Source organism: Adiantum capillus-veneris, chromosome 15 (assembly GCF_014529385.1).
Source record: "Adiantum capillus-veneris isolate H3 chromosome 15, ASM1452938v2, whole genome shotgun sequence".
In the NCBI taxonomy this organism is placed as follows: Eukaryota; Viridiplantae; Streptophyta; class Polypodiopsida; order Polypodiales; family Pteridaceae; genus Adiantum; species Adiantum capillus-veneris.
The window spans coordinates 134246252-134318340 of NC_140945.1; the positions used below are offsets into that span (position 1 = coordinate 134246252).

Below are 72089 nucleotides of genomic sequence, written 5' to 3' on the forward strand. Positions count from 1 at the left end.
GCAGAGCAATGGAGAGAGCTAAAGGTGAAGGATCCTATGTCAACATCCATGTTAGTCGAGAAGTTGAGTGCTCCTAAATTAGCAACCACTAAGGGTCAAACCATAGAGAGCCACATTGCATCTAGTTCAATGGACACCCCTAGCACCTCAATCCTAGATGGAGCGAGTCTAAATGAAAATTGGGAGTATGAACTACAAACAGAGACTTTAACTGACCTACACAGGTCACGCCTTATCAAGTGGGTTGGTTAGGTGTCCCACAATCCACATCGGGAACAAAGAGTTTGTGATGTCATCCATAGGGTTATTGAGTTGGAGAGGCAGAACAGAGGGATCCACATGCCTTCAACGGGTCTCATGAGATTCTTCAATACAAGGAAGGCTAAGCAACCAACTTTATCACAAATGGAGACTCCCTCGATAAGCCTGATGGATCCTTCATATGTTGTTTCACCAAGGGTCTCAGTACAATCTGAGCCCACAAACCATAGCTTTACCTTTCCAAGTTTAGCTCATCTTTCTCTTGATGACACCACGGCTACCATGCCTACACCAATGATGGGCATGATTAAAAAAAAATCCATGGACTTCATTTATTACTAAAGCACCACTACATGGTGGCCGAATCATACAGCAATGCCTACAAGTGTGTATCAATCATATGCACCTATGGTCCCTCGTGCTCATGTAGATCCTACCCCTCCCATTGTTTCAACAACTTATGCTCCACGACCACAACATCCAAGCCCTTATTTCAATGAGACCATACCAGCTAGCATTAGCATGTCACATCCCACATTTGCTATTCCTAGGGCCACACATATGAACTTTGGGCCACCACATGGCCCAACATCAGACCTGAGGATCACCCATATGCCTACTAACCCGATGCCAACCCCCATTCCACATGCAGTCCCGAGAGCGTCTGTCCCCACTATACCTGCTGACCTGGGTGACTTGGTAATATTTTCTCAAGCTATCGGTCGATCTATTGCTGAAAATATACGTAACACACCTGATAGAGAGCCTAGAAGTAAGGTAGTACAAATAGCCAAGCTCACACAAAACATTAGTGGAGATGGGGATGTGAGAAAGCATATCAAAGTATTTGAATAAATATGCAATTCCCTAGGAGAACACAATGAGCTGCATAAGAGTAATGCTTTAAGCCTGATCTTAAGTGGGAAGGTTGGGGATTGGTATAGGACCCTAAGGATGGAAGAGAAAACAATTTACCCTACTCTTAGGAGACTTTCCTTGAAAGAGTACATACGAGAGGGAGTGCTTTGGGGTGTAGCCTCTCAGCTCCAAAAATCCCAACGGGAGGAAGGGGAGTCCGTGAGAGATTTTATTAGTCGCTTGAAGCATTTGAATTCTTGTTGTAATCTAAATGAGTGCTTCAATAATAACCAAGCTCGATAGATTCATTAGGAGACTACAACATGAGACTATCTAAAATGGCTTAGTCATTAGAGGTATCACCACTTGGGAAGCAGTCACCACCAATGCAATCCAATTGAAAGACAATTTAATGATTCATGGAGAAAGAGTGTTGTTGAGCCTAAATCTACTGGCTTGCAAGTATCGAGGCATGCACCAATGACTATAAAGCCTATTGCTAAAGAGCCAAATATAACTGAGATGACTTTAACAGATCTCAATTCACATAGTCTACCCGGTGCTTGAGTGTGAATGGGATTTGGTAGATACACTAGCGTGTGAGAAAAATTTTGAGGAATAAGAATGGTTGATATGTCTGTTGACCATGATTGATCCCTACTTAGTAGAGAACGTCTCTCTGATTGCACAAGGTTACCCTTTTGAGAAAAATGACTATACACATCTAGTGACATTCTTAGTGAACATATGTGCATCTAATGGTGAGGAAGATTTACATGATTACAAGGATGGCACGTATGGTCTCACTAATGATGACTTTATTTTTCTTGATGATGATGAGGATAAGGGTTTAGACTTAGGGCTACTATCTATACAATATAATGTTTCCTCGATCCTCTAAGGGGGTGCAAATACTTAGGTTAGGGTTCTTTATGTTTTTTTGATTGTGTCCAATATACGTTGGTCCCTCTTCCCACTGATGTGCCTCCTAGAGGTACTCCTTGTGTTTTCTACTGTGTATAAGAATGCATTGCAGTAGTTGGGATTTTGAACTTCATGCAATCTTTGTCTAGTTCACTCTTCGAATCAAGTGCGATCATCAACACAAATAGGTGTTTCTTGTCCATTATCATTGCCTCTTGTCTTTTTTATCATCCATGTTTTTCTGCTTCAGCGATTGGTAGCACAATATTCATCACATTTGCTTAGTATTAAACATTAGATTCAATATAATTTTATGTCATAGTCCCTTGTCTACATTTATGCATCAAGAAGTCTGACTAAGCTAGTTTGACCAAGATAGACATTAGAGATCTTCTCTTAATACCATGGGAAATGCCTTCCTAATTGTCAATGGTTACTTTAGGTTCTTAATTCAATATTATGAAGCATTATGTGCAATGTACTAGTGCTTTCTAGTGGGCTTAATCCATCTTGACCTTTAGCTTAAGTACCATAAAGGGACTTTACTATTGTGATGAGCCTCGGGAGGGTAACAGTGTCAATATGACCTCCCAAAGTTGAAATGCAGTGAAAAACAAACAAAACAAACAAATCAAAAAAAAGTGCCAAAAATGTAAAATCTTAAGCTGGAAGAGAAATCCCAGCTTGATTTGGTACTTCACTCACATGTATTGCCTATGGTACTAGAGCCCTAGAAGTTCCCAGTGTGGGCTCTTTTCCTTGAAAAGCAAAAAGCCCAAGGCATACAAAATAAGTACACACATCAAAAATTGAATCAATGTGGAAAGCACTAGGGAGTCAAACAAAGGGAATAATTCAAGCGATGATTTCATATGCAATTCCTTTTATTGTAGCTTAACTAGAAGGTCTTATAGGTATAACCTTAGTCAGCCCTCGGACATGAAATACTTTGTTCTCACGATTAAACAACTTAATTGACTAGAGAGAATTGAGAAGCTTGCCCATGGTATTAATAGTTGACCTCTAGTGTCTCTCAATTGTTAAATTAGCCACCCTGGACTTGTTTATTTTTTGACCTTTACAAGTGCTTATACGTTTGATTATATTGTAGTTTAATGTTTATTGTTGAAAATTTGTTGAATCTTACGTTACCAATCAATTTGTATGCCTATTCACTGCATATGATTTTTAATTATATATGTTCTATAAGAATGCAATTACTATGCCATTTCTGGTTGATTTTGCAGTGTTTGAAGAAAGCTAAAGACATTCAATCTCAAATGCTCTTCCACCTTGACGAACGGGCTTTGCCTCACTAGCTTCCAAGGACGGAATCTACATCAAGAAGCGGGAAATGTTAACCACTTATGGACACCCTATCACCTTTGACGGACTCCTTATCACTTTATTTGAGTCATGGACTGGGCTTGTTAGTCCTAAAAGAGCATAGGTGATCGTCGATGAGAAGCGCACCATTTATCTCATTTTTACATTATTGTTGATATGACTGGCCACTGTGGGCGCCCATGTGTGAATGGGTCAGATTCATATAAAAGGTCCATTTGTGCTCGCTCAATCAATCTACATGCAGTAGTATCAGCTCTTATGGTAGGAGAGCGTGCATACCCATGCTAGATCCTCCATATAAATCTCGTAGACTACTCTGTATGGTGTGCAAAACTCCACTATGCATCATGCTAGTGTTAGTCATCACACGACTCACAATCCCTGCTGCAAACGCTCCCACTGGAGCTGCTATTAGGTTTAATGGCCATGTGGCCGACCGCCCATCACTAATTGCTACTAACCCTTAGTGTACAACTATACACTTATGTGAGCCACTAACACTAAGTACAATGTATAATGTGCCTTAGTGCATAAGATAAAGAAGAAAGAAAGGGGGCACATAGTGTGTGTCGGCTCTCCCCCTACAACCTGTGTGTGGCTATAGTGGTGTGTGTGTGTGAGTATGCGTGCGTATTCATCTTCCTCTTCTGTTGTACTCCCGGCTCCTCTCCTTCATGTGGTATCAAAGCAATTTCACCTTTCGGATCCATTCGTGCCATCAGAAACCCCATTCGAGCTACGGTTCAGGAGTTGCATTTTTCAACCCTCTTTTGGTAGTTTGTGCTGTAGAGCTTCCATAGCCATTACAAGTACCATTTTTGTAGTCTCTTCCATCTACGAGAGCCCATGGCTCATTCGGGAGTGTGTAGCCTCTTTCAGAGTGGCCTCATACACACACATAGAGTGGGAGTTTGACGGCATTGTCTTCTTCGACGCTACAGGTATAGATACAGGTACAGGTACAGATACGTAGAGCGACTTGGTTGACTTTCTCTGTGCTTCTCGGCTTCGGCTATGACATCAACATCGACTCGCAGGCTACAGGTTTCAGTACTTGCAATATTATGGTTCCAGTGGGAGCACTTTTTTATGCATACATGCATATGTTGACACTTTTGACAGTGTTTGAGCTCCTTTTGAGAGCGGTTTGACTCCCCAAAGGGATTTTTATTTGCATGCACATGCTTTTGACACATGTTTGAGCATCGTGTTAGACTTGTACATCTTTGTGGATACTGCCATTGTACGCTTTTGTGGAGCCATCTTTTGGCTAATACGGCAGTCCCAGCCATTTTTTAGACTTGGTCCAGAAGATAGCCATTTCTGAGACTTGGCTATACGTTTTGCTACATAACCTACGTTATTGAGGTTCGATAGCGTGAGGTTTTCATTGAGATGGGGTATTCTCAACTATGGAGATACCTTCGGTGATACAGGTAGCTGGAGCATCCCTTACGAGGCCTCGCCATAAGACATGTATAGAGTGGTATAGATGCTTTTGATGCCGAGTTGGTGGCCTATGGTCAGGTTGATAGTTTATGCGCCTCATTTGGTCTCTATACAGTGTACTTTTGAGAGGCATTTCCCTCTTTTGCTTTGTGAGTAACATACTTGGTCATTTTGTCTCGTATTTTGGTTGACATAATCCCAAATACAAAGGAGACTCTACTGAAATTTTCCCATAATCTTTTTGTAGTTTTGTCACCATATCTACTAGCAAAGACGTTGACATTTATGACATAAAGAAGTTTGATGGCACTAATTTTCAGCTTTGGAAGAACCAAATGCATGATGTGCTTGTCCAAAAGAAGCAAAAGTTGCCTATTGCCTATGCGGTGATAGCTGTTTTTTCGGCTCCTTGTAATTGCCACAGTGAGTTACCTCACCCTACCAAAATCACCCAAACACTGTGGACTTGCATTGTGGAACTTGGACCTTCGATATCAAAACTTTCAATTTAGGGACTTGAAATTCAAGATCCTTGTCTTCAAAACTTGAGTAGCTCATATCCACTCTTAAAAATTGATTTCAGTCTTCAAGACTCCAAAAAACACTTCTTTGTTAACACAAACACCTTTCAGACTGTCACTTGTGGGATACTCCTCATTAAGATACATCAAAAATTGATTCATCCTCATCATCAACACACATTATCTTGTCATCTATCTTCATCTCTTTGACTTCAATACACTGTATTATAACTATAGACATGCAGTAGTGTTAGTGTGTATACGCGCTTCACCAGGGGCACTTTTCTCCCACTGGGTTTTTCCCCCTAGACATCTGGTGTGAAAGGACACCTTATCTCTTAGGGTCTCATATAAGCTTTGCAGCTCTGAGTTTGTATATACTCTATTATTCTAATACAGAGAGATAGACTATAGAGATCTCGTACACAAGCTCTGTGTCTTCTCCTTCTCCATCTTCTTCCTACTCTGAGTTGCTATCTTCCTTCTGTTTCTTGTTTCATCATCTTCAACAATTGGTATCAGAGCAAGGTAATTTCTAGAGCCTCTACTTGCGTTTTCGCGTCCGCGCGCGCAATCGCAGTTTTCAGGCAGTTTTCAAAAAATTTGCTCATGGGAGCATCCTCGACGTTTCGAAAGTATTCTCAGTAGGTGACCTGGGGTTTTACCCCCCTTTTGAAGCCGTTCAAGCCCTCAGAATTTTGTTCTGAGTAGCGTAGCAGAAGTTACTTTTCAGAAGCGTTTAGATCAAGAGGGTGTGCTTTTTGACAGATTTTCTTCAGGTAAACAGTTCTTTTGGGAAGCAGCTTGTCTTAGCTTTGTGTTGAGATTTTGTGTAGAGTTTTGCTTGCATTGGAGAGGAGATTTGTGAATATCTTGGAGGTTCTTTTGCTCTCTTGTGTGCATCCACAGTATGGCTCAATCTACGGAGAAAGAGATTTTTGGTGCGTTTACATCCGAAGACAAATTGGATGGTACCAACTATTCTCTTTGGTCTTTTATGGCCAAAAATGTTTTGGTTGGTAAAGGATTGTGGGATTATGTATCTGGAGATGAAGTTCGTCCAGGTAGCATTGCACCTGCAACGCCTGGTCGTGGTGCAGCTGTTGGTGCAGGACCCTCACAAGTCACTCCAGAGCAAAAGAAATGGGATACTAAAGATGCACAAGCTATGGCTGTGATTGCCTTAACCATAAAGAGGACAATCACACCACATATCAGATCTTGCAGAACTTCTGAGGATTCTTGGAACACTCTGCAAGCTATGTTTGGAGGAAGAAACGCTGCCAGAATAGAGTTTTTGAAGAAACAACTTGACAAAATACAGATGGACGAAGGTGACGATATCGTCGAGCATCTTACAAAAATCAGGGATCTTAAAGAGCAATTGCTTAGCATTGATGAAGTGATTCAGAGAAGGACTTGGTTTCCAAAACACTCAATTCACTACCACCATCTTATTTGACTTTTCAGACTTCTTTGACTCTGTCTTTGCGAGTTAATCCTGAGCCTCTTCGTTTTGAAGAGTTAGTGGCTTTGCTATTGCAGGAGGATCAATCACGTAAGAACAAGTCTTTACAGGTGGATGGTATGGATCATGCTCTTGTTGTACATAACAAAAACAAGGGTAAAGAGAGTGCTCAACACTCCAAGTCTGGTGCAGGAAAGTCTTCAGAGAAGTCTAAAGGTGATTCCGACAAGTCCAAGAAGAAAGGTAAATGTCACTACTGCAAGAAACCTGGTGACTACATTAGTGAGTGTAAAAGCGAATTGCTAAAGAAAAGAAGAAAGAGTCAAGTTTGGTTGTTTCAGCTTCTGGTGATTCTTCTATAGCTAAAGAAGAGTCTCCAAACTTTGTGCAGGATTCTTATGCTTTCTTAGTATGTTCAGATTTTTATGCTTATATTGTTGACATGACACAAATGATTTGGTACTTTGATAGTGGTGCATCCAGGCATATTACTTCAAGGAAGGATTTGTTTTGTACATTGGATGCAGCTCCAGCAGGAAAGAAGGTGACATGTGCAAAGAAGGTGACATGTGCAAATAATGGTTCTTATCCAATCAAAGGCGTTGGTAAGATTTTGATTACCATTTCAGATGGTTCAGATTTATGCTTGCCAGATGTCTTATATGTTCCAGGGATCAAGAAGAATTTGTTGTATGTATCCTCTCTTGCAAAAAATGGTCTTCGGGTCATTTTTTAGGATGACAGATGTGTTGTCGAGATCGAGAGAATGGTTATTCTCTTATCACTACAGGTACGCTGGAAAATGGACTATTTGTGCTAGATCGTTATGAAAAGCAGATTCAGGTGTATTGCAGAAACAAAGACTCGGGCCATGCAGGATGCTGAGTTGTGGCATGCTAGATTTGGGCATGTTGGTTATGGCAGTTTGATGACTTTACAACGTCATAATATGGTGCATGATTTGTCTTTATTGGAGATGCCACCAAGACATGTATGTGAAGGTTGCGTTCTTGGAAAGATGCACAGATTTGCATTTTCGCAGGATGGTTCAGTTAGAGGGACACGAAAGTTGCAGCTTGTACACAGTGATGTATGTGGTCCTATGAGGACGCCATCTATGGGAAACAGCCTTTATTTTGTGACCTTCATTGATGACTTTTCCAGGTTTTGTTGGGTGTATCCACTCAAAGCAAAGTCAGATGTGTTTGCAATTTTTCAACATTATGTCACCATGGTTGAAAATGAAACAGGTTGCAAAGTACAGACTCTTCGTACCGATCGAGGAGGTGAATACATATTAGGTGCATTTAAGGATTTTTTGGGAAAGAAAGGCATTAAACACCAATGCACTATGCCATACACACCACAACAGAATGGTGTTGCAGAAAGGAAGAACAGGTCTTTAATGGAGACGGCTAGATGTATGCTCAAGGCTAAGAGTTTGCCTCATAAGCTATGGATGGAGGCAGTTGCTTGTGCAGCACATGTTTTGAACAGGTGTCCTACTCGTGCCTTGAAGACCATTACTCCATATGAAGCTTGGTATGACAGAAAACCTTCAGTCAGTTATCTTCGTGTTTTTGGTTGTCTTGCTTATGCTCACATCCCTCAGCAGTTACGTGGGAAGCTTGATGATAAGGCAATCAAATGTATATTTGTGGGGTACAGTAGTGGAAGTAAAGGTTATAGACTTTACAATCCTGCTACAAACAAGATTTTTGAAAGTCATGATGTAATTTTTGCAGAAACTACTGCTCAGCCTATGGTTGCTTTTGATGTACCTCATATGCAGACACATGATGTATTTGAAGGTTTGCTTCCTTCTTTTGTGGAGAATCAAGAATCACAATAGGTTGATAATCTTGATCAATCTTTTGATCAGCATGTGACACCTCATGATGTAGAGAAAATTGTGCGTGAAGAGCAAGAAGTTCTCAGGGAAGAAAGAACCTTGCCTAAATGGGTTCAAAAAACTTTGCAGGATAGCAAGTTGGATGCACCGTTGCCACGAAAAACACGTGCTTGTACCACTTTTGGCAGAGAGCAAGTAGATTTGGCTTGCTTTAGCACTCTTTGTGATGGAGATGAGCCTGATTCATTTGAACAAGCTTTAGAGTGTGTTCAGTGGAAAGATGCTATGCAGCAAGAAATTGATTCTATTCATAAGAATCATACATGGGACCTAGTGGACTTACCTACAGGTAAAAAGCCTATTGGTACAAAGTGGGTTTTTAAGGTAAAAAGGAAACAAGATGGTACTGTTGACAGGTACAAAGCAAGGCTTGTGGCAAAAGGCTATGCGCAACAGAAAGGCATTGATTATGATGAAACCTTTTCTCCTACTTCTCGTGCGTCCACACTTAGATCACTAGTTGCAATTGCTGCTCATCATGGTTGGAAAGTGCATCAGTTGGATATCAAAACTGCTTTTTTGAATGGTGATTTGCAGGAAGAAGTTTATGTAAGTCAATCAAGTGGTTTTGTTGTAAAAGGTCAAGAGCAAAAGGTATGTAGATTGCGTAAAGCTTTGTATGGTCTCAAAAAGGCTCCAAGAGCATGGTATGAGAAGATACATACTTTTTTGATTGGACAGGGATTTCAAAATAGTTCACAGAAAGTACTTTGTATGTCAAAAACAGAGATAGAGTTCTCATTATGCTAACACTTTATGTGGATGATATGCTTCTTACAGGCAATACTGCAGATGAAATTGAAGCGTTTAAAGATGCTTTGAGAAAAACCTTTGAGATGTCTGATCTTGGTTTGCTACATTATTACTTGGGTATTCAGTTTGTGCAATCAGAGGATGGCATATACATGTTGCAGGCAAAATATTTGCATAAAATTTTGGACAAGTTTGGTATGCAAAATTGTAAACCAATCTCTACACCCATAGAAACTGGATCAAAGTTGAGCATGCACGATGCTGGAGAACCTTTTGACGTACATACTTATGCAGTAGCGGTTGGTTGCTTGATATATTTGGCAGGCAACACTCGTCCAGACATTCAATTTGGGGTTTCACAAGCAAGCAGATTTATGCACAGCCCAAGTATGCATCATTGGCAGGCTGTGAAGCGCATACTTCGTTACCTTTCAGGTACCCCTAATCTTTCCATGTTCTTTCCAAGGGGGGATGTGTATGGAAAGCACAGTTCTATGCAGCTTCTTGCTTACAGCGATTCAGATTGTGCTGGTGATTTTGACACACGACATTCCACAAGTGGGAATTGTTTTTTCTTGGGAAATGCATGTATATATTGGCTAAGCAAGAAGCAACCCACAGTGGCTACATCAACTTGTGAAGCTGAGTACAGGGCAGCTTTCACGGCAACAGTTGATTGTGTATGGATGTGCAGGTTATTGGCAGATCTTTGTGAGTGTCAACAAGCACCCACTACCATTTTCACTCACAGTCAAAGTGCTATGGCAGTTGCAAGGAATCCAGTATTTCATGCAAGAACAAAGCACATAGAGGTTCACTACCACTATGTCAGGGAAAGGCTACATGCAGGGGAGATCACACTAACTTACTGTCCTACACAGGATAACATTGCAGATCTATTTACGAAGATGTTATCATGAGAAAAGTTTGAAGCTTTTCGAAAAGATTTGGGCTTACTCTCATACACATGATGATCTGCTACCTTGTACGGATTCACACTATCACTATAGGGGGGATTTGTAGACATGTAGTAGTGTTAGTGTGTATACGCGCTTCACCAGGGGCACTTTTCTCCCACTGGGTTTTTCCCCTTGGACATCTGGTGTGAAAGGACACCTTATCTCTTAGGGTCTCATATAAGCTTTGTAGCTCTAAGTTTGTATATACTCTATTATTCTAATACAGAGATATAGACTACAGAGATCTCGTATGCAAGCTCTGTGTCTTCTCCTTCTCCATCTTCTTCCTACTCTGAGTTGCTATCTTCCTTCTGTTTCCTGTTTCATCATCTTCAACAATAACGTCTCCCAAAATTTAAACCTCTTCAAGATTGATGTCCAATGTTGTTATACAAATTTGTATGGGATATTGGTGACTTCTCTAGCTCGCCCCCACTTGGATTCCTGACATAATAACTAATATCTAATTCTCCTAGATTATTTTCTCATGTTAACCTGATCATTTAATATGGGGAAGTACCAGGGGAGAAAAGGCTAGAATGCTGGTTAGGCTGGTAGACCGGTCACAGTAGGGATCCTTTGGCTCATGAGATGCTCCTGCTTCCTTCTTCTTCCTCCATCATTAGGAAAAATATGGACTCTCCATGGGCCTTGTAAAAATCCCTAATTTTAAGAAAGTATGTTGTGATTAAGGGAGACAAAGGAAATGATGGGGGCTATTTTGGTAGGTCATTTTCTAACCTTCAAGCCTAGAAACGGTGGGGTAAGTAGTGACTAGGAGGCTACCTTCTCTCTCTAGCTTTTTAGCGGGTGTCATAAAGAGGGAGAGAGACCCTTGTAAAAAAAGAGAACCCCACCTTTCATTTTTTTCTAAAGGCTCGGCCAAAAATAAACCCTAAAAATTTGAAATTTATTGAAATTTTCAAAAGTAGTCATTTCCCCCCAAAAAGTGACCCCAAACCTATTCTAATATCAAAACATCATTTTTTGCCTCCAAAATCCCTTTCTCTCTCACTCCCCTTCCTGAAAGTAGCCTTGCCCACCATAGCCAGGACCTGCTGCATCTCCCTCTTCATCTAAATGCTAAATCCTCCTTCTCACTCTTACAGAATTTTGCATCTCCCTTTCCATCTACCTGCTAAACTCTCCCTCTCATTATCACACACTCCTGGATCTGCCTCTTCATCTACCTGCTAAACCCTTCCTCTCACTGTCACATTCCTCTCCTCTCTTCTTTCTATCCATGTACCCTCTTCCATTGTTCACTTTCCTCCCTCAAAAATACCAAGATCTACAGCAACTACCTCTTCATCTACCTCCTCAATCTTCCATTTCAATGTCAACGTCCCCTCCCCTGACCCTACCCCTTCCCTCCCACTCAACTTACCCTATCAACCAAGCCCACCCTGATTACAAGCTAATGTAGTTGTCTTCACATCCACCTTTGCCTCTATTGCATCCCACAACACTAATACCCAACTTTTACAAGCTATGGAAAAGACTCTAGCATACCCAACTTCTTGCAAGCTATGGAACAGAATAGTTCTTTTTCATGTAAGGTGGAGTCACATCACAAACTTTCTAGTTGGAAGGACACGGAAGGGTGCCCCTGCACCACAAGTGGAAACTCCATAGCCATGAGACAGAGATGGATCCCAAGCATAGGAAGGTCAAGTATGTCAAGCAGTGGTGATGTTACTTTACATGCACAAGGGCACTGGTTTCAAACCTGAGTGTATTTGAAGCAACATTTGAAGAATTTAGATCTGTACTCTATACATGCCGATCATGTATCCATAATGCCCAAAGCTATCAACATAGCTTTTCCTTTGTAATCTCATAAAATCATGTTTGAGGTGGTCTACAATAAACATGGTTTTGTAACAACAAGAGCTATGGATTTAATATATGAAATCTTTGATCTTGCAAATTATTTTCCATGTAGCAATTTCTTTGAAGATTTGATTCTTACTGAGGGGTTTGATGCTTATACAAGTGTGTCGCATGAATACGGTAAATTCTTGGTGAATACTAGGGGTTCATAACTGAAATAGAAAGTGTTGAACCAATGTTGAGAATTATTCTAGTGGGGAGGATTACCCATCACTCATAAGCTTACATCAAGATGGGCCATGTAATTGCATCATGGTAGCATTTCTGAGGCTGCAAAACTATATCAACCAATGCTTCAAAGGTAGGGGCTAGTTGGTTAGTTTAGGAGAGGAGGCAAGGGTGCCTATTCATGCATTGGATGGAAAAGAGGCATGGGATGGGTTTAGAAAACCTTTATTATCTCTCTCTCTCTCTCTCTCTCTCTCTCTCTCTCTCTCTCTCTCTCTCTCTTCCCCCCCCCAATATCTCTTTGCTTTCAGCTAGCTAGCCATGTATGATCAATTATTTTTTGCATAAACTTATAGAGTAACGTTTTGTACTAATAGAATATTGGCTGCTTTATGGGTAGCTTCTTTAAGAATCAATTATCTCTCTCTGTATCTGGGCAGCTCTGTTTCACTAGTAGGCCTTTGTGACACTAAAAAGTGTCTTGTACAACCAAGCAAAGCACCCCCTTTTTCTTTCGAGACCAAAACTAGAGCATACACACTATGGGACACTATCCTGAAAATCAAAGGGGGGCTTGCAACGTGCCATGGTATGAGATAGCTATTATTGCATGGTTGAGTGAAGTTTGAACATCCTGTACGACCATGTCAACCATGCCAAAGCAAGCTGGCGCACAGATAGAAGGCAAGGCAAGGGATGCATAGGCCTTGGGAGGCCCAAAGAAATCCTGCCCACAAGGGAGCGCATTTGGGCCTTCCATAGGTCTATGGAAGGCCAAAATGCGCTCCCTTGTGGGGCAGGGGTGCATGGGCCTTGGGAGGCCCAAAGAAAGCACAAGGGAGCACATTTGGGCCTTCCATAGGTCTATGGAAGGCCCAAATGCGCTCCCTTGTGGCAGGCTTTCTTTGGGCCTCCCAAGGCCTATGCACCCTCTGCCTTGCCTCCCGCTCTTTGTGCTTGCTTAGTTTTGGGCATGGTGGCCTTGGGCCTACAAGATAACCATGAACATCCATCCAAAGAAGCATTTTACAAAACAATAGCTCATATGATATATCTAGAAAAAGCAAACTCATCCTCTACTACAAATGGCTATAGATCGCTCACCATGTGCATGATGCATTCTCTACTCATTCTCTGCTACAGATGGCTCAAAGTATGCATGATGCATACTCAATTAGCAAGCAATCCAAGGAATAACTTGTCTAGGGTTTGATCCATGTATCATGTCATTTATCCATCATAAGAGTGTATCCTCAATAAAGGGGCAATGCCCTTGAGTTCCAAAAGGGTCTCTCTCTCTCTCTCTCTCTCTCTCTCTCTCTCTCTCTCTCTCTCTATCCCTAGTTATCTATCTTTGTGTTTTTTTATCTGCATGTGTATCTATCTATCTACTTATGTATCTATCTATCAAATTATCTATCCATCTATTTATCTATCTATTAACGTATTTATCTATATCTATTTGTCTGTCTGTCTATTTATCCTCCATCTATCTATGTACAATATATATATATATATATATATATATATATATATATATATATATATATATATATATATATATATATATATATATATATATATATATATATATATATATATATATATATATATATATATATATATATATATATATCCCCTATCTCTATCTTGTTTGTTCGCTCTCTTTTCTTTATTTTGATTTGATAGTCTGTGTTCCTTGGGGATTTCAAAGAACACAAGCTTATGGTTGAACTTACACAAATTCATATCAAATACAACATAATAGCATGCCATTGCATGATTGATGGCAAAGGTAGAACGAAGTGTTTGCACAATGCCAAGAGGGGATTCATGTGTGTGCTTGCAAACATGAGGGAATATGATTACTCTATCTTTCTTGGATTAGGTTTGAGTGTATTCTTTCAAAAATTTGAAGCCTGACAAATATATTGAGATAAAATCTGAGTGCTCATGAACTAAATGTTTGTTCAATGCCAAAGGAGGCTCATGTCTATGCCTGCAACACAAGGAAATATGATTGCTCTATCTTGCTTAGATTAGTCTTGAGTATCGGATTCTTCTAAGAATTTAAAGCTTGCCACCATTTTGAGATAAACTTTAAGTGCTCATACAATAGAAAATGAATCAAACCTGACTTTTGAGATTAGATGGCTTACTAGATCTACATGCAGGCACATTGCAAAGCTGTACTTGCTACCAAAAAATCAATTTACTTGATCAATTCACTTATGAGCACCAAAAATTTGGTAGGAAGAACAATACCCATACAAGATTAGATGAAACAAAAATTTATCACAAGCACAACATCATATAGTTGAAGATTAACTAGAGTGGACAAAAATGTAATGAAACAAGAGTGCTTTCTATTCAAGTAGTTTCATTACAAAGTTTGTAGCTTGGCTACAATAATAGCTTGGGATGTTATGTTCTGGATCAAATACATTGAATGGAATATAGACTGAGGCAATTGCTATGCTCTTAGCAAGGCTTGTCTCATCATTGATAACTCCATGGACCTCCATATCCACAAGTATACACACCAAACAAAGACTGTTAGAATGATCTTCTGATTGGAGAAGTCACACTTTCCACTTGACACCAAACCAAGTTGAGCCCAAGCATCCACTGCAATAACATCCTGTAATACGACAAATATGGTGTTAGCTACTATAGTTTAAATTAATATACATTGTTGAGTTATATAGATTAGTTCTTATCTATAGCATGCACAACCATAAAGGTACCCAAGAGGCATTCAAGCGGTTGCTTTGCAAGTAAGCTGGATTTAAAAATACGTTCACAAATACCGTTGTCAAAAAATATGAACACATGCAAATTAAAGAGGACATATCCATAAGATGACTTAGCATTAGACTTACAATGAGGTGCAAATTGGTTTGAATCTCTTTGCAAGTGGATCTCAGCTACACTATACACATGTTGAGTGATGGCCACCATTCCAGATTTTTTTTTGAAAGCCATCAGTCTTCACTTCCAATGGCGTTCCAGTATGCCTCGACATTGTACTCCATGAGGAACAACACTGAATGGTTGCATGTAGACCCATGAGCCTTGCTAAATACCTGTGGGATCCATTCCACCTTCGAGCTCTTTGTGTTGTGCAGTATGACCTTTTGTATCTCAAACTTGGGCCGTCTACGCGTGGTATGGGTGGACATTCTTGGGAAGAGGTCGGGTGGCCACACAGCAGAGAGAGATTGGGAAGGGGGAGGGGGGTGAGGGTTGGAGAGAAGGATAGTGAGGTATACACAGTACAGAGAGAATGAAGGGGAGAAAGGGAGAGATAGAGAGGATGGAGAGTGAGCTTTTGGCTATGGTGGGATAGTGATGAGCTTTGGGCTATGGTGGGCTGCATTGTGGAGAATGGAGGGGTGAGGGGAGGGAGAGCTAGAGAGGATGGAGAATGAGCATTTGACTATGGTGGGGTTGACTGTAGAGAGAGTGAGGAGAGGGAAGGGGGACAGCTGAAGAGGAGGATAGTGATGAGCTTTGGGCTATGGCGGGCTGCACAGCACAGAGAGAATGGAGGGGGGAGGGGAGGGAGAGCTAGAGAAGATGGAGAGTGAGCTTTTGGCTATGGTGGGGTTGACTGCACACAGAGAGTGAGGGGAGGGGAGGGGAGGGGAGGGGGCAGGGGAGAGAAGATTGTGTGTGTGTGTGTGTGTGTGTGTGTGTGTGTGTGTGTGTGTGTGTGTGAGAGAGAGAGAGAGAGAGAGAGAGAGAGAGAGAGAGGGAATTTGGAGAGAAAAAGGTACTTTTTGATGTTTGGTTATGTTTTGAGCAATTTTGGAGGGGAAATGGTCATTTTTGAGACTTTTCAAATTTTTAGGGTTTTTTGACCTGCGCAATTTTTCTTTTGGGGTCCCTTTTTGTCAAGGGTCCCTCTCTAGGCTTTATAACACCTCTTTCCCACTTTTTACCCCCCCCCCATTCCATCTCCCCTTTCTCTCTAGGAATCAAGCATTGAAGAGGGGGACAAATAGGCTGCCCCCCTATCTCTCCTTAGGCTATAGGTGATATCCCAAGAGCCCTCTCATTGGTCCTCCACTAACCCTTCCCTAATCAAAAGGGCCCTAGGAGAGTCCATATTTTTCCTAATGTCATCTTTTTCACTCCATCTCTCTTGCTTTGAAGAATATCTCCTTCTTGAACTAACTCCTTCTCTTCAATAATTTGTATATCTAGAACTTTGATCTCATATTCAAGAATATCAAAATCAGGTTTGAAACATTTAGGTGCTTAAAAATTACATTCAAGATTTGAAATTTAAGGTTTTGAAATAGCACCGCCTGAAAATATATTGGCAAGCCAACTGTCCTAAACTCCTATTCCCTTGAACTTTCCTAATTTGGTATACTCTTGCCCAACACCTGCTAGTACCCTTGCACAGATGCTTCCCCTTACCCCTACACGTATGCTTCTTGTTACCCCTGCTCGAACACCATAAATAGAAGAGAAATCTTCTATTGTCCCTTGTTAACTTACAAGATTAATCTTATTGTTCGTTCTAGCATTGTGAAATTCTTGTCTTAATGAAAAGGACCTTCTTTTAATGATCAATAGCTTTGAGTCGTTGTAGCTAAAAAAACTCTCCTGTTTTGGTTCAGCCCGCTGCCTTTATAATTTAGCCTCCAAATTTTGCATGTCTCAATGTTTGCATGTCATTTGCTTTTTTATTTTGGTGTGGTGATCTGATCTCTCATTTTGAAGGTCTGCATAGAGCCAAAAGTCAAAATCGGTAGTGAGGAGCCACAATTTCATCACCTACGTGGGCATCTTCATGTGTTGTATATTGCAGTACTTTGAAGTTTGAGGACTTCATCTCCCACGTCTGTGGAACTTCAACATCTTCATCACCTACATACTTATTGCAACACTTGTGGTTGGAAGAGTTTTAGTCCTTAAACTAAAGTGCAGCCTTGGTGCATCATGCCTATGCAAGGAACTCCATAAATTGAGATAGCCAAGGGTACGTACGAGCTCAAAGTGGTGCCTTCAAGAAGCACATACGGATCCAAAAGCTATCTACATTTCAACCTATCATTCAATTGCCTCTACATGAGGATGCAAGAGTACTTGCCCCTCGTTTCAAAGGTCTACACAACGTCAAAAGCCAACATCAAGTGTCCTAACAAAGTCTCAATAGAGTTCATTATGCACAGAGCCAGAAGTCAACATCGGATGTCTTGATCGACAGAGGGAACACCAATTGAGATAGATTAAAGGCATGCTAGAGGTAGTAATCGAGGACTTCTAGCTATCGACGTTGAATCCTTGATAATGAATATGTCTCTAGTCTTGATACCAGATATGTCTAGTTTGAACTTTCAAAGCTTATTTCTTGATGTGAGAAAATGTTGATTGTAGTGACCTCTCTCACCATTTGGCTCCTATGGGTGAGTTTGCTATGAGGGATGCACTCCAAGCTTCGTGAGTACTCCATCTAAAGTTTGCACACCAAAGAGAGGAGCAATAGCAAAGGAACATGCTTGATTCCATCCCAAAGAGTCCTTGGGAAGATCGCATGCTAGAAATAGGAGAGCAGAATCTTGATGAGGTTTCTATATAAAATGCCATCTCTTGGAATGCATTGATTATAGGATATGCCCAACATGGCTATAGCAAGGAAGCTTTGGATTCATTGCTCCTCTTCCACTACTATGACAGCTTACTTAACCCAACCTTGCCAATGTTTTGCATCAGTCTTTGCCCTTACATATGTACCCCAACATATTACTCAACCCAATCCTACCAGCAACTTGCTTGATTGCCCCCTATTAATTGAGCCATTCTACTGTAGTTATTGCGTTGGAGCTTATGAACTGACACCCATCACCTCCTCGACAACAAGTAAGAAGACAGTTGTTAATGATTGAGACATGGAAACTTTGCAATTTATAAGATGCTTCATGGCAACAACGTGCCATAAAACCATCTACCCATATTAGGTTGGAGTTAGGTGAACCCAGTCTACAGAGGCGCCGGAGGGGCCTCCGTCCCTTTTTGTAATCAACTTTTTGAATCAATACAAAGCGCCCATCACGGGCTTGTTTCTCCAAATCTTGTCTCGCGCATCCCTTTGAAATTCTTGCTCAACTTGTTGTGAAGTCGGCTAACTTGTATTCAGGTGAAGGATCGGCGAACGCGCACGGCCCCTAAGTCCAATTTACAGGCCGCTTTCCAGGGTCCCGTAACACTTGCTATTTTATGTGTGACCAGAAAGGACATATATTCACAACATTGGAGGTTTTGACTACACAATCACGATTCGAGCTCGACAACACTGTAAGGTCTGTTATCTGTATACAATTCTCCATGCCTTTGCACAACACATAAATCCTACAGGGCAAGGCATAGCTTTTGTTTCTTATAATTTTTGGAGAGACGTGCACTAGGTATTTAGCATTTTCACTTTGTGCCTACCTGTAAGAAAAAATGTTTAAGTATTCACACTGCTTTTATGTAGCTTGATTCAAACATTGTCCTCTAGCTTGCACAATTGGACGACACCCATACACGATTATTAGGTTGATAGTGCAGTTCAGTTTTTAGTATGTTGATTCTTTTTGTACTTTTTGAGTTTGTCAATGCTTCCTTAAGTTTAGTTTAGCCACATGTTTTCCTCCGTGGTGCATGCTCAATTTGAATCTATATATCAAATAGACAGTACTTCTTTTCTCATAGTTTGGCAATTCAAGTTATGTATTAAAGTACTCAATGCACTCTGTACATGTTTGCTTTATTCCTAAGTTGTTGATGTGAATCTACATATGTCCTTGTTTGGCAATGCATCTTATATATTGCAACCCAACGTTCTCCTTTGCATAATCGTTATGTGATATGAGGACAACCTTTTATCCCAGCGTTTTTCTTTTCAAATATGTTTTGCACTAGGTTCTGTGATCGCCAACCAAGACTCTTTGCTCCCTCTGATTGTGACAACACATAGTACTCTCTCTCTCTCTCTCTCTCTCTCTCTCTCTCTCTCTCTCTCTCTCTCTCAGGTTGTTCTATGAGAAATAAGAGAAATTTGACTAAGCTTGATTTAGAGTAATAAATATACATGCAATTCTTTTTAAAAAGTTCGTCAATGCCATAAAGTTGGACCATTTTACAGACAACTAATCATCATACACACATTTTTTTTTTAAAGATTTGTCAATGCGCTTTGTACTTTGTTTACTTCGATGCTAGATGCTTGATGTCAATTTGCCTAGTAGGTTTTGTAGCAATGCCCACCAAGAACAAGAAAGACTAATTATCCCCAATAGTCCTTGCGCTCAGCTCTTGAATATGCCCTCCCAAACTGAAAACAGCGCAGCACAGTTAGCTATGTTAAGGTTGAGGTTGAGGTAGGCCTATGGGTTCTTTGCTTGGAAAGTGACATTATGAGAGGACTTAAAATTAAAAGAAACATTTGCATAAAAAGAGAAAAGACTTGCAGTCAAGCGCCACCCTGTTATGTGCCGTGGAGTGCTCTCCAAGTCCACGGCCCTAGGCCTCCCCCTCCCTTCTCTATATTAAGCGACCTTTCATACTCGCTGCCCCTCCCTCGACGACATCGACATGGCTGCTACCACAATCCAAGCCTACTCTCAGAGCCGTCTTCTCAGAGATCTTCAAGAGGTACCCTTTCTCACGCGTGCCCGTGTGTGTGTGATTTCACAGCTAAAGCCATGCAAGCGTAAGATGATGAGAGGTGTGTGTGTGTGTGTGTGTGTGTGTGTGTGTGTGTGTGTGTGTGAGAGAGAGAGAGAGAGAGAGAGAGAGAGAGAGAGAGCGCCCAAAAGGTCTTTGATGTCTGCATAAATGTATGTGTTTGTGAATGTATTGTCTGGATAAATCAGCATACGGCATGTCTGTACATGCATACATACATGTCTACGTATTACAGACCTATGGTTTATGTACACACGAGCGCGCGCGCGAGAGAGAGAGTGTCATCTTTTTTGTCTACTTTATAAATGTATAAGGATAAGGATGCTACGTTTCTATGCATCGTCTGATTACGTACTATCCTAGTACAGGTTCTAAACAACCCTCTTCCAAATGTGGTGGGAAGGCCCTTGGAAGAGAACATCTTTGAGTGGCATGTCAATGTTAGAGCAGAGGATGACAGCAATCAACTCTCAGGAGGCACCTTCCATGTCAAGCTTCTGTTCCCACCACACTATCCGAATGAGGGGCCGGAGCTCTACATTGGCACTCCCCTCCCACATCCCAACATCTATCCAGCTGGATCTCCAGGACAATGGAAATTATCCTTGTGGGATTGCATTCCTGGTTTTAAAGGATGGAGCGCTGCTTATTCTGCACAAAGCATTCTTTTGCAACTTCAAACGTTTGTATTACGGGAGGATCTGCAATATCACCACGGCAATGTAAGTGCAGGCAGCATAGATGTCCTTTTGAGCTCTTATTTTCTGCTTCAAAATGGTGGCCGGCGGATGTGAAGTGATTGTCAAATTCTGTTCATTTGATTACACGATAAACCTTTTAGTAAGCATTGCTAGAACTGGAATGGCAAACATGTGTGGTGGTGGAGTGGTTTTTGATATGTTGTTTTACTCTTAGCTTTCAGTTAATCTTCTCACATGCAGTAAGAACAAAAGATATCATCTGTAAAAGGGTTTTATTAGCAGCTACTCTAAGATCCATGCCTTATCATGTATCTGGGTATTATGAAGGAATCAGCCTAAAGCATATAATCATTATATGGTGGTTTTTTTTAACTTATCGGGCACGGTGCAATGTTCTCATGTGTATGCTCTCAGGTTATCAGCCAAGAGCACGCCGTAGACCTTGCAAATGTGTTCACATGCTCAGAATGTGCACACAAGGGGACTGACCCATATCCAGCATTTCATACCCAAGAAGAGCTGGAGGGAGCACTGAGGAACAGAACGAAGTTGTTGGTATCCCGCCCAGTCATTTCTCAAGTGCTTAAGTCCTTGAAACAGTTGGATCAAAGGCAGCAACAAGCTCCGCGTCTTCAGCAGTCTGTTGAACAGAGCTCCACCATTCTACCATCTTCTAAACCATTAAAAGTCGAACAAAATACAAATGTAAATAGTCATGAAGACAGGAGCACTTCTCTAAAGGGGCCTTCTCACCCTGTAGTTGCTAATATGCAGCATACAATTGTGGATATTCCTGAGCTGGATAAAAGGATTCGTAGCAAGAAAAGCCAGGTTGTGCTGCCAGAAAGCAATCTAACTGTTCAGCAAGATGATGAAGAGGATGGGTGGCAGACAGTTAAACGAGGAAAACATTGTTTGTATGCATCTATCAACCTTAAAATCTCCAACGAAAAAATCAGCTACCCCCTTGATTCAACTCCTAAGGAGGAAATGCCGAAGATTGCGAAGACTACTTTGGGGGAAGCCTCTTCTTGTCAAGAAACATCTGCTTCTGATAGTGCCTCATCTGTTTCCAAACCTGCATTATCTGCCAAGGCAAAAGCTTCTAGAGCTGCGAGAAAGATTCGGGCTAGGACTATGCGACGAAAATGTGGCAAGGCCACGGATGAAGCTGCAGATCAATCAGGGACTAGGAATGTGGATGAAACTGCAGATCAATTGGAGACTACAAATGTTGACGTTCATGCTACCGAGATCAACAAGGATGAGCTATCAGAAGTTCAAGCTATGGGCTTGTTTGGCTTGCTTCCTGTGGAAGCTTTGTCGTTGGTCATCTCAAAATTGACCACAAGTGACCTCGCCGCACTTTCCATGACAGTGAGTTCATTTTCTACTGTGATGAAATCCTTGCAACTAGTCGCATGCACATACAAACAAAACCATAAAATAATGGTGTTTGGTCTTCATGAGTCCTATTAAGGTGCACCAACATTGTGGATGCTTTTGAACATAGTTCTTGACAGTCCTATGAGGTTTATGCATAATCGCACACCCATATGCATGCTTCTACATGCACACGTATGTACGTACAACACATATACCCACACACAGGCATTCTCGGCATTGGGAATAAATGATTGCGATTTGCAGTGCCATGGTATGAGAGAAGCGAGCGAGGATGGCTTTGTTTGGAAGGAGCTCTTACACCGTCATTTCCCAGCAACATCACTCCAAGCAGCCACAATAAATGACTGGTGAGTGTATTGAGTGCATTCTTTGGTTGATTCAAGACTCTTATTTTACATACAAGGGCTGATGTAATGCCGTCGGGCCTGTAATTTTGACCACGTAATACAAAAGGGCACCGAGCCCCACTTCTTTTACCAAAAATAAACATGTGGTTAACTCTTATTTTACAGGAAGCATGCCTACATGCTAGAAAGCAGCAACATTACAAGCAGCTTGCAATGCTTTCATTCAAAAGTAACATTTGACAAGGACGTTCTTGGATACCCTGTCGCATTTACAGTCAATCCGCGCACAAAATGCGTGGATTATATAGAAATTGTAAGCGAATTCTCAAAGTTTGATTTCACTAGAAGTTCTTGACTTCAGATGCTTGCCAACGTTCCTAACATTTTATGTGCTTCATTGTCCTTTGCCTCAGGCAAGTTTTGATCTTCTTTCTCAGACGGCATATGATGAGCAGAAGGTTCGATTTACGCCGAATAATGATAGATTTGATCTTCTTCTACCTTTGTACATTAATCAAGAACACTTCGAGAGGGGACTTCCGCTATTGATGCGAACAGCCCGTGCATTGTGTCCTGACATGAATTCTTTTACATTCAAGCCTGAGATGGTGCTAAGCTTCATGCCCAAGCTTTTGAATACAATGGTTGTACTCTTGTCTGGTAAGGGGATTTCAGCAAGTGACCGTGCCACCGATGGTTTTTGTGCAATTCATCGCCTCTTCTTGGCCTTATGTGACAAATTTAGCCTATGGAAGGTATACTCATTGTCAGCATTTTTCTTCAACTTAGCACGTATATGCCATGCACATGCACACTCATGGATTGAGTTTATGAAAGTGACTGCTTTTGTCCAAATTTTTATCCAACTTTTTTCTCCCATTCCAGGAGGCAGAGAAATGGGTGCTGAAGTTTGTGAGGTCCGAAAAAGCTCGAAGTAAAGAGGAGTGTCCGAGCCTTGGTGACTTCATAAGCCTTCTGACTGTGTGCTCAAGCAAAGAAGCAGGCTGGGAAAATTTCATACGCCCGTGGGTTTCTGAATTATTTGACAGAGGAGTTATATGGGTGTGCAAAGCACATCCTAATTTGGTGGAAAAGTTGAAAGTAAGATTAGAAGCATTCTTTGTGTTCTTTCAAATCATTGTTTTTCGATGCATGAAGAGTGATCTAAAAATGTTTAGAGATTTTTGGAAGTGAGCTACATATATACTTGTTCTCGCATAAGTTTTCATGTGTGTTCTCGCATATAATCTTTGTCTGTGTTTCATGCCCTCTCTGTGCCTTTGTTTTCAACCATTTCGTAATCAATCTCCAGGTAAGTCCGAAAGCAAGAGGAGTTGACAAGGAGCTTTTAGCATTATCATGGGATGGGCGCAAAATAAGCTTGCGCTTGGCCATCTTCTTTTGTGGGTTTATAAACATACTTGCAAGACCACGGGGTGTCTCGCTTTCCAAGGTCCATAAGTAACTCAATTATGGCCTTTAATTGCCCTTAAATTCTCATGTGTGTAGATTATTGACAATATTGAACGATTGGCAGGTAGCAGCATCATATGATGCTTTGTATGGCATGGCTTCACTCCCAATGAAGAAGCGTATGCAAGAATTTGGAAAGAAGACAATGAAAGTTGATAACTGGCCTACATTCTTTAAGGTAAGAATTCAAATGTTATGGCAATCACAAGGTCCTATCAACCAGTGTTTAGATTTAGCTAAACTTCAGTTCTTCAATCATATCATGTGCAATTGAATGTGTGTGTGTCTGTGGGCGCTTTTCATGTGTAGGCCATTGGTCTTCAAACACCAACTGAGGAGTACATGACTGGATGGTTACGTCAAAGCTGGTTCAGCTCCTTACGAAAGGGTTACCACAAAAACAACACCAATTTCACTGCTATTCAAAAGTATGGAACCTCCCACAGGTTTCACTCGTGTAGGCAGATGCGATTAACTGTTCTAATTTTGTGTTGATTATGTATCTGCTTTGCAGACATGGTGTATCCAAGATACTACTGAAGGGTGAGACCACTCACCTGGGCGTAGACTCGACAGTGTTCATGAACGAGAAGTGGCGTTATGAAGGCTCCCAAAAGTATTTAGATGCATCTTGCTTGTTGTACGACTTCGATGGCAGGTGACAACAAACATATTTGAGATGGGCATTTGTCTGTGACGCGCGTGCGCGTGTGTGTGTGTGTGTGTGTGTGTGAGAGAGAGAGAGAGAGAGAGAGAGAGAGAGAGAGAGAGGAATTTTTTTTAAAAAAAATTGTGCAAAACTCACAAGTGTGAGTGAATTATATTGATCATCTCAAAAAATTACAAGAACTTGCCATGCTCGTGCCGAGCCATGACACCATCCAGAGACCAAACTTACATCAGCTATCTGTGGAGCCACCCCTAACGACCTGCCCCCATGCCCTTGATACACAAGGTTCATTATCATGTTCTTCACTAATCTTCTGGTTTCATGATTTTCCCCTTACCTAAGCATTCCGCTGACAACAAGGCACAGGTAACCCTAGACCAATCATCCGAGTCTTGCTTGCGCCCGAGCGTCCATATTAGCACTCTGCTTTCTTGTATAATTTCTGCGAAGCTTGCCATGTCAGGAACTCCTTTGAACACATGGCGGTTCCTTGTTTGCCATACATTATGTAAAAAGTAAAACCTGATAATTTGAGTACAGATAAGGATGGCATATTAACATCTTCAAAAGGCAAAGATGACCTATGAGACCAATCTGTTATAGAATAGTGAATCTGATATCATGTCTGGGTACAAAAGAACTAGAACAAAAATACTACTACTACCAGAATCCATCCTCATCTGCACTCTAGATGTCAAGAGTATGGCTCGAACTCTCTGCTGTAGTCTCCGTCGATGCTGAGAGAGAGAGAGAGAGAGAGAGAGAGAGAGAGAGAGAGAGAGAAATGAAATGAATTGAAATGTTATATTAACGTCTTCAAAAGGCCAAAGTGACCTGTGAGACCAGAAAGTTACAACGTGGTGGATCTGATACAAAGTCAGAGTAACAAGATAACAAAATGATAGCGATGGCAAAATGACAAAATAAAATACTATGGAATCATGAACTGCTAGGTGTGAACTAAGGAACTAAACAGCTAGCTGGGATAGCTAGATCACAGGAGATCCAACATCGGTCGCTGGCGGATCTCATCAATCTCCTCCATGGTCAGTAGTTTGACCGGGTGTCGTGCATGTCGAGCCAAAGTGATCCGAATCCTCTGATGCAACCTCCGTCGATGCTGTGTAGTCCTCCGCAGTCGTGAGCATCTGCCCAGCTCAGTCGCTCGGTCGATCAGTGTGCCTCTCGTATGAGGCGACAAGCTCTACTGTGGTAGTAACTCCTCCGGGTGTCCAGTGGCAGCTATAAAGAAGTCTGTGATCTGTCTCTGAGACTGGCTAGGCTCTCCTCTCATCGGGCTCTCTTTGTGTCTGCGCAGCTCGAGCAAAAACAAACCCAAGCATCTCTGATCCTCGTACCGCATGACTCTAGAGAATGGTCCAAAGCCCTCTCTGAACAAGCAATGGAAGCGGCCTTGTATCTCGTAGTAGACGGGGCAGTGGCATGTGTAGTGCAACTCTGTCTCAGGCTCGATGTCACACAGGGGGCATGTCCTGGCCTCTGCTGGTACTCCGTTGTATCTCCCAATCTCGGTCCGCAGCTGGTGTGAGGATGTGCGTATCTGGCCAATAGCACATCGTATGCCATGAGACAAGTGGGTGTCCATGTAGTTGGGCCTTGTTACAAAACCATCCTCCGTAAGCTGGAGGAGATGCTCTCTGTAGAAAGCCATCTTCGTGCCCAGCTCCTGTGCTGGCTGTATCCATGTCCTCTTGGTGTCTAGCTGAGTCAAGTCCTGGCGAATGAGCCCGGTGATCTCGGACTATGTAAGAGTCAGAGAGGGTGCATCCAGAGAGAAAATGAAATGAAATGAAATGTTATATTAACGTCTTCAAAAGGCCAAAATGACCTATGAGACCAATCAGTTACAAAATAGTGAATCTAATACCATGTCTGGGTACAAAAGAACTAGAAAAGAACTAGAAGTGGAACAAAATACTACTACTACTACTACAATCTAAAACTACGTGGGTGTAGCAGCTGATACAATAGGTACCCGGTAAACTGGATGTAACAGTGTGTGAAACAAAGATGGAAGAAATGGTGAGGATCCATCCTCATCTGCACTCTGGATGTCGAGAGAGTATGGCTCGAATCTTCTGTTGTAGTCTCCGTCGATGCTGTGTAGCTCCTCTCCTCAGTCGCGGTCGTCTGTATCTCTGTAGCTCCAATGCTCGGTCGATGAGAGTGCCAGTAGTGGTCGAATGAGTGTGGGACGAGCTCTGCAGTGGTGGCTGCTCCTCTGGCTGTCCCATATCTAGTGAAAAGAAATCTGTAATGTGTCTCTGGGACTGCCTCTCTCTAGCTCTCCCCAGTAAAGTGTCTCTATACCTGTGTAACTCAAGTAGATATAGTCCAAGACATCTCTGATCCTCATAACTCATGACCCTAGATAGAGGACCAAAACCCTCTCTGAATAAGCAGTGGAAACGCCCCCGTATCTCATAGAACACTGTGCAATGACATATGTAGTGCAACTCTGTCTCTGGCTGTCTCTGGCATAATCGGCATATCCTGCTGTCTGCTGGTATCCCTCTAAATCTACCAGTCTCAATCTCGAGCTGATGTGAGGATGTGCGTATCTGACCAATGGCACAACGTAAACCATGAGACATATGTGTGTCCATGTAGCTGGGTCGAATCACAAACCCATCTCCTGTGAGGTGGAGAAGATGCTCTCTATAGAAAGCCATCTTCGTGCTCAACTCCTGAGGCGGCTCTATCCATGTCCTCCTGGTGTCGAGCTGGATCAGGTCCTGACGAATGAGTCTAGTGATCTCCACCCGTGTAAGAGACAGCGAGGGTGCCTGAAGAGAATACTGGAAAGGGGGCAACCTGTCCATGGTGAAGCCATGCGTCTGAAACCATGAAGTCATCTGTGCATACCAGCATGAAGTGTCCCCCTGTAGAGCTAACTGTCTGGAAGACTCAAGGGCCAATCTAGCATATCTGTCTCTAGTAGTATCCCATAGGCTGTGCACAAAGGACACTGATCTGGTAAGCGCCTCAATCTCCATGGGGGGGGCAGCTAGCTCTGCTCGAATGATCGCGTGAGGTACGGAGGCCTTGGCTCTAATCAATCGGGAGATCATAGATACCAAGGGCCTCTCCATACGTCTCCAACCATCCTGGCCTACAGAAGGTCCCCATACCTGTACCCCATACATCATAGCTGAGGCTACTAAAGTATCAAAGAGCCATAACTTTGTCCGAGGTTCCTGGAACTGAACCTGCGAACACATCCTCTCCAAGCCTCCCAAGGCCGCATAAGCTCTGGTTAGTCTAGTCTTTGCTGCTCTCCCCAAAGAAAACCTCGGCCCAGTGAAGACTATCCCAAGGTAAGTGTATGCATCTGTATACTCCACAATCTCTTGACCATACGTGAAGATCGGTGCCGATCTCCTGATCCACTGCGGTGTGGTGTTAAACACCATGACCTTGGTTTTACCAAGGTTTACAGACAATCCACTATCCTCTGCAAAACTGTGTAATGCATCCAACTGTCGCTGCATACCCTCTGGTGAGTCAGAGATCAAGACAATATCATCAGCATATAACAACAATGGGATCCACGTCCCTGCCAGTTGGGCACCTCTATCACCCTCTCTGTCAATGTAATCAGACACCTCATCAACATACATACCAAATAGAGTAGGAGACAATGGGCAACCCTGTTTCACCCCGATAGTGGAGTGAACTAAGTCAGATATCCCCTCTGGGGTGCGTACATGTCCCATCACTGATCTGTATAAAGCCATAATCCCCCAAATCAACACTGTGGGCACCCCCATCTCCTGCAGTCTGCGCATCAGTCGAGCTCTCGGTACCATGTCAAATGCTTTGCGGAAATCCACAAAGCTACAATAAATCCGTCTCCCATGTGACCTGCCCTCCTCAATGATAGCTCTGAGTGTCAGAATATGGTCAAGAGTGGAGAAACCCCTCCTGAAACCTGCCTGTCCCTTTGCCCGTACACCCTCACCCTCTGCCCAGTTACTCAACTGCTGCTCAATAATGGATGCATACAATCGTGCCAGTGTGTGTCCAACCATAATAGTGCGGTAATTTCCAGGCTCTGTAGGATCACCTGCCTTGAATATAGGCACAATAGTAGACAACCTCCAAGTCTCAGGTAATCCCTCACACATGGCACGATTGAACAACACTGCAAGAACCTCCATCAGCATATCCCTAGCATGTATAAAGTGCTCCGCTACTAGACCGTCATGATCGTAAGCCCTCCTGGTCCTCATCCTGTCAATGGCTCTCTTTACCATCTCAATGGTAAAGAAGGTGCTCGTAGGTGGACATGGCTCTGTAGGATCTGGAAGGGGATCTTGCCCAGGAACCGTATATAACGATGTCGCATACTGGCCCCACACATCAGGAGAAGTAATCACTGGGGGAGGGGAGTGCTCATGGAAGAGTCGCCATGCCTCGCTTGAGTCTCTACTCAAGAACAACTGATACAAGTCTCGCTCCATCTGGGCCAGGTAAGCTCGTTTCTTCTTTCGCACAAGGCGCCAGAAAGCAATCCGCGACTGTCTGTAGGTGATGACTCCTAAATGAAGATCCCTCTGAAGCTGGGCTCTCATCTCTCTGCACTCCTCATCATACCAACTATTCTGGGGCATGCTCCCAGAATGTCGCCTCCGATCCGGTTGAGTGTGTGGGTATGCCTCTGATGCTGCATCATGTAGTGTCTCAGTCAATAAAGTAGTGCACTCCTCTACTGAGAGGCCTGGAGCAACTGTGCATAGACGATCCCAGATCGCCTCTGTATAAACCGAGTCAGTCTCTGGTGTAAATGTATAACGGGTGTGTGACCTGCCTCCTGATTTCTGGGCTGTACTAAACTGAAAAGATACGGACAGTGTCAAGAGAGCATGATCCACTGCTACGCCCACTGGTCTGGCTGCCACTGTGAAATCCTGAATACAAGGAATAAAGCTCGGCTGTGTCATAACATAGTCCACTGTACTGGCCCCATGTCTGTGTGGAAAGCATGTGAAGCCTGCTGCTCCAGGAAACCGCTGTAAGCCATTAAGTATGGCTAGCCCATGTGTAGTCGTCATCTCCGTGAGGTATCTCCCATACTCAGTCTGCTCTCTGTCATGTGAGCATCTGTCAAACCCCAGCTCACCCACATCCAACTCTCTAAGCATCTCATCTGAGGTGTCGTAGAAGACTGTCTGACAGTTGCCCGTTCGAGCATTGAAGTCTCCTAGGAGGATGATATCACCATCCCTAGAAAACTCCCATATATCATCATCTAGAATTGAGAAAGGCGACTGCCCTCTGGATACAGCATATACTGACGTACTGGGGGGGAAGTAACATATAGCAATATATAGAAATCGACCTGTGTCAGCTCTCAGCCTCACCCACATGTATCTAGCCTGATCATCTCTCCGTACAATATGTAGTAGTGGCTGTAGCTCCTCCCTAAACAACACCGCTACTCCTCCTGAACCTCTACTCCCATGCTCAGATCTCGTGACTGTTCTGTGGGCTGTCTCCCATTTGTATCCCACCACATGTGGCAACAGTTGGCCAGGGGCCTGGTGAGTCTCTGAAAAGAAAACAATGTCCTTGTCTCTGAAACTGTCCTCAAAGGCACCAACATCCAACCTCATAGACCCATTACAATTCCAAGTCGCCATCCTCAATGTGGTCCCATAGGTCTCGCACCGTCATGTAGAGCGCCGCTCTACAATCACCACCCGACCATCTCTGTAAAAGGCCATCTTCCCCTTCTCCCTTGCCGCTTGAATCTCGGGCATTACTTCTCTCATATGCGCAAGTTGTGAGAGAGTGAGGTCATCGCCTAAGAAAATACCTGTCTTCTTGAGAGTAGGTCTCTTCCTCAAGAATTCCTTCTTCTCTTCCAATGAGAGAGAGAGAGAGAGAGAGAGAGAGAGAGAGAGAGAGGATGAAATGAAATGATAAATCAACCCATGAGACGAATCATTACAAACTGGTGAATCAGATCCCATGTCTAGGTATAAAAAAGAGATACGAAAATGAGTCTAGAAGTGCTACTAGCTGGAACTGTGTGGGGTGTGTGTGTGTTAGAGAGAGAGAGAGAGAGAGAGAGAGAGAGAGAGAGAGAGAGAGAGAGAGAGAGAGAGAGTATTTTTTCACAGGTTCATACAAGTGGTGGACTTCCAACATCTGGAATATGCCGGGATCAGGCACTCTGGAGATGTGATTGATGTCGATAAAGGAGAAGGAACCCATACAATACATATTGACTTGATGAGGCTGAACATGAAAGTGAAAGAGCTGTATTTCACAATGAGTGGATATGCAGGAGTTCGGTTGAAGGACATACGCCTCCCCTTTGTGCAGCTCTTGGATCAAAAAACGGTCTGTGTCCCTGCTGCCCCAAAACACACACACAACATGCCCACCCATAGCACTCTACAAAAATTATAGGCTGATTGAATTTTCTTGTTAACAATATCACATGATTTCTCTGATGCAGGGAAAGGAGCTCTGTGAGTACCACCTAGAAGATAAGAATCTTGGTGAGCATCGCTCTGTTGTCATGTGCCGATTGTATCGAAATGAAGCTAGTAAATCAGCAAGCTGGCATGTAGAAGCAATTGGACATCTTGGCGCAGGGTCGGCAGATTACTATCAACCCATTAAGGACTGGATTGAGCAACGAGCGCAGAAAAGTTGATCCGCTCTTTGGATCAGAATCCATGTATAGCAAGCAAACCAGGATCCCATGTATGGCAAGCACATCGCAACATCTAAAATCCAGCTTGAGACGATGAGCAACTGTGGTGTTGTGAAGAGGTTCTCGGCAGTCTTTCTATGGAAGCACAGAAAGCCATTCTTTTATTCTTGGATACACACAAAATTTGCTGGAAATCCATTGAAGCTTTTGGCTTGGAGCAGCTACAAGAGATGATGCTTTGATCACCAAGAATGAGCTATGTACCGTTGAAAGATCAAACAAAAGGTTAGAGACCCCTTTTTACAGGTGCAGGTTGGGTTTTTGGTCCCTCAGATCGTCTCTGATTCCCTCCCTCTTATCAGCTGAGATATGTGAAAATATATAGAGACACATCAAGAAGGCCAAAGGGGTTGTAAGCAGGGCTTGGTACAAGTATATGAGCTTGAATTCTAATACAACCAAACAAGGCTTGAAAAAAATTGATCCCAAGAAACCCTCTAGTTCCTTTTTTGCCAAAAGCAGAATGTATTGTTTGGAAAAACAAAAATTCCACATGACACTGATTCTACAAAGATTCAAAGAGACAAAATTCTGCCAGGGTAATCGCAAACCTACAAGAAATAGAGAGCTGGGAAATTTTTAAGTGGCTCTCTCTCTCTCTCTCTCTCTCTCTCTCTCTCTCTCTGAAAATCTTTCTATTTTCATCCTTTTAATAATTAATAGCTACATCTTGCTCATGATGAGCAAAGCTTGAGCTTTAGTCTTTTTATCCAATCCATTATGGCTATCTTCCAGGAATCCAATCTCTAATAAGCTTAGCAGGAAGGGATTCAGAAGAATGAATCTGATTCTCAAATACCCTCTTTCTGTCTTTGTGTGCGCATCGTGAAATTTTCCGTGCGTGACCAAATGTTGGATGATTTGGATAAGCCATAGAGCTGGTTGTTTGAAAAGAGCTTTCTTGAGGAGAGCTGCACATGCTTGCTTTTCATATTCCCATACATATTGCTTCAGCAACTTGTTTCATCGCAGTCCTGTACTCTACATCAAAGCCACCACCGATGCCTTCAAGAAACCCCGCACCTCAGCCAACTTCCTTGGTTTGCTGTGTCACGGACCTTGGGTGTTGTTGACTGAGATTAGATGTCGCAGGTCTCGTGTGCTGTAGGCTGCTGGATCTCCTTGATAAACTGAGGGTAAACAAAGGACACCCATGATCATCTTTTGTTTTTGCCATACAATTGTGAGTGGATGTATTATATTATCCCTGTAAGGGATGTACATCACCTGTAGCACGTCAAGTGCCTTAAGGGACCATAATACATGTTTCAGAGTTACACAGCCCTTCACAGGCGAGAGCTAATAGATAGTTACCATTTTGTGAACCGGTTGATAGCGGAATCGTCATGGCTTTGATTGCTTGAGTCCATTCTTCAAAGTTCTTTGTGGTTTCCAGTAGAGATCATCGCTTCCCTGCTTTCTTGAATAATCTCTTTGAGATTGGCCATCGAGTAATGCAAGCATAGCTTCTATCCAAAACTCACATAGGCATCAATCCTGGCAACTGGTCGTTTTTTGTCGGTTCCTTGACTCCCAAACTTGTTTGAAGTAGTGTGCAGATTGGTTTTTCCAACTCTTTCCTCCCGAGTAGGTCGTTCTTGAAGAATAGAATCTTCTTTTCTGTATCGATTTACATATTTTACTTGTAAGGCCTCTTGTAGTTGTGGACAGAGATCCTTACTAGCCACTTTGCACCTTGAGCATCTATCAAAGCCCATCCCTCTGGCTAGTATTTTGTTGATGGTAGGCATGGCTCCCCAACATGGGCATGGCTCTCCATAGAACCTTCCATAGGAAGATCTTCATTGCCAATCCGGATGCTAGGCAATGCTTCCTCCACTGCTGATTAAGTGGGGAGAACCACTCTGCTTCGAACATAAGTTTGTAGTAGATTGACTTGGTTTGCGGTTTGGTGAAGTTTCTGTGCTCGGGCCACTGCCAGGCTTTCCAATCTAGATCAACCTCACAAATTGGCATAAGCACCTTGCTAAGACCTTGGACAGCCCTATCGATCAGAAGTCGTTCAGTTCCGTAGAGATTATATTGGGTATCCAGTTGCTCTGCTTCTTTAGACCCTTGCTACCTCCGTCCCAAAAGTGGGTCAAATGAATGAGTCCCTTGTTGTTGACTTTTCTTGCAACTTCTCTCCAAAAAGGAGTTAATAGATCCGTCATGGAGTTTTTGAAATATCTGGCTACCTCTCCCCATTCTCGTGTTTCTTTGAGATGTCTCGATCAAAGCACGGGCATGATCACGAAGCAAGGGTAGCTTTCCTTGGCTTCAAATGTTACAGGTTATATATATATCACAAGAAGTTTTGGACAAATTCTCACAATAATTCCCACATTATGACTTAACGCAACATCATGAGCTTCTGCTTGGGAGGCACCGCATACCTAGCTAGGTACGATTGGGGGCAGGGGACCGTTGGCCCCCCCACCGGGCCGGCGGTCCCCTGCCCCCAATCGTACCTAGCTAGGTATGCGGTGCCTCCCAAGCAGAAGCTCATGATGTTATGCATTGTATGAAAAGCATTGAAAAAGTCTCCTTTTTCGTACATGAGAAAATTTCTAAATCTTCTTGTGTATACCTAGTTCGATGCCATGTGCTACCATGTTGGCCTGGTGCATTGTAACTTGTACCTATCCTCCTCTCCTCTCCAAGTTAATGAAAGCCAAGCAGCACATTAAAATAAAATAGGTAGCGCTTTTGTTACTTTGGCTATGGTCACGCGAAGCTTAGTTTTTCGTAAGTTGAGCTGGCAAAGTCGGATTTTCACAGGTATTCACCAGCATCGTACGCTAACTATGCCTAAAAAGGCATAGTCTCACAAACTTGCCCACCCACTGCTGGTCAACGCCAGCTCTCTCTCTCTCTCTCTCTCTCTCTCTCTCTCTCTCTCTCTCTCTCTCTCTCCTGCTTGCGACTTGCTCTTCCTCTCTCTACTTACCTGCTGTCGACGGTGGAGACGTTGAGCGCTTATCAGAGGCTGTCGGGGCTTAGTTGTAACTAAGCCTCGCGTGACCATGCTCTTTGTTAGAGCGGAGTCCCCATACATAGTCAAATTGTTTTAGTAGTAATAAAATTGAAAGAGTAGTCTCACTCACAAAGTTTGGAAAGTCTCACTTACCAAGTGTAAAAACAAAGAGTAACCTAGCACGTTCGGCGAGAGAAAGGGTGTGAATTGTCAGTGACTCGGTCATTGGTTAGAAGTTAGAGCCGGGTCTCACTGCTCATCAACAGTATTTGTCAAAATAATGGTCACCCATTCCTTCAATCCTTTTAAAGCTCCGAGGCTTCAAAATCCAAAAACCAATGAAAATTCACTCCAAACGAGGGTGCTTCTCTTCTTTACGTCTCAAGTAATCCAAAGCTTTAGCTTCGCTTTTCACTTAGGATTGTGCGAGACCACTCATTTCATCTGTTTTATAGTACATACCAATACCAGTCAATCAATAAATCGTTAAGGGGACTCGGCTCTTAATACCTTCTTGGAGACTCTTAATACAAAAGGATTTTTTTTCTATTTTCCTGGCTACGTGCCCCTAAAATCATTGATGTGATGGGCCACCGTTATCTTATACAATCAAGCTAATACTCTCGATGCCTCGCTTGATGCAAAGCGAGACCGCCTCTCAGCATAGCGGACTAAATTGAATCCTCAAAACTCATCCATCTGGCCGCTTGGTGTAGGTCTGTCAAAGTCGGGGGACAGTGGATCTAGACCGTACATCCACTATCCATTAAGGCATGAGCCGTCAGATTAATGCCAACTCACTCATCTTGTATATGCTACCAAATTAGCATCACTATGCTAGTGACACCTCAGCAACGAAAATCTTGATGCTCCCTGTGTGTTGAGAAGCTGCTGGATTCAGCTTGGAACACTGCCTTCCTATGTCATAGCGTCACACTTGCTACTTGCTACTTGGTAGTTGCTTATTGGTCCCACACTCCCCCGACACTTGACGGTCGAGAATGGTGCCTCGGGGAACATTCTTGGAATGCACGCCCCCTTGGCCTATGCGCCAAGGGATTGCTTGCATTCCAGGAATGGTCCATTTTCTACACTTGATGGTCGAGAATGGTGCCTCAGGGACCATTCTTGGAATGCAACTCCCCCCATGTCTCTTGGCCTGTGCGCCAAGGGATTGCTTGCATTCTAGGAATGGTCCATTTTCTACCCCATAAAGGTTGGGGGGCAATCCATTCCTACCATCCATCTACTCGCCATTTTGTTGCTGCAAAATCCAGCTACTCAGGTCGTGGATGCTCGCCACATCAGCTCCCATAATATAATAGCAGCTTGAGCAATCACGAGCTCTTGAACCAACACCTGAATTTCATCTGTTGATGCACAACTCATAGGGCTTAATCTCCATCATATGTTGCTCTGTCACCTTTGTCATTATTGAACCCACTTCATGATTGGCCCCCTCTTTGACTCTTGACGGTCAGGAATGGTCTTCTATTGACCATTCCCTACCACTTATAAACAACAAAGGTCTCTAATATTAAATGTTGGGATGCTTAGAAGCTAAAATTACACTTGCAGCCTACCCTCCAAGGGGCTCATAGCTATAGCAATAGTGATGCTAATGGAAGTCATGGACAATGTTGGCAATAATGCAGTCAAGGACACTTTAACATCTTGCTAATAGTAGTCTAGAATAACCCTTAAGATTGCTTAAATGCATAGTTGTCACTAGTTGTGGCATTGAGTATAAGCATACTATTTGCTATTGTAGGATTTGGCAAAGATACCCACAACGAGGTGATTGTAGGACAACCTAAATTGAAACACGATACAAGATTGGGGACAACTACCTCTAATAGAGAATCACCATGAGAATCATCTTAACCATGCACAATTATAGGGATATAGCTAGGGTAGCCATAATAAAATTTGAGTAAGCCACAAGTTCAAAATAGTAAAAACCACAAGGAAGTTACAAAGGTGCGGAAACCTTTGGGTGTTAAAAGCTAAGGAGTTGATTCAAATTGCTACAGAGATTGACGAGACAGATAGGCAAAACCTTGAAGATGAACTGAACATGATGGATCCATTTCTTCGAGATGACATTAAAAAACAAGAGTAGATGAATGTATTGATTACCATTGACAAGTGTTGATATCTATTTTCTGTGATAAAGACGCATCGGCTATTGTGCCAATAAGATTTATAGAGCCTAGCCAAGGGTTTCTACTCAGTTAGATTTAGGGAGGAGACTGATGTCTCGAGGATCCTTGAAAAAGGTCCCTTAATCTTTAACAGGACAAAAATCTGTGTGGTACCATGGGAGCCAATATTTGACTCGACAGAGTCCCTCTAGGAGTTCCATCTTCTCTGGGTTGAATTTGTTGACTTGCCTAGTTGACTCTGGGATGATTGCCAGTCAATTGGGAACCCCGTTGTTCATTTTGAATAGAAGGGGTCTAGGTAGGACCTCCAATCGGGTGTGTATAGGCTAGAATATGTCTAGATCTCCACCCAAGAGCATGGTGATCAATGTGGGAGCTAGACTTATAACAATACTCTCAATTTTGGGACCTACTTTGGAGCTTGCTTTGAGTGTAACGAATTCGGGCACTTTGTCAAGGAGTGTCCCATGAAAGCTAGAGTAAGGACCAATCCTAAAAGGCAAGATCCCAGTACAAGGGACGACAATCAAGACCTTGCTAGGGATGGAACTGTGGAGGAGAGTGAGATTCAAAGGATGATTAATGAAGAGAAAAGAGCAGGAGAGGAAAAAGAGACTATGACTTGCGACAAAGAAGACACGATCATGGAGTAGCGTGTGGAAAAGCAAAGCGTTACATTGCAAGTCCCTGAATGCCTAGGCAATGAGAATGTTTTTATCTTTACTTCTCCCATATCTAAACTTCTAACAGTAAAAACCACATCGGCCGTGCAAGTCCCAAGGCTAAAGAGAGTGGAGAGGTGAAGGCTGCAGCAAGGGAAGCAATGCAACCGGGGGCTGCTTATGCCTTGAAGGGAAAAGCACCCATCCTCCCCCCGCTCCACCAAAAGGAGGGACTGTTGGCATCCCTCTTTGCAATCCCTTTGACGTGCTACAGGAAAAGAAGTCCATTGATCTTGAAGAGCCTCTGGATTCTCTTGAGGCTAGTGTGGCGCGGACAGGGCAGACTTATGTTGAGGAATTCATTCCCCTCTCCCCATGAACCCCACACTTCAAATGCTATCCTAGAATGTGAAGGGCATACAATCAAAAGAGAAGCGAGGAAAGCTCTGGCAGTGCATGAAGAGAAGAACAAATATTGATTGCTAGTGTCTGCAAGGACGCTACCTTAATGCATCAGTTTTGAGAGAGCAATCACTTGGTGAAGCGCTTTTTTTTAACGGCACCGCTTTTGATGGTTTTAGTGGAGAGATGATAGGAGGATCTAGAGCCAAAACTAGTGTATCAATACCCGTTTGAGAGAGCTCTTGTGGTGTCTATTAAGGTTCCTTGCTCACTATTGTCAACATTTACACTCCTAATGGTTCTAAAGGCCAATCGATGTTATGGAATGACCTCTCACAAATTCAAATAGAAGGGGATTTTTTCTTGATTGGAGACTTTAATATGGTGTGTTTCAGACAAGTTAGATAGGGCCCTTCAAGCATTCTTGTTGGGCATGCGCATAAGAAATGGACCGTCCTAAAGGATAAATGGGCCCTGGTTGATGCCTGGAAGACTGGTCCTTGGGAGGATGACGTGGGGTTCACCTACCACAGTCTCCACTCCTCCCAGTCTGCCTCCAAATTCGACATGCTATATTTCTCTCACAGCAGAGATTGGGTGCCTTCTTCATTGCTTGTGCAAATCCTTGTGAATGAATGTCTCTAAGATCACTTTCCTCTTATTAGTACCTTGGAATTTTCTTCAGGAGAATTACATTAGCCACAAGGTGCCAAGAGACTACTCATCACCTACCCAAATCTGTTAAAAAATGCTCACTTTAAGGCTCTGGTGTCTCGGGCCGCGGAAGAACTGAACCAGGACATCATCAAGGAAAGGTCAGATTCATAAAAAAGATTCAGTAAAAAAATCCAAATTGCAATCAAAAGAGTGGGACCAATGCTCAAGAACGCTAACAACCATGCAAATTCAATTTCCAACTCTAGATTTGAGAAGTTAGGTCGAAAGAAAATGCAAGGCAAGGCCTTTGACCTAGAGCACATGGAATGGTTGAAGATCAAGCAGTCCTTGCATTAAAGGGAACTCGAGGAGACTAACCTCCTTAGGATTCAAGACAAGGAGAGGACGATTAAGACTGAGGATGCCAAGAAGAACACTCTGCTCAGAACAACAATCAATGTAAGAAAACAACAAGCTACCATCTCTTCCTTGATTGACAACTAGGGAATCCAACTCAACAACCCATATCAGATGGGCACGGTGATGTTGGATCATCTGAACCAAATCATTGGAAAGGAAGATTCTCCCTTTCCCATAATCAGAGAAGCCATGGCTAAAATGTTTACATCCACCTCAACACTACTGGACTCATGTCGGATGAACTACCTAGAAAGGCTTGTACCCTGGATGAGTGTTGGTTGACACTCAAAAAGATGGGCAAAGAAAAGTCGCCAGGATGGGATGGAATCACAACCAAGTAATTATGTCAAGAGTTTTGGGAAGTTCTGGGCCCGTCCTTCTTGCATATAGTCAACAGAGCCTTAACTAAGGCACGCTTGAATCAGGTGTGAAGAAAGGAATAATCAAGCTCATGCCCAAACAGTTAGCATGCTCTCAACTCAAACACTAGAGACCAATTACAATGATGATAGTGGTATACAAGGTGTCGGCCAAGCACTTATTGCTGAAAGAATGGACCCTATGTTAGCGGAGGTCATCTCTCCCCACTATCATGGATTTTTCAAAGGTAGATCAATTTATGATAACATCTTGGAGGTCATCTCTCCCCACAAGCATGGATTTATCAAAGACAGATCAATTTATGATAACATCCTGGTGGCCATGATAGGTATGGATTATGCTAAATTCAAGAAACATGAATGTATTCTACTACAATTGGATGCAGTTAAGAAGAAAATGAAACGGTGGGAGTTCATCCTTACTCCTTTCCACTAAAGAGCTGTTGGAATTAGGGTTGCAAGAAAACACACAGATTGGAAAAGACGAAGGAAGCTCAAGGCACACAATAGAGAGTGTGTGCAATAGAAAGATAAGATAACCCTAGAGTGATGGGCATATATACAATGCACGGGGAAAAAAGCTCCTAGTGATGAAAAAAATGCCCCGACGGTCCTAAGTGTGTTCACACACATCACTATCACATGTATATGGTAGAAAATCTCCCATGAAGTGATACGGTGAACGAGGGTTGACACATAGAGTAAAGGGAAGTGCCATGCCCTGAGGCCATGTTCAGTCCACAAAGAGGAGTAATCCCAAAGCTTTGTGGAAATCTTTGGGTGGTCCTAAGTGTGTTCACATACATCACTACCACATGTATATGGTAACAAATCCCCCCTGGGAGTGATGCAGTGAACGAGAGTTGTTACATAGAGTAAAGGAAAGTGCCTTCGAACTTCTCACGAGACAATGCCTTTGTGAAAAGATCTGCAAGGTTGTCACATAAGCCAAGCTAATCTCTCCTGCTGAGAGCCTCTCCCTGACATAGTGATAATGCACCTTGATGTGCTTTGTGTGAGCATGAAAAATCGGGTTCCTCGCAACTGCCAATGCGCTCTGAGTGTCAGTGTAGATAGTGTTGGCAGTGTCCTGTCCAAACCCCAAGGCGTCTGAGCCATGCACACTCAATCGTAGCTGTGAAGATTGTCATGTACTCAACCTCACAACTGGAAGTGGCCACAGTAGGTTACTTCTTGCACAACCATGAGATACATAAACTGCCGAGCATGAAACAAAAACCACTTGTGGACACTCACTTGTCATAACAACCAGCCCAATCTGAGTCCGAAAATGTAAATCTGGCGGCAATGATCCCCTCTAGGGATAAAACAAGTCAAGATGTAAAGTGCCCCTCAAGTAGCAAAAAATCCTCTTGACAGCCTGCCAATGCTTAGACTTTGAGCTATGCATGAATCTGCTTACCTGTGAGACTGCAAACTGAATATCCGGCCTCGTGTTGCATACATAGATGAGGCATCCAATAGCGGTTTGGTAAAGAGTGACATATACAGGATCACTAGCATCATGAAGACTCAATTTAAAACATGTTTATATGGGAGTGGCAATAGGTTTGCAATCCTCAAGTCCAAACTTACATAGCAATGTATCATGTAAATTTTCTGACACAAGGCAATACCACCATCACACTGCTTAAACTTTATACCCAAGTAATGATGCAACAACCCCAAATATTTCATCTTGAAAGTAGCATTCAAATCAGCCTTAAATTCAGCAATATGTCTCTCATTTGGTCCAGTGATCAGCAAATCATCCACATAAAGAACCACAATGAGAAATACATCACCCTCACGCTTTACATACAATGTGCTTTCTGTTGGATTGTTATGAAAGCCTCGTTTTACCAAATGAGTGCCAACCTTCTCATACCAAGCATGAGGAGATTGCTTCAACCCATACAAAGCTTTGTTACATCTGCACACTTTATCTTCCTGCCCTTTAACACTAGGTTGGTAATGGGACACTTTTATGTCCTGGGACACTTTTATGTCCTGTGAAGTGACCATTTTCCTTGAATTATGTCAAGAGTTTCAAAATGGATTTTGAGGTGCTATCTGTCTAAAAAGTTGTCTCATGAGCTGAAAAAAAACTCGACATTTTTTTGGAATATCAATTCCATCTTTAACCTTGTCCTTGCACAACATTTCACAACCTAAACTGTGTGAAAAAACGGGTCCTGTTTTTGGCTTTTTTCAACTTTTTGCAACTATACCACTCTAGAATTCATGTTTGTGAGGTCCATAATGCTAGAGAACTATCTTTAGTAGTCCTCAACATGTTCTGATGCTTCTAGGGAGAAATAAATGTTAAAGTTGTAAGTTATGACCAAATTACAAAAATTGTCAAATCCTATTGTTTAGCCAATTTTAGCTCTTCTATGATTTTTTTGGTGGCTTTCATGATATCCAAATGCAGTTGTGATTTTCTATGTCGCATATTGTAACATAAAGCTAATATTCCTTGAGTTTTGGGGCACCTAATACCCTATTTTTCATAGTAGACAACGATGGTTGATTTTTTCAATTATAGAAGAAAACGAAACATTCTAGTATATCAAGTATAGCTTTTTCAATATTGTTAGTTTCTTGTGACAACTACATGCATTTTGCAGGTAGTAACCATATCTAGTCATAAGGATCAAATTTGGCTAGATATTGAATAGTTTCTATGGGATTTTACAACTCATAATGTTGAACCCAGTTTTTTCATGTTTGTTGTATTTAGTACTTCATCTTTATCCCCAAGATTCCCCTTGGTAAGAGATGTATTATTCTTTTGACATGCTCCATGGCTCCTTATGAACCTAAAGGACAACAGGGAACTAAGAAAACATGCATATATTATTTGTATTGAAACTTTGATGATAGGTTTGCAGAATGGTAAAAATTCAACTTTTTTGTACCTATTTCTTTTGGCAAAACAAAAAATAGTGAGTGAGAAGCAATCATATGTAGTGGCTATAGAAACTTTGATGATAGGTTTGTAGAATGGTAAAAATTCAACTTTTTTGTACCTATTTCTTTTGGCAAAACAAAAAATAGTGAGTGAGAAGCAATCATATGTTCTGATCACCAACCCATTGAAGTTAACTAGGGAATTTATCTCAAGTCCTACAAAAATCCCTAATCTTATTTTTATGCAACAAAATGTAAGAAATGATTGTTTTGATGAAAATGTACCGGTCCATCAACTTTGGAGGCTTGGTGTGACCAAAAGATGAGAAATTTTACAAGTTTCTTATTTTTTCCATGTGTAGTAGGCCTTGAACTATAACCTCATGAAAGGATTTTACAAAATGAGTGGATCTACTATGGTTTTGGAGGTTTTTTTCAAAACCCTGAAAGGACACTTTTATGTCCTGTTAGGTTACCAACCTAGTGTTAATGACAAAACCGCGAGGCTACGTTACATAAAATTTCTCAAATATGTCACCATTCAAGAAAGTTGTAACATTGTCTGACTGATGTGCATCCCAACCAAAATGATCTACCAATGCACATAAAAAACGCACAGTAGTCATACAACAAGTAGGAGCAAAAGTCTCTTCATAATCTCTGTCTTTTTATTGTGCATAACCCTTTGCAACAAGTCTAGCCTTATAGCAATCAATCTCACCATTCGGCTTGTGTTTCAACTTATTAACCCACTTTGTACCAATTGCCTTTTCTTCAGGAGGCAAATCACATAAAGTCCATGTGTCATTTTCTATAAGTGTGCATGGTAGCCAACCAATTTTTTGAATTATGTGCTTCATCAAAGGATAGAGGTTCCTCAACATCACATAAGCTAGACACAGCCAAAGCATAAAAATTTGATGCATAAGATGCATGGCGAGAACCTGAATGAGTACGCCTAGATAAAGGTATATTCAATTTACTATCACGCAAAGTATGCACCAGCCATTTAGGCATACCTCTAGCCTACTCATTCTCAACCCTTTCCTCATCGAGTACATCTTGTACATATGTATGAGTAATAGGCTAATCTAATACATTTTCAAAAAACCCCATAGGCTATACATTTGCCTCATTGGAATTTATATTCGAACTTCCACCACTAAAAAGAGACAACAAGACATTATTGTCTCTAGTACATGATAACAAGGACTGAACAGAATCTTCCACAAACACAACATCCTGTGAGACCAAAATACGCTTTGTTTGCGGATGATACAACCTGTAACCTTTTCTTTCAACACTATAACCAACAAAAATACATTTGACAGCCTTATCATCCAATTTTTTGCGATGCGTTTGTGGCACCAAAGCATATGCCAAACAACTAAAAATAGGCATGTTCTCTATAGAAGGCTTTCTATCATGCCATGCTTTATATGGATTCATAGACTGCAAAGCTTTCGTAGGACACCTGTTAAGTACATAAGTGGCACACATGATGGCCTCAAGCCAAAACGAATGCAGCAAAGTTTGACTTTTGACCATGCATCGTGCCATTTTTATAAGTGACCTACTTTTTCTCTCAGCAACACCATTTTGATGAGGCGTATAAAGCACTATACATTGGTGTTTTATCCCATGACTAGCTAAAAATGCATTAAATTCATGAGACATATACTCCTCCCCTTAATCAGAGCGGAGGGTGTCCATAGTACATTATTTTCAAGCATAGAGAAAAAAAATGGAAGCATATAAATACTTCGGACTTCGCTTTAAGTGGATATACCCATGCATACCTAGAGTAATCATCAATAAAAGTCACAAAGTAAAGGTAATTTCCTAATGACGGAGTTTGCATGGGCCCACAAACATCACTATGCACAAGCTACACCCTGCATGTGGCCCTAACTGAACCATCCTTTGGAAACTTCGAACGATGCATCTTACCCAAAATACAGCCTTCACAAACATGTTTGGCAGGTGCTTCAAGAGGTGGCAAATAAGCAACCATATCAGATGTCTGCAAATGCAGTAAAGTTGCAAAATTTAGATGTCCAAAACGTGCATGGCAAAGTTTTGCATCTGAAATGGCCTTAGAATTGACAACTGCATTTGCAAAATTCTACCCACACTTGTCATACAAAGTGAGCTTATACATGACATTAAATGCTTGATGCAACAATCTCATCATCAAAACTAAGATCATGAACTATACATCTGTCATCCACAAATTTCACAACAAGACCAAGTCTAACAAGTGCAGATACAGACAAAATATTCTTCTTGATCCCGGGTACATAAAGTGCATCAACAAGTGTGAAAGAACAGTCATTCGCAGCAGTCAGCACAATCTTTCCAACTCGCTTGACTAGATAAGAGGCATTGTTGGCACAACTGGCCGAATTCCCATGAGGGACATCACTCTTCCTTTGTTTCTCCCAAGCACTCACCTTACATAAACAGGTACTTCAAGTCCCAACTGCTCAACTCCAATAAGGGCGTATACCAAAGGCTCACATAGTGCTTTAGTGTTGGTGAAATATTGCAAAGGGCTTGCATTGCAGTGGAACCAAAGAGAAAGATCCATCATAACGTCAACAACCCAAAGAAGCTCAGTTCTCACAAAAGCAAGCAACACCAAAAGCATCTTCATAGTCAAAAGTGGCCACCAAAAGGAGAATGCACAACAAAATGCAAAATTGCCTTGACAATCGACGTCCACACATGCATCAACTTGAACACACAAGATATGAATCACTCAAGGAAGGGGGAAGCATCATCAACTACAAAGAAAATTCAAATTTAAAGACCAACCATGAAGACAAAGTTGAAAACAACCCTTACAACAAGATTGCACATGGTTGTGTCAAGGGATGACACGAGCGAGGAAGGGTGGAATCTTGAAGGACTCACTAAACAGGCGCCCACTTAGACGGACACTTAGTCGGATACCACATTTGTACTCTGTTAATTTTTCAAGCTGAGTAGCTACACTATGTGTAAATTTGATTCCAATGTAGCTAATCGATTCCCTGAGTTGTAATTATGTCAATGATATGTGTAAAGGACATGTGAGTCTGCTACTAGCCCTTTTAAAAGCCCTAGTTATAGAAGTCAATAACTTTTTTGTGAAAGGGGGGCTTATCTTTTGGAGAGGAAAGCGCTCTGTTGTACGTACACTCAAGCGATTAAGTTGCTCCGCTTTGTAATCATCATAACTAATGATTCCCGATTTTGATTCTGAAACTTGCATTATGTTCCTCTTTCTTTGCAAACCACCGAACATCATCTTGCTTCTTGGAGGAGACACACTACTTCCTACGATTCACAACACTACTACTTCCTCTTTCTTTGCAAACCACCAAACATCATCTTGCTCCTTGGAGGAGACACACTATATTTGGCTTTATCTTTTCAAGGGGCTTTTTTCAAGGCCAATATTGATATGTTTTAGAAAATTTTGGAAGTATGTATTTCTAACAAGTTGAATAAGGTAGTTGAAGCCCTTGGCCCACCTTTTGTCGTGCTGCATCGCATTTCCCTGCGCATATGGGTGTCTCTCGCTCAATTAAATTGCTCTCTACGAACAACCTAGATTTCAATTATCGGATGGTTGAGCTTGAGCCAAGTGGTTCACTCCACGATCCAGAAAGTGGAAAAAGCTATCAGGCTCACCAAGTAACTATCAACCTCGGAGTTTTTGGGAGCAAGTATGGTACACTCTTTGAAGTATTCAACGTCATCCACATCTCTATTCATTTCCAAATAGATGCAACCTATCAATCCACCTATTGAAGATGAAGAAATCACCATGTGATGGGGGATCACTATTCTATCTTTACCATTGCTTGCCAAAGTCCCATTTCCTATCTATAAGCCATTGTCTATAGGCAGCATTTGCAACATCACCATCTCCCACACGCATATTACAAGTCAATTTGAGAATCTTCACATATGGCCATAAGTGCGATCAACATAGCATAGCATCAACAATGTCATCACATGTTCCCTTGAACACCACTTGTAAGATTTGTCTAAAATCTCTCCCAAAGCAGTACTCGAGAGGGTCACCATATGTAAATCTTGTATATCGCATACGTTCATCGACTATTTATAAGACCCCTTACTTGTGAATTTTTCACCAATAAAAGAGACCCTTGTCCTATTCGATCTGTTAAAAAAAAAATGAGATCATTTTTTCAACACCCTTCAGGATGTAAACATGTTGAGTAGCGTTAAATGGTAACCTTGCATTTGCACTACATTTCTACTCAAATGTATATATTTTTTATCAAAGTTTTAACTTAATGTTCATTCTCTCTTTCCGTAATAGCCTTTTTCCATACAAACACCTTACCCTTCTTAGATCTTTATGCATTTACATCATATTTCTCTCTTCACGCTAAATGTAAATAGTAAACTTTATTCTACTCTTCTAGTTTTTTTACTGTATATTCTTTTAACTAATTACCTTTACTAATTTAAATAGCTATCTACATCCCATAATTTATAAATAAATAATTTATGGGCACTTATCTTATCCATCTTCTCTCAAGGGTAGGGTTAACCTTGTAGGCCTTCCCTTCCCCACCACTATGTGACCCAAGTCTTGGATCATTTACTTGTGTTGGTCAAAAAATCTTAAATATAATGTATATCCCCAATAAATCAAACTTTATTGGAGCCTACCTCATTTGTTTAAGGTGGATTCTCTTTTGAAAAAGCATGCTACACCTTGGATGCATGCTAAAGGGCCCCCCACAAGGAGACTTGGTTCAAAAGGTGTTTTGGATGCATCTTGAACGCCTTAGCTCATGGGTATACTTGAGGAACACTCCAAAATCAGCTTAAACACTTTGAGAAGGTCAACTTTGCCTTTTACAGCACCCAATTCTGAGTTACATGCTGAAAGTTATGGTGAAAACAAGGTGCTGCGGACACTGTTACTGCAGGTCAAAGTTACAATCAGGTAAACCACAAAGGTGAAAAGTTTTCTTGACTTCTCCAACATTCTAAAATACCAATGGAGAGTTAAAAACCACTTGAATGTGAAGGGGTCGGCTCAAGATGCTTCCAGAGACACAACAAACAGGATGGGGACACTCTGCAGGAGCCACTGGAGGGACATCATGGTGGGACCCACATACATTATCAACCCTTATGGAGCCTCCACGACCTAAAAGGCTATTTTTAATGGAAAAATAAGTCCCTTATTTGCATAATTGAAGAAATGGTCAAAAGGGAACCTAACTATGGTTAATTACCTACCCTAGTCAAGTTTAACCTAACCCAAGGTCTTGTACAGCTATAAAAAGGCCCTTTGGCAAGCACAAAAACACACACACCTACTCCATTGCTGCAAATAAGCTCCTCTAAGGTTAGGTAAGCGCTAATCTCTCTCCCCTCTTGTCTCCCTATCCATTTCCTAAGCTCGCTATCATAAGCGGCACCATAGAGAGAGCATCAATATGCTATTGCTACCATTCTCTTGCAAACATTTCTCTTACCATACTCATCCCTAAATAAGGATTGTAGATTCTATATGAGAGCAAGGATATCAAGTTCAATGATCTATCTCATGGTTTGATCAACAAATTGTTGCAATTGGGGTGTCGTCGTCACATTTTTGCTCTAAACGCATGCAAAATTGGTAAGCATATCTTGGCAGCTTCTCATATTTTGTGCTCATTGGGTTGCTTGTTTGTTGAGAAAGTTTTTTGTGCACCATGGTGTCTATTTGCTTGGCTTCTCTCCTTATGTTGTGTGTAAGTAAGTCTTGGGGCTGCATAGATGGAGAAGAGCTCTCTATGCATGCCGCCTTATGTGTGTAAGTAGTCTCTTCTTTTGGGAAAGGAAAGGAGTTGTCAAGTATTTGTGCATTATGGTGTTTTGAGTCTTGAGGTTTTGTGCTTGTTTTTTTCTTAGAAGTATATGAGCACTAATATGGTGAAGGTCAATCTTTGCATGTGAGTTTGTGCAGTGTTCAAAGGGATTGTTTAAGGAGTGTGTTGAATGGTTGAAGGGCATTTTGTGTTGAAGCATATAAGGAAGGTGTGAGTGTGTGTGTGTGTGTGTGTGTGTGTGTGTGTGTGTGTGTGTGTTGTATATGGTTTGTTTTGGTTTCCTTCTTTCTCCATAAAAGAGGGTGGTGCCCCTAAGAAATATGCGTGTGTAGGGTCTCACGGAGTGGTTGTCTGGTGGGAGCCTTGAGTTGAGCCCCATCTCAAAAAATCCGCTCTCATAAAAGTGGTGCCCCCACGGAGGAACTTTCCTAATTGCCTTCTATTCTCCTCATGAACAATAGAGTTGCACCATATGCTTTTCATTTTTCACAATGCATCAGAATTAACATTTGTGTAGATCGCAAATTTTTTTACCAACAACGCATTGTTATTATGTTTGGAGCAGAAAGACTTGGTGAAATCTTGGCATCTCCAAATCCGATCATTCTTCCATTCATTAATTATGATGATTCATTTGATGTCCATGTTTTTATTTTGTTTTGAGGCAAGGACAAGAGGCGCTTAGATAGCGATCCACTCAAAGGAAACTTTCTTCAAGAGAAAGAAAAAGGAGAACACATTGTCACATGAACCAACCTGGAGCTGCTTCTCCTTTTACACCCATAGCTCGTCAATCTGTGCACATCATAATTACTACAAAATTTAGATTTCAAGCAAAAATTAGGAGAATTTTTGGACCCACTCGCCTTAATGAAATTAATGCCTCAATCAACCCTTTTATTTTGCCTATGATAAATTATGAACTAACACTTGATGTATATATTGTCATTTTGATGTGATCACTCATCGTAGTCAAAACTTTGTGGTACACAAGCCTCCTTGTATTGTAAAAATGTCAAGCACTTTTCCTACCTTTCATTCTAAAAATGGTGAGGATGCACAAGAATTTCTGGATAATTTGGAGATGGCACACCTCATCTCTGGGAGAGATCAAGAAGAGGTAAAGCTGCGTGCTTTTCCACTCGTTCTCAAAGGGGAGGCTAAGGCATGGTACGAGGCCTTGCAACCTCAAAACAAAACCAATTGGGAGAGGCTACGTGCAATTTTTCTTGCCAAATTTGGGCAAGGAGATACTCCAGAGGGTCTTTGGAAGTGTCTACTTCAACATAAACAGGTATTCCTTGAAGACTACCCATCTTATGAGGCCGTTTTCCTTAACCTATGGGATAGATGGGAGGCTACCTTAAAAAACCAAGGTGGTGCACCAAACTTTCTAAAGAAAGATAGGTTCATGGCTGGCTTGTATCCAATTTTGAAGACCAAGGTAGAGTTAAAATTCCCATCAACATTTGAGGAAGCACGTGAGGTGGCAATGGTCAAATTCAAGAAGTTAAATTTTCAAGCACATAGAACAAGGGACCTAAATGAAGTCATTGAGAGGGATTCTTCACCAAGCATGGGAGCACAAGTTAGGGGCTCTCTTGCCCAAACTTCACAAATAGGGGAAGGATCACAACAAGAGATCTTGCAAAGATTAACTCAACAACTAGAGAGTCTCACCTTGAATCTAATGCAGGGCCTACCCCAACAACGACAACCAAGAGAAGGGAATCGCAATCAACGACGTCAAGCACAAGAGTTGAGATGCTGGAATTGCAACGAAGTTGGTCATGGCATGTATAATTGCCCTCACCCTCGAAGGCTTCCAGGGGACATATACCCTCCTAGACCCCCTCCGCTCATGGTGCAGCAAGAGCATGCTCAAGCCCCGCAAATTCTTCGTCGACCACCACCACCTCCAGTGGCAAACATCCCTCCTATCCCACCAGTGGAGGAAGAGAGAGGAGTAAACGTCATAAAGCTGGAAGAGGAGATAGAGGTGAGCCCTATACATTTTGATGTTATGCCAGCAGAAAAGCGCACAAGAGCACACAACAAGGATGAAGACACAAGGAATGAAGAGTCAGAACCTGCAAGGAAGGAGAGGAAGAAAAATTCAAAGAAGGAGGAAGGAGGCAAGAAGCAGAGGTCAAGGCGAAGGGAGATCGGCATCAACGATTTTCCATTAGGAAAGAATATGGAACCCTACAACATCTTAGAAGATTTGCAAACTCAAAAGCCCAATATTTCTTGGCCTCAACTCCTACATCTATCACCCAAGGTGAGAAAGCACTGGTCCAAACTTGTAAGCACAAGACTCCCAAGAAAGAAAGAAAAGGTGACAGTAAAGGCATTGACTTCAAAGCCACAACAAGATGTGGAACCTATTGTAGATGCTTATGTAAGGGGTAGGAAGGTATCCAATGTGTATGTTTGTGGTGGAGCACAAATGTGTGTGATCACGGAAAGAGCCATGAATAGACTAGGGCTTGAAATCACTAAATCGTCTAATTGTCAAGCTAGGCTGGCCAACAATGCAAGTGTGAAGTGCCTAGGGATCATCGAGAATGTAAAAGTTTCTGTATGTAATATAGATGCACGTGTGGACATGTATGTTATGCCAGCCAAGGGGGAGGGCTATCCCATCATCCTAGGGAGGCCTTGGCTCATTGCTGTGAATGCAGATCAAAAATGGGGACGAGGACAATTGATTCTCAAAAAGGGGCAACATGTAGTATACGATTGGCATGAAGGAAAGCAGCTCGACATCAACTATGAGACCACGGCTGATGGAGAAAGTGAAGAGAGTTTTGGCTCAAGCGACGAGGAAAGTTCAACCACTACATTCAATAGCGAAGAAGAATCATCTTTGGAGGTAATGGGAATCATCTTCAACACATCAAAAACTCTATCAATAGAGGTTGACCCAACAAAGGAGCAAACAAAGGATGAAAAAGGTGACCACAAGCACTTTGAAGACTTTGAGAGGATGCTTGCAAAAGATCTTACCCCTGAGGAGAAGCGGTCCTACATCGATATGCTCAAGAGGTATCCCAATTTGTTTATCACTGATTACTCACAAATTAGAGGTGTGGATGTTATAGAGCATGGCATAGAATTAAAACCAGGTACTAAACCTGTGGCTCAAAAGCTAAGGCGCCTAGGAAAAATACAACAAGAGGCACTTTTGACAGAGGTTAACCGACTCCTCAAAGCTGGTTTCATTTACCCTGTGTCTAACTCTGAGTGGGTATCCCCAATTGTAGTAACCCCTAAAAAGAACAGAAAATGGAGGGTCTGTGTTGACTACAAACCGCTCAATGCTGCAACAAAGAGGGATCATTTTCCTCTTCCTTTCCAAGATGAAATCTTAAACGAAGTAGCCGGCTATGAATGTTACACAGTGTGTGATGGGTATTCAGGGTATTTTCAAATCAGAATAGCAGAAGAAGATCAGTTAAAAACCACTTTCATCACACCTTGGGGTTGCTTTGCCTATAGAGTGATGCCATTTGGGCTCACAAATGCTCTTAGTACCTTTATAAGGTTTACAACTCTTGTCTTTCAGCCCTTCTTTGGAAAGTCAATTAGGGTTTTTATGGATGACTTCTGTATCTATAGTAGCCAAAGACTTCATTGCCAAAAAGTTGAGGAGGGGCTTAGGAGGCCTCATCAATTTGGGGGACAGTGTAATCCTGAGAAGTGTCACATTGCAGAGTCACAAGTGGTATTGCTAGGTCATGTGGTTTCTTTGCAAGGAATTCAAGTGGATCCATCAAAAGTAAATGCTCTTTTGTCACTACAACCACCAACGACAACCAAGGAGCTCATGACTTTCAACCACAGAGTAAGGTACATGTCTCGCTTCATTCACCTTCTAGCGGAAGCTATTGCACCTTTGCACAAGCTAGCAAACAAACCCACATTTGAATGGAGAGAGGAACACGAATTATGCTTTACTGAAGTAAAGGGTATTCTCAACTCTCTTCCAACAATAATGCCACCAAATCCAAAGGATACATATTACATCACACCAAGTGTAGGAATGGAGGCCATCGGTGTAGTTCTCATGCAAAAAGACCCAAAAACATGCTACATGAGGCCAGTATACTTTGCAAGCAAAGTCATGACCGCTGCAGAGAAGGGCTACACCGATATGGAGAAGGTGGTATTCACAATTATGTTTGCGGTAAGAAAGTTTCGATCATATCTCTTACCTGCACCATTTGTCATTTTCACCATGGAAAACAATTTACCATATGTTGTGCAACACATGAGCCTCTCATCTAGGATAGCCAAATGGGTTCTAGAACTTCAAGAGTTCGAATACACTTTTCTTGTGGAAGATAGCACAAGGGCAGGTCTTGCAGACATTCTCACATACAAAGTGAGAGAAAGGAAAGAGTCACCAAAGGCAGGAGACAAAGCTACACCACAAAATAATGAGGAGGAGATGGACAATGCACACATTTTGTGCTTTGATGGAGCTTACCGACGACAACACGATCAGGCAGCAGGGGGGGTTCTTATTCTAAGTCCACAAAGGGAAGTTCTTGTTAAGAAAGGTATCACCTTGGAAAATGTTCATTCTAATAATGAGGCTGAGTATGTCACCTTAAAGTTGGGGCTTGAAGAATGCAGAAAACTTGGCATCGAAAGACTTATAATAAGAGGTGATTCCTTACTAGTTATTAGGCAAATCCAAGGGATATGGAAGTGCAAGAACCCTACTCTAGTGGAGTGGCTTAGACAGGTGAAGGCTTTGATAAAGAACTTTGAAGATACACAGGTACAGCATGTTGTGAGAACCCTCAACAAGGAAGCAGATTATCTCGCCAATGAGAAACTTCAGATCATGGTGGGAGGTGTGAAGCTCTACGAACCAAAGTACCAAGGCCAAGAGGAATTGAAGGACATCATATTTTTCCTCCAAACTGGTGAGTGCCCTAAACACTTGGATAAAGTGCAAAGGCATAGGTTGGTAAAAAAGGAAACTCCTTACCAACTCATAGGAGATGATCTGTATCATAAAGGGAAAGATTTGGTGCTAAGAAGGGTGCCCTCTGTTCAAGAAATAGAGAGAATCCTCTTTTCATGCCATGATGATGTCTGTGGGGGTCATTTTTCTCATGATATTACAAACAGGAAGATTTTGCAAGCAGGGTTTGTTTGGCCAAGTCTACACCGTGATGTCCAGCATTGGTGTAAGTCATGCAAAGGTTGTCAGATTGCTGGAAATCGACGACTCACTTACGAACCTCGAGTTCGAATAATTTCGTATGGTCCTTTTGAGAAGTGGGGTGTGGATGCAATAAGCCCCTTACCTCGCACATCTACCGGGAAGGTCTTCATCATTGTGGGAGTAGATTATATGACACAATGGGCGGAGGCAGCAAGTACAACACGAATTACAGCCGAGGAGGTATCAAAATTTATCTTTGATCACATATGCAGTAGATTCGGCACATCATTAGAGATTTTGTCAAATCGTGGTCCAGGGTTTAGAGCAGAGCTCCTAGATAATCTTTTGGCAAAGTTAAAAGTCAAACATTTGCATTCTACACCTTACTAGCCTCAGTGCAATGGGTTGGTTGAAAAGGTGAATGGAATGATATGTAAGATCATTTCTAAGCAGGTTGCAGATCGACCAAACGACTGGGATCGTCATTTGACCGCAGCTCTATGGGCATACAGAACATCTTTCAAGGTATCCACTCAATTCACTCCTTTTCATTTGGTATATGGACAGGAGGCACTCCTTCCTATTGGGGTGGAGATTGCAAGCCTACGCATTCTCTCGCGGGGAGCAAAGAGGCCAAAAGAAGCTTTGCAGGAAAGAATTTTAGATCTTCAACAACTTGAGCTTGATAGAGAAGAGTCCATCGACTATTACATTGCCCAAGCCACAAGCCAAAGGGACAAAATCAACAAGAAGCTCAAGGGGAAAGGATTGAAGGAAGGTATGTTGGTTCTTCGCTATGATAACCGACTTGATACTCGACTTGACAAAAAGTTTTTGCAAAGATGGGAGGGACCTTTCATGATAAAAACAAAGTTTGGGAATGGTAGTTACAGATTAGCAGATTTATCAGGAAAACTCCACAAGACCAGAGTCAATGGATGGAGATTAAAGCCCTACTTTCAACGTATCAATCCGTTGATAGGAAGTCATCTACCTACATCGTCTAAGCTCCAAATTGGCATGGCTCCCTTCGGCTTGGCAAATGCTCCACCTATTTTTAAAGCTTTGATGTGCAAAGAAGAACCAGCCTTGGAATCTCAACATACCCAAGGCAACCCTCCCATCTCCGATTTATGGGATTGAGGTAATGAAAAGCAGGTCTAATGGAGTAAAAGAGTGTATATCACTCCTCCTTTTTTTAGAAAAATAAGAAAAAAGAAAAAAAAGAAAGAAAAGAAAAAAAAAACTCTTTTGTTTCATCTAGGAGCATGAATGATCCTAGATGAAGGGGGAGGGCTAATATGAGTAGCGTTAAATGGTAACCTTGCATTTGCACTACATTTCTACTCAAATGTATATATTTTTTATCAAAGTTTTAACCTAATGTTCATTCTCTCTTTCCGTAATAGCCTTTTTTCATACAAACACCTTACCCTTCGTAGATCTTTATGCATTTACATCATATTTCTCTCTTCATGCTAAATGTAAATAGTAAACTTAATTCTACTCTTCTAGTTTTTTTACTGTATATTCTTTTAACTAATTACCTTTACTAATTTAAATAGCTATCTACATCCCATAATTTGTAAATAAATAATTTATGGACACTTATCTTACCCATCTTCTCTCAAGGGTAGGGTTAACCTTGTAGGCCTTCCCTTCCCCACCACTATGTGACCCAAGTCTTGGATCATTTACTTGTGTTGGTCAACAAATCTTAAATATAATGTATATCCCCAATAAATCAAACTTTATTGGAGCCTACCTCATTTGTTTAAGGTGGATTCTCTTTTGAAAAAGCATGCTACACCTTGGATGCATGCTAAAGGACCCCCTACAAGGAGACTTGGTTCAAAAGGTGTTTTGGATGCATCTTGAACGCCTTAGCTCATGGGTATACTTGAGGAACACTCCAAAATCAGCTTAAACACTTTGAGAAGGTCAACTTTGCCTTTTACAGCACCCAATTCTGAGTTACATGCTGAAAGTTATGGTGAAAACAAGGTGCTGCGGACACTGTTACTGCAGGTCAAAGTTACAATCAGGTAAACCACAAAGGTGAAAAGTTTTCTTGACTTCTCCAACATTCTAAAATACCAATGGGGAGTTAAAAACCACTTGAATGTGAAGGGGTCGGCTCAAGATGCTTCCAGAGACACAACAAACAGGATGGGGACACTCTGCAGGAGCCACTGGAGGGACATCATGGTGGGGCCCACATACATTATCAACCCTTATGGAGCCTCCACGACCTAAAAGGCTATTTTTAATGGAAAAATAAGTCCCTTATTTGCATAATTGAAGGAATGGTCAAAAGGGAACCTAACTATGGTTAATTACCTACCCTAGTCAAGTTTAACCTAACCCAAGGTCTTGTACAGCTATAAAAAGGCCCTTTGGCAAGCACAAAAACACACACACCTACTCCATTGCTGCAAATAAGCTCCTCTAAGGTTAGGTAAGCCCTAATCTCTCTCCCCTCTTTTCTCCCTATCCATTTCCTAAGCTCGCTATCATAAGCAGCACCATAGAGAGAGCATCAATATGCTATTGCTACCATTCTCTTGCAAACATTTCTCTTACCATACTCATCCCTAAATAAGGATTGTAGATTCTATATGAGAGCAAGGATATCAAGTTCAATGATCTATCTCATGGTTTGATCAACAAATTGTTGCAATTGGGGTGTCGTCGTCACATTTTTGCTCTAAACGCATGCAAAATTGGTAAGCATATCTTGGCAGCTTCTCATATTTTGTTCTCATTGGGTTGCTTGTTTGTTGAGAAAGTTTTTTGTGCACCATGGTGTCTATTTGCTTGGCTTCTCTCCTTATGTTGTGTGTAAGTAAGTCTTGGGGCTGCATAGATGGAGAAGAGCTCTCTATGCAGGCCGCCTTATGTGTGTAAGTAGTCTCTTCTTTTGGGAAAGGAAAGGAGTTGTCAAGTATTTGTGCATTATGGTGTTTTGAGTTTTGAGGTTTTGTGCTTGTTTTTTTCTTAGAAGTATATGAGCACTAATATGGTGAAGGTCCATCTTTGCATGTGAGTTTGTGCAGTGTTCAAAGGGATTGTTTAAGGAGTGTGTTGAATGGTTGAAGGGCATTTTGTGTTGAAGCATATAAGGAAGGTGTGTGTGTGTGTGTGTGTGTGTGTGTGTGTGTTTTATATGGTTTGTTTTGGTTTCCTTCTTTCTCCATAAAAGAGGGTGGTGCCCCTAAGAAATATGCGTGTGTAGGGTCTCACGGAGTGGTTGTCTGGTGGGAGCCTTGAGTTGAGCCCCATCTCAAAAAATCCGCTCTCAATGTGAGAAAATATAGAATAAGATAATTACATTGCTAAGCCCACGTGATATGCATTTTCTTGTTGTAATGACCCCCTCAAGAAGCAGTATCACCTCGCCACCAAATGGCGTATTTGAGCACATGATGTCTTGCAAAGACCAAAGCTTACATACATATCTATCTCGTCAACATTCTCCCTTTTAACGGCTTGTACCGACATATGAAATCTTATAGTTTCCCTATCATGCCCCTTGTAGATGTACTTGTAGGACATACTTGCGGCTGAATTTGTGAATCATATCTCAGATTATATGGCACCACCCATTTATTATCAATAGTAGAAACCCTAAGCTTGGAGGTGGAGCCATTGTTACATCCCACATAAATGGGGTAACCATTGTTATCCACAATTTTTTGCTCACAAAATGGTCGTGGATATCTACACTATTGTAACTCCTAATGTTCCTTTTGAAAGATATGCTTGAAGAATCATTATTATTGAGTAGTCTCTCCAATATGTCTGGCGATCTTGCAAGAGGAAAGAGAGATAATTTTCCCCCCCTGCAGCAATATTTTCCAATGGATGGTGTCACAACTTCCTTCAACTTGCACCGCCAAAGATGTGCACCACAAAACTCACAAGAGGAGGACATGGTTCCCATATGTTATGTATGTAAAGATACATGTGTCAATAGCAGCATGGAAGAATGAAGTCCTACTATGCACGGGTAGGCATGTAGAATGCAAGCGATGCCTCCGAGTGAGATGTCATGAACATATGGGGCGTGCTCCTCACTTTGAACATCTATGAAAGGACAAAAGTGGTCATACTGCCGATGGTGTTGCTCTTGTATACTTGAGGCACGTTGCCTTGTCCGTTGTCGATGATATCTTCTCGTCGCATCCAAACATGATTGTGTTGTCTCCATCGATGACCGTGGAAGACAGCTGGCAAGTCTTGTGGAATGGTAACATCACCATGAAAACAACCCTCCACACTTGGAGAGGCCCCCTTACCATGACCATGGCCATTTGTGGTGAATGGCATGTATGCAATGCGTTGTACAACAACTTGCCAACGATAATGTTGTGCAACCTATCAACGTGCACGAGTATGTGAGTGCTTACTTGGAGAGTTAGGAAGACAAAGGCATGTATCCCTTATCCTCATTGATGCTTATGCTGAGGAAAAACACCAATTACATCATAAGTATATTAGTTCTTTTTAAACCTCCAAAAGTAACCTTAAAATATTCTCATCACATTACAATATTGTTTGACTATTGCACACAAGGAAGAAAAGTGAAGACACAGTGCACATGAATTCAAGATTGTTAGATACGTCCTTTCTTAGGTTTAATAAACCTATCATTTCATGTGTTTCTCCATTTCTTCCTTCAGCAAGGGTTATTGAGACCTCATAAGAAAGTCTTTTTTCCATCATCCTATTGGCGGTCAAATTAACCACCCCTCTCATGGGGTTCTCTTATGCTACTAGACATTATGATTTTCAAGACAACATGCTTTAATGTGGATAGGCAGGTTGAACAACCAAACTATCGCCCCAAGTGTTGAGTACATGTGAAAGTTTTCTCCCCCAATGTGGTAGATTGGCTCTCCGTCATCAAGCATGCCAGGTTTTTTTCTCAAATGCCCGAGTAGTAGCATATGTGTACATGAGGGGGAGCCCTCTGTAATGGTAGCCATGCCATCCACAATCGACAACGAGATTCCCAGGTCATTGACGTTAAGACATGTCAAGAGACCTCCCCTTTCTCATGCAAACATTCCCCATAACAATTTAAATGAGGGAATGGCCTCGTCGACTTGTGTGACAGCAGTATGTGCATGAAGAATGGAAGGGAGTATGAACAAACTTTGTAACATCCAAGGGTCATTGACCAATTTTGGTAGTTTCTCATGCCTCCACCAACGCAACCGACTCATTCTTCCAATTCCCAGTCAAGAGATGGAAGGTTGTTTAACACGTAAATAGCATGCTCAAATTTAACGACTCATTGAAAAGTCTCTTATTTTCCTTATGGCTCTTGAAACTTCACCTCGAGGGTTTCCTCCTAATGTTGCTTTAAAGCATGTATTTGTTGAACAACCTTTCTATCAACCTAAGCGTCATATATAGAATACCAAAGTTTCGTCCCCTATGTATTAGACTGGATCCCCTCTCTATATCTCCTTGTCTCTCTGTGTGGAGTGTATGTGCGCCCCTGTGCACTGATGTTTACAACGAATGTTTTGTGCTTGTCATGCGGGTTTTTGTTGGAAGGTAGAATGCTTTTAGGGTCATTAAAATCATGCATTTTCCCAGACATGTTGGGGTGATGCTCCAATTAACTTTTGTCAGGCCTCTCTCTCTCTCTCTCTCTCTCTCTCTCTCTCTCTCTCTCTCTCTCTCTCTCTCTCTCTCTCTCTCTCTCACACACACACACACACACACATAAAAGGTCACAATGTTTTGTTTTGAATGTGCATTTTGTGGGTACGTCCTTTGTAATGCAATGTGTCATGATCACGCTGTATGTGCAGGTAAGTACCTTAGGAAGCCAAAAACTGAAAATTGGTGGGCATGCATGCTAGCGAATTATGTGCTCTTTGGGTTGTACTTTGTTCCAAGTGAACTTCCGTGCATGAAATGTGACAATGATGCAAAAGGTAGAACACTTTTAGGGTCGTTCAAATCATGCATTCACCCAAACATGTTGGGGTGATGCTCTATTGAAATTTTTTCAGGCCTCTCTCTCTCTCTCTCTCTCTCTCTCTCTCTCTCTCTCTCTCTCTCTCACACACACACACACACACACACACACCAAATGTTTTTCTTATGTGCGTTTTGTGGTCACTCTCTCAAGGTCTCAATGTTTTTCTTATGTGCATTTTGTGGTATCTCTCTCAAAATCTCATTGTTTTTCTTATGTGTGGGTATGTCCTTTGTAATGCTGTGTGTCATGATCACGCTGTATGTGCACATAAGTACTGCATAAAGAAAAACACTAAAAATTAGCGTTTTATCTCTCTCAAGGTCTCATTGTTTTTCTTATGTGCGCTTTGTGGGTATGTCCTTTGTAACGCAATGTATCATGATCATGATGTATGTGCACATAAGTACCGCATGAAGCCAAACACTAAATATTAGTGGGCATGCATGCTAGTGAATTTTGTGCTCCTTGGGGTGTACTTTGTGCCAACAAACTTTCGTGCATGAAATGAAAACATGATACAAAAAGATTTCAAAAAAGTTATGTTATCCCCTTTTTTGCACGTGCAATCATCGCATTTTGATCACAGCCTTGGGTGCATAATTTATTTGCTTACATGTACGCACGTGAGACATGTATGCACATGAGGTAAAAAAGTGGTCTGCATGTTGAGTGGTTGCACCGATCTTGAATGCGCGTGAGGCGACAAAGTTGGCGGAAAAAGAGGCTATGTGTTGCACGTTTGAGAAGCAAGCAAAAAGGTGACGCATGGTAGCATTGAGCGCTCGAGAAAATTTTAAGTTGCATAATAAAGTAGTATAGAAATGATGAGAAAATGGACTTTCTCATTAAAAACATTTAGAGATTGTCATAAAATATAATATCTAACTTTACCAAATGATTTTCTCATAGCATAGAAAACTTGTTGAAGCACGCTTGCCGACAATGGGTGGGTCTCGTCGTTGTCTGATTTCATGAATGATAGACAACCCGCCTAGGAGCCATGTCCTAGAAAACTAAAGTGTTTGCTTCATAGGATAATACTCATGCCCTACATGTCAAAAAAAGTGCCAATAATCAACAAAGAATCAACTTGTAGTGCATCGACATTCGTTGCCTGTTGATCAATCTCGATCCTTGTGCTCCATCTAAACCTTGGTCAAGTCAAACCACGAGCACATCTCTTGGATTAAAGCTCCCTTGGAGCATCTTGAGAACATGCTATTTGTCGATTTAGTCCTAAAAATTGGGCTCACACTTTGTGTTTCTGAGTACATGCATTTCTAGGCTAGTTACAGCTTTCAGAAACCGCCCAAACACACCTTGATTTGTAGTTCACTATGGCATTCAGATATTGTTGAAGGTACTATCCGTAGTTCTTCACATGTTGTAAACCAAATGCTTTCCAATGTCATTCTTGCACCTTCCATGCCCTGCATGACTCAGCCCTTGCTGATGGTGCTAAGGACTTTCCTCCCTCTATCGATCGTTGGCTCGATGGGAATGGTCTTCTTGTGTAGTTGTAAACTTATAACAACTTGTTGCAGGCCTTGCATGCCATACCTGAATTCTTGACGAAATGCACTGAGCATGAGATTTTCTAGGTTCTACGACTCAGAAATAGAAAATTCAATCGGCCGAGGCGATGAAATCACAAGGGCTTTGCATGATTCTCACCTATGAGTTCGGCCGCATGTTTTTGTTTCTAACCCTGTCAGAGTTCTCTAATTTTGAAAATTATAGATATGTTGCAGGAAAAACTTCAATGTGGAGCACACCATGCATCCCCACACAAACCGTTGCACCCTGTAGGAGAATGGGTTGCATGTCGGGGGGGAGGGGGGGTATGCCCTCGTGGGCATCCTCCCTTGGTTTCAAGCCAAAAGGCCTAGCCTTGCGTGACTATATGTGAACATCAAATAAAAAAAACACTGAGAAGCTCGCATGGCGGACTGCATGCTCTGCGCAGGGGAAAATTCGCCAAGAAGTGGTCATCTAGGCCGAACCAGGTGCCAATCACGTGACGTCAAAGGCTCCCCACAACCTTGCGAACTCAACAAGGCTGAAGCTGCAAGATTTTGTTCTAGTCGACGGCGCTCCCCCTTCCCTTGCTTAGCGGCCTTGCCCACACTGGGTCTTTTCTTCCCGCTGTGTAGAGAACTTCCCCACCTGTCAAGTGGTCCTTCCCACAGCCATGCCCTGTCGACTTGTCCACGACCCGAGAGAGAGAGAGAGAGAGAGAGAGAGAGAGAGAGAGAGAGAGAGAGAGAGAGAGAGAGAGAGAGAGAGAGAGAGAGAGCAAGATCATGCACTTGCCATGCAAAACCATGCAAGCCTCCTCCTCCATCCCTGAGCTCTGATACGGGTGAAAGGCCAAAGGATGGACTGGCATAACGTTCTCCTCACAACTTCCCTACTTATAGCCCTTGGCCCTTGCAAGTGGGACCCTTAACTTATGGCTGGCCCTCGGCTCCTAGCTTCACTGAGCCACTTAGTCCTTGGCCCTTGGCCTGCTGCCCATTCCTACCCTTGGCCTGACATTACTCCCCCCTTGGAGAAGCGTTTTTGTCCTCGAAAACAAGAGTGATGATACACTAATGTTTTCCACAGTGGCATCCTTCATGGATCCAGTTGTTTGCTTGACCGGAACACGGTTCAGTAGGAGGTTCAATGAAACCAAGAGCAACATCTTGATTTTCCACATTGTTGTCCATTTGCAACTATCTTGTGTTATCGGTTCTTATCTAATCATAGTGTGTACACTCCATTTAGAACGCACATGAGCATGCTAAACGAGTTATCACAACAAAGATGTACCCAAAAGAGTACCTCTTTTCACTTTCCATGAAAGTAACTTGCTGAAATAATTTATCAACCAAGTTTAAGTCCTTGGCTTGTTCTCAAATTTCATCAGTAAACAACCCCACCATAACTAGTGTTTAAGGTTGAGAACCTGACTTATACATGAAGAGACTATACCTAGTCGCAAACATGCTTTAACTTATGGTAAGAAAACTCCAAGTAGAGCAATAAATGCTTACTAATTGGATTGCTTGGTGCTAACGTACGCAGAGTGCGTATCCTTTAGCACAAGATTACACTTTGTAATCTGCCTATCCTCCTTGGATAACGGACAGTACTAAGGTGTTTTTCCCCACGGTTTACAAACAGTCTTCCCAAATGACTGGTAAACGGGGATCACCATATCATACAATATTGCTGAGCAAACAACAATGTCTTGAATAACCATCTTGGTTATCCTGAAAAATCCACAAGCACCCAAACCGAGCCATGACCTCTATTGGTGATTGGTAGACCCCAAAAGGAATCTCATAGAGAAACTGCACTTAGAGTGCAAAAATGCTTCATAAGCAACTAATGTGATGAATATGCATGCCGCTCCAAATCAGTGTTTGCTAAACACTAGGGCCCATAACACCTAGTGTGCATGCATTTTGATCCGAACCTAGATATCCATGCACACATTAAAGAGGAATGTAAATAGTTCTGAAAAGAAACTAAATACTTTCAGCTGCAATCATTTGCAAGCCTTGCTGAAACGTTTGAACCATAATAGAAGGTGAAACAGTAATCACTTCTAGGTACAAACAATGAAACCTTTTCATCAACAACTCATAGCCTTGCTATATGCATAAAAAACCATTTATAACAGTGTTTAGCTGCACGTGTACCTTAACAAGTCATTCTAAGTATCCAACAATTGCTGGCCACCGAAATTGCTCCTGATATGTCGTGCTAAAAATGGTCTAGAAAACAAATTTGACCAGCACCTAGGGACTTTGTCGTGACACAAAATTGAAATAGTGGGCGCCAGTGTCAGTTCCAGAGACTCATATTCTCCACGTGTGGAATATGTCGCATGTAAGGGTGGCTGGAAAAAGAACATCCTTCAAGTATGAGATGTACTTGTGCATGGAGGTAACAACAAACACTCTATGACATGAGTGAGAGAGACCCTCATTAGCCTTGCTCCACACTGGCGAAACCGAACTCCTTGAGTTCCAAGACCATGTTGTATCCCATGTGACAACATATGCCAAATAAACCCTACAAGTGGGTCTATAACTGCATAATGCAGAAACTTATTTTGGACACCACAACCCAAATTGCTTGGCTCCTACATGACCTGGTCATTTCTCTGTAGATTAAACATAGTGTTCATTTATCCAGAGTGAAAGGCACTTGTCCAAATTTCCCGCCTGCGAAAGCCTAGGAACACTAATTGAAAATTAGTGAAATGCAATAAGTATGCACTTATAACCTTGGGTGTTGCCTTTGCAATCTAGACCCCATGGTTAAAATCAACATTGTCAAACCCCTTGGTTAAACTGTGCAAAAAAATTGCTCAACTAGCAGCCCACCCTTGGCCTATGTTCGTGACCCCCTTGGGTTTGCCAGTGGCATTTCATTACTTTTGAAGTTGAAATATTTCCACCACCCCTTGGCAGTTTGTGGACTTCTTTCCGTGAAAATACAACTGTTAAGGTTCAAAGAATTGACCATCAACCCTTACTAAGTGATTTAGTAATCACGCACTGGGTCTTACCCCAAATTGTACTCATATAGACACTCTTAGTGCTAATAGGAACTCCACTGAAGTTGGAGTTGTAATCATAACTAAATCTTGTTCACACCCAAAAATCCATGATCTTGGTTTTTTGTGAGCAGTCGTGCTGCCGAAAATGCTGGCTTCATCTATACACCTTGGTAGAGATAAGCCCTTACGAGTTTCACAACTTAAGTTGACTTTCACACGTAAAGTGTGTAGCACGAAAAGAAAGCCCCACAATTTGTTAATGGCAAGACTCTTGCTTGTCCATTAGAATCGATGGGTACTCAACAAAATAGAATTGTTCCATCACTAAAGGATTACAAACAGATGGTGATGGGGGCTTTTCACAAGCCAAGCTCCCATACCCCCCTTCTCTCGTCCCCACCCCATGAAAACCCCCTCTTAGGGAGGGAGTGATAAAAGGCATTGGAAAAAGTAAGAAAAAAATAAAGTATGATTATGTAAATATATGAGAAAGGTAAAATAGGCCACCTCATGCCTGCGGGGCAGCCTATCCCCACCTTGCCTCCTTTTTCTTCACTGTTGCCCCGCCGTGTGTCCCTTTTCCTCTCCTCCACTCAAAAGGTCAACCCCCTCTCTCTTTCCCTTGTCCTTTCTCCTTTCTCTCTCCCCTCAAGCTACCCCACCTCTCACCAATAATACATTCTAGCTCACCAATAATGCACCCTAACTCACATGCCACTTATCAAGTCTTCCAAAACAGTATACCCCACCCCCCTTTTCTCTCTCCTATCATATCCCATGACCCAAATATCCCCCTCTCTCTCTAAAATTCGCAATCTCTCTTGTCTTGTAGCCAAATGGCCTCCCCCACACTCACACACACTTAGTTTCACTGAAAAAGGTGCCCACAGACCCATCCCTTACCTGATTTTACTTGTGTTCACACACATCTGCACACAGATTCACCTCTGAACACACTCCTCTCTCTCCCCTCTTGTAATTACTTTATTCTCTATATCACCTCTCACTTTTTTTCATCAACCCATCTCTCTCTTAGTCTCTCTCATGAGACTGCTATTCTGGCACATATACACACAGCCAGACAAGTGGGGCCCACAGTCACATGGCCTATGTAGATAATGATTTCTTCATTTCTAAATTCTAGAATTTCTCCCCCCTCCTCCCCTATATAAAGAGGGGTCACCATCACACTAAACACACACACAACATCACTACAGAACACACCATGCACTGTGTGTGCCTAGTGCACACACACACACCCACACCATCACCATCACCGCAATCACCATGCTTGTCTTGAGCATGACCTCTACACCCTTGGCTATGGAAGATGAAGGGCAACTAAATGAAGGATGATGGCCATAACCCTCATGCGAGTCTTCGCCATCAACTCCCACCTATCCGCCATGTGCTCTACCACTCTCTCCCTTCTCATTCCCCTACCCTATGCTCCCCATTTCATCGCCTTATTCTCTAAATAAAGCTTGAGGTTTTGTGAGTATGTTTTCTTGCAATGTTTTGCCCATGTGAGGTGTGCGGAATCGCCACCTAATCTTGTGTTTGGAGTGAGCTTATGTATGTGTGAAGGGTGTGCGGATTCGCCATCCTTTTGTGGTGCCTAAGTACTAAGCCGCTATACCCCCTCCCTCACTCTCTCTCTCTCTCTCTCTCTCTCTCTCTCTCTCTCTCTCTCTCTCTCTCTCTCTCACTTGATCTCATTCCCTTTCCTCTTCATCATTACTCCCAAGCATCCATCTCTCTTGGATGAAAACTTTGTTATGGTGGTGTGTTGTTTGTGTCTTAGCCGCTGAAGCTAGGTGGTGCCCCCTGTTTGCTTTACCATGACAGGCTCGAGGCCCGCCATTCGGTCCCCGGTGTTTTAGAGGCCGTCGGGGTTCGGGGTTCGCTTTGCTCCCGTCATTTGGTGCCCCCACGGAGGAGGGATTTCTAAGACCTTTCAGTTTACAATACTGAAAGTGACGCCCACTATCAATCATGGACGAATGGCTGAAGGAATTTTTTAACTGGAGGACGGAAGAAGAAGAGACGAAGGAGGCACTAGCCGCCTTCATTGAGGTGCTACTGCCAGGCTGCAGTGTCGTCAGCATTCAAGAGGTACACTGTCAATGAGTGCCAGCAACGAAGGCAGCGAAAGGGCTGAAGTCATCTACATCGACATTCATCACAAAGAAGTCATTCACATCAAGGAAGGGAAGCAAACGGTGAGGCCTCTTTTCCCTAAAGAAAATACAGTCAAAGTTATAACTCCAAAGTGGCCTAAAGGGGCTGCTCGAGCCAAAGGCAAGGAGAAGATAAGCCAGTCTGGAAACACATGACCCTGAAGGGAGAAGCATCTGGCCAAGCAAGTGCTTCAAGCTCAGAAAGCCGGGTTGTACCCAGTTTGCCAAAGAGGAAGTCATCCGAAGCTAAGCGGCGAAAGATCGCCTACCGATTTGCACAACGCATGCGAGTGCTACCAATCCACTTTGACAATCCGGAAGAAGAAGTGGTAAGAAGATTCCCATGTCCTAGAGAAGAGTGGTTCGGCTACTGCTCTCGCTGTTTTGGAAAGAGAGTGGAGGATCTTCCTCCTCTCCCTATACAACTTATCCTGAAGAAGCTCTCTACCACAGGAGAAACCCAGTGGGCTGGGGACGAGTTGCAACTGAATGGAGTAGAATTCATGCAACACGCCGACTACGAAAATTACCTGCAATTGTTGTTAGCCAAGAGGCTGGGAGTGGTCAGACGCGTCGCCATCACCCCGTACGTGCTGAGCAACGAAGGAAAGGTAGAGCCCATGAAAGGCGACGACCTCTTGTGGATGTGCCGACTCATCAACACTGGCACGATAAGAGTATAGTAGTAAGTATTTCATCCTCTGTGCATGATGGAAAACGGGCCAACGGCATTCCCGTTCAGATTCTTGCAGCATATGCATGTGAATATCTATGTAGATAGGAAAGTCTTCTACCAACAGAAGATCGTACACCTATTCGGTGCGGCGGTACTAGGAGAAATCCTCAATTCCCCGAACCCTATCATTCTCCCCATATTAGATTACCATCATTCCTTTAATGTTTCTATCTTTATCTTGTTTTAACCTATCCACCCACCCTTGTAAAAAAGCTGCTATGAGCCGCACTGTTAATGTAATGTTTTTTTTAATATAAAAAAAGAGGTTTGTAATTTCCTGAGTCACTACCATTGCAAGTGTTTCTTTCCCCACGTTCAGTGGAAAGAAGGGAGAGGATCTCACCACCGACTTTTTGGATGATTTCGACATTGCTTGTATCGTCTCCAACAAAGATGACGACGCTTCACGACTTAGAATTTTTCCTCTACTGATGAAAGTAGAGGCCAAGTCCTGGTATAATGCATTGCCCCAGGCCACCAAGAATGCATGGGATGTGTTAATGGCTGCTTTTGTAAAGAGGTTTGGTGGAGGCACAACCTCGGAGAGGCTATGGCAGTTACTGACAGAATTAAAGCAGGGAGGCCTGCTGGAGTATGCCACCTACGAGTCTAAATTTGTGGACTTATGGGAGAGATGGGTTGCCTCGTTGGAGGAAGGTGAAGGAGCGCCTAGTTTCCTAAAGAAGGACCGTTTCATTGCTTCTCTATGGTCGCCTCTTAGAGAGAAGGTGAAGGGAAGGTTTCCTGCAACATATGAGTTGGCAGTCAAAGTAGCCCGCCTTAAAGACAAGAAGCTACGCATGCAACCAAGAGTAAACGAGTCAGAGGAAACAAGCTCGATACAACCAACCCCAGTGACTGCAACAGCCAATCATAGAGTCCAACCGCAGGAGGCATCAGAAGAGCAAGACCTGCTGAGTCGTATCACCACCCACATAGAGAGTTTATCTGTGCATCTGGTGCAGCAAGGGCATGCACCTGGCAGGAACCCAGAACAAGGAAGAGGACAACGAAGTCAGAACCCAGAGTACCACTATTACAACTACGGGGAAGATGGCCATGAAATGTTTTACTGCCCACACCCGAGGAGGCAGAATTTCAATAGAGGGGGGAGACAGAATCAGATCTCTCCACCAAGAGCAAGACCACCGCCACTCAGGCAACCAATCCCACCTGTTCAAATCACACCACCAGCATTGCAACCACAGCTGGCCACACCAATTCAACGCCAGTCACCAATGCAACCACCACCACAATCACCACTTACAATCATCCTACGCCCACCACCAATTGGTACCCGCACACCAAGTATCATTGGTCTTGCAGAAGAGGTCAAGATGAGTGAAACAGAAGAAGGATTAAGTAAGAAGACTATTCAAAGAACTGAAGCAGTGGAACAAGAGGTTAAAGAATCAAAAGATGATACCCAGGTGGGGGAGGTAAGTCAAGAGAATTGTGTTACAAATGTGAGTACATCTTTAACCTTGGATGAAATAGGCACCAAAGCGATCAATCGACAGCTTTGGGCAGTAAGGGTAAGAAGGTGTAAAGTGTTGATTAGGCCTCGTCAGAGTAAGAGGAATGCAAAGTTCATGAAAGATACAAGAGAAGAGGAAAACCAGCCTGTTAGCAAGGCTTTGCAGAAGATGGACAACATATCAAGCAAAGGGGAGGGCTTTGAAAACGGAAGCCTGTGCACCAACATGGACCCAGGACAGTGTAGCAAGCTAAAGGAATCTTGCATCAAGGCAGTTTCACTAGAGGACCATAACGAAGAGGTAAGTATGACTTAAGGTTTGGAGTTGGATATTGCTCCAGAGGCTTGGCAGTCGAGCAAGACTTTATTGTGTAGTGTTATAGACTTAGAGATGGGTAATGCCTCTAGTCTACTGAAGGGTGTTATAAACTTGGAGATGGGTAATGCCTCCAGTTTATGTGAGGATGTTCATAGTAAGTTTGATGATCAATATGCTGCCAACCTTTTAAGGATGTTCCAAACTCCTCCACAACACAGCATTGTGTTTGCATGGGATGCATCAGACCTATGGCTATGGCTAGCCGCTATAACATATAGAGAGAAGATCAGCATGGAGATAAGAGCAAAGGAGCCATGGATAGACAAAAACCTGATAGAATGCAAGAATGAAGACCTCCTTCGCAATTTGGTACAATTTTTTACAAATAGTGCATCCTCTCTTTGGAGAAAGGTAAGTGGATTACGCTTGTATTTAAGCCGCAAGGTAGGTGGCTTGCTATTAGCATCAGTAAAGGAAGTTGACATGTTTCAGCACACCCAAAAGAAGCATGATATGCTTGCAGTTTTTTCTAATGGCAGTAAGCAAGACTCTGAAGACAACTTGAGCTCACCACACCAACAAGGCGGCCATATATGGTGGATTCTTGGTACACTCTTGGGAATCATAATTTTCAATTCTGTCTTTGCAGGAGCCAAGATGCTCATTTCCCCTCTCGCTACTGGTGGTTACAAATTTGATCCAATTTGGCATGCAAATTTTATTGTTCGGACATTGCAAACAATGATCCTATTTTTCACTTGGGATCCAGGAGGACATTGGCACAAAGTTCTGGAAGCCATGGGCTTCCCCTTTAATCAACCGACACTATTCCAAGGAACAAGTTATCACTCCGACCTGTTACAGATTCATGAATATCCCAGAAATCTCACCAATGGCCAAATGGAATGGCTAGTTCAGAAGGCAACTCGATATCGGATCCTACAGCTAAGCGGAAGAAGAAACAGAGCTAAAGACATGAATGCCTCTAGCCAAAAGGGGAGGGCTAATGATGGGGGCTTTTCACAAGCCAAGCTCCCATACCCCCCTTCTCTCGTCCCCACCCCATGAAAACCCCCTCTTAGGGAGGGAGTGATAAAAGGCATTGGAAAAAGTAAGAAAAAAATAAAGTATGATTATGTAAATATATGAGAAAGGTAAAATAGGCCACCTCATGCCTGCGGGGCAGCCTATCCCCACCTTGCCTCCTTTTTCTTCACTGTTGCCCCGCCGTGTGTCCCTTTTCCTCTCCTCCACTCAAAAGGTCAACCCCCTCTCTCTTTCCCTTGTCCTTTCTCCTTTCTCTCTCCCCTCAAGCTACCCCACCCCTCACCAATAATACATTCTAACTCACCAATAATGCACCCTAACTCACATGCCACTTATCCTGTCTTCCAAAACAGTATACCCCACCCCCCTTTTCTCTCTTCTATCATATCCCATGACCCAAATATCCCCCTCTCTCTCTAAAATTCGAAATCTCTCTTGTCTTGTAGCCAAATGGCCTCCCCCACACTCACACACACTTAGTTTCACTGAAAAAGGTGCCCACAGACCCATCCCTTACCTGATTTTTCTTGTGTTCACACACATCTGCACACAGATTCACCTCTGAATACACTCCTCTCTCTCCCCTCTTGTAATTACTTTATTCTCCATATCACCTCTCACTTTTTTTCATCAACCCATCTCTCTCTTAGTCTCTCTCTCATGAGACTGCTGTTCTGGCACATATACACACAGCCAGACAAGTGGGGCCCACAGTCACATGGCCTATGTAGATAATGATTTCTTCATTTCTAAATTCTAGAATTTCTCCCCCCTCCTCCCCTATATAAAGAGGGGTCACCATCACACTAAACACACACACAACATCACCAAAGAACACACCATGCATTGTGTGTGCCTAGTGCACACACACACACACACACCATCACCATCACCGCAATCACCATGCTTGTCTTGAGAATGACCTCTACACCCTTGGCTATGGAAGATGAAGGGCAACTAAATGAAGGATGATGGCCATAACCCTCATGCGAGTCTTCGCCATCAACTCCCACCTATCCGCCATGTGCTCTACCACTCTCTCCCTTCTCATTCCCCTACCCTATGCTCCCCATTTCATCGCCTTATTCTCTAAATAAAGCTTGAGGTTTTGTGAGTATGTTTTCTTGCAATGTTTTGCCCATGTGAGGTGTGCGGAATCACCACCTAATCTTGTGTTTGGAGTGAGCTTATGTATGTGTGAAGGGTGTGCGGATTCGCCATCCTTTTGTGGTGCCTAAGTACTAAGCCGCTATACCCCCTCCCTCACTCTCTCTCTCTCTCTCTCTCTCTCTCTCTCTCTCTCTCTCACTCACTTGATCTCATTCCCTTTCCTCTTCATCATTACTCCCAAGCATCCATCTCTCTTGGATGAAAACTTTGTTATGGTGGTGTGTTGTTTGCGTCCTAGCTGCTGAAGCTAGGTGGTGCCCCATGTTTGCTTTACCATGACAGGCTCGAGGCGCGCCATTCGGTCCCCGATGTTTTAGAGGCCGTCGGGGTTCGGGGTTCGCTTTGCTCCCGTCAATGGCTCTTAGCCATTCCAAAATAGGTGGCTCTTAGCCTTTCCTGTTGGCTCGGGGCCCTTCCTGTTACCGTATTGACATAGAAAGATGTCAATGAAGGTACGCCTAGTTGCATGTCACCTTTACCGCAAAGAAGTGGGAAAGAGAGAGACAGAGAGAGAATTTTGGGTTGAGGAAAACCCCTTATTTTAATGTGGTGTATGCCCCGTGCATATGATCCCGTGTAGTAGACCATGTCTGTGTCATAGCTTAGCCTATAAGCGTACAACTACACTCCCTCGTAGAGAGACTTAGCTTATCTTATAAGCGTACAACTATGTACTTGGACCACACCCTTGTAGAGAGAGGTACCATGAGTCACATCTTGACCCATTGACCTTGTATGTGATCATGACTGTAGCAAGATAACGTTAAATATGGAACTTTGCCTTAAAAAATAATTTAAGAGAGAGGTTACTATCCTTGTCTTGGACATAGTATGTAGTGTTATATCGAAAGCATATGCAATGATGGGTGTTGTACATCCATCGTACTAGTATGTCATGCATACAAAGTAGAAACTAGAATAATAAGCCCCTGGCTTCAATGACCGTCTCAACCATGGGAGCCCTTGGGATACGTACCTTGCACGATTACATTGGCATGGATACATCACAGTGCACCGTTGCAAAAACTGTGAGCTTATATCCATGTAGGGTGAAAGATATGTGACATTAGCATTGTTCTAAAGTCAATCGATAATACCTAGAAGTCACTTCTGTTTCACCTTCTATTATGGTTCAAACGTTTTAGCACGGCTTGCAAATGATTGCAATAGAAAGTATTTAGTTTCTTCTTGCAACTATTTACACTCCTCTTCAAGGTGTGCTAGGAGCATCATATTCCCCATAAGTATTGGCATGGACGGTTATGGATATACAACTTCGGATCTGTTTTTTGCTAAATGCATGCACACTAGGTGTTATGGGCCCTAGTGTTTAGTAAAAGCTAATTTGGAACGGCATGCGTATTCATCAAGTTGTTGCCTATGAAGCATTCTTGACTCTTATGTGCAGTATCTCTATGAGATTACTTTTGGGTCTACCAATCACCAATAGAGGTCATGGCT

At 42.4% G+C, this 72089-nt stretch overlaps 1 protein-coding gene across 1 annotated transcript; it reads left to right on the top strand.

Moving 5' to 3' along the window:
- Positions 1 to 20007: 20007 nt before the first annotated feature.
- Positions 20008 to 32125, top strand: LOC147441523 (uncharacterized). The gene is made up of 13 exons (XM_086483136.1): positions 20008 to 20163; positions 20565 to 20918; positions 21312 to 22274; positions 22548 to 22651; positions 22817 to 22964; positions 23065 to 23406; positions 23537 to 23752; positions 23964 to 24104; positions 24189 to 24302; positions 24434 to 24552; positions 24639 to 24782; positions 30941 to 31163; positions 31282 to 32125. The coding sequence occupies exons 1-13, from the start codon at positions 20104 to 20106 to the stop codon at positions 31480 to 31482; spliced, it is 3129 nt and encodes a 1042-aa protein (XP_086339262.1). The 5' UTR covers positions 20008 to 20103; the 3' UTR covers positions 31483 to 32125.
- The last annotated feature ends 39964 nt before the right edge of the window (positions 32126 to 72089 follow it).

Coding starts and splice junctions, on each gene's coding strand:
- LOC147441523 (XM_086483136.1), top strand. CDS start 20,104: ATGGCTGCTACCACAATCCAAGCCTACTCTCAGAGCCGTCTTCTCAGA. Junction 20,919..21,311: donor TGCAATATCACCACGGCAAT/GTAAGTGCAGGC, acceptor GTATGCTCTCAG/GTTATCAGCCAAGAGCACGC. Junction 24,553..24,638: donor AATTTCACTGCTATTCAAAA/GTATGGAACCTC, acceptor TCTGCTTTGCAG/ACATGGTGTATCCAAGATAC.